The following is a 67,497-nucleotide window of genomic DNA, read 5'->3' on the forward strand; positions in this document are numbered from 1 at the left end:
AACAATATCAAGCAGGACAAGGAAGCTGATGGTCAATCCCAATTCAATCAGAGTTTGAGAGATGCACTGATTACCTTTCTTCGGCAGGAGTGTGCATAGTCATCTCAAGGAGCAAGTGTGAGAGATGTCAATCAATCAAATGCAGGAAGTTGAGGTATACCTTTAGAGACTTATACACTTTGCATGAGCTCTCATATTGCACGATTATTGTCAGTAAAAATCTTTTTCTCAAATTCTTGGGTGCTTGATACAGGAGCTACTGATCATGTATCACACTCATTGCATTTTTTTACAAATTTTAGACATATTAGGCCGATTCTGGTAAAATTACCAGATGGAACACACACAACTGCAACTATAAATGAAACTATGGTATTTTCAGCTACATTCTATCTCACGGATGTGCTGTACATACCAAGTTTCAACTTCAATCTTTTATCTATTTCCAAACTTACAAAAGACCTGCATTGTGAATGTGTTTTTACTGACAAACTTTGTGAGATACAGAATCAGACCTCTTTGAAGATGATTGGCACAGCTAGAGCAAAACATGGATTATACATGATGGATTTTCCTGCATTAGAGTTAGCACACAAGGACAACATGGAAAATACAACATACAATAGGAGTACTAGGATTCTAGATCCACAAAGTCATAGTGACAAGATTTTACTTTCTTCTAATCTTAGGACAGCAAATTTGGTTACACAAACTTCATGTTTTTCTGTTGAGAATTTATGGCATTTTAGATTGGGTCATGTACCACAAAACAAATTTGATATTATCAAACAAATATATCCTTGTGTGCAGTTTCCTACATCTACTTGCTCTAAACCATGTGATTTTTGCCATTATGCCAAGCAAAAACGGTTACCATATACCCTTAGTGAAACAACAAGTTTAAACAGTTTTGATTTAATACATATTGATATCTGGGGGCCAATGTCACTTATTTCTCTACAAGGTTATAAATATTTTTTAACTGTAGTAGATGATAAAATCAGATTTGTATGGATTTATTTCATGAAATTAAAGTTAGAGGCCAGCAGTTTAGTTCAGAATTTTGTTGCTTATATGAAAACTCAATTTAATTCTCAAGTAAAGATTATTCGAACTGACAATGGTCCTGAGTTTAAACTTGATATTTTTTATAATTCACAGGGTATAGTGCATCAAACATCATGTGTTGAGACACCTCAACAAAATGGTATTGTTGAGCGGAAATACCAACATATTCTCAACATTGCAAGAGCATTAATGTTTCAATCATCCTTGCCAAAAAAATTTTGGAATTTTGCTATTGGTTTAGCTGTTCATTTAATTAATAGACTTTCGACTCCAGTTTTAAAAAATAAAACCCCTTATGCTACCTTATTTGGCAAGGATGCGGACATCAGTAACCTTAAAGTGTTTGGATGCTTGGCTTTTGCTTCAACGTTAATTCATGGACGAAAAAAATTTGATAAACGAGCACGAAAGAGTATTTTTCTTGGTTGCCCACTTGGCACAAAAGGATATATTTTGTTTGATATTCACACTAGAGAACTATTTTTGTCTCGAAATGTGGAGTTTTATGAACATTATTTTCCTTATAAATCCTTTCATGATGACATGACCAAAAATTTTATAAGTGCTTCTTCTCTACCTATTGCTGATTCTAATTTTAATGAATTTGATCTTTTCACTTATGATTCTTTAGATGCATTTCATCCATCTCATGTAAATTTTGATTCTTTTCATGATCCTAGGGACCCTACCTCACTCACTGATTCACATGTAGTTTCTACTAGTCCACTAAATAATACATCATCTAATTCTCATTCAAATGATAATATGCATCATAAGGATCTTAGAAGATCAATTCGTACACATAAACCACCTTCTTATCCTCAAGATTATCATTGTATGTTACTTAGAACAGGAAGCTCTAGTAACCAATCATGTTCTAAGCGGTACGGTCTATCTCACATGGTGGATTATGGGAAGCTATCCCCTGCCCATAAAGCCTTTTCCCTAGCAATAACAACAACAGTTGAACCGAAGACTTATGAACAAGCTGTGCAGCACGAATGTTGGAGAATGCAATTAGTGCGAAATTGCTTGCTCTTGAGAAGAACAAAACTTGGTCTATCACTTCTTTGCCTCTTGGAAAGCGCCTCATTGGATGCAAGTGGGTTTTTAAAGTGAAGTTTCACCTAGATGGTAGTGTTGAACGCCACAAAGCACGTCTTGTGGCTCAAGGTTTTCGTCAAAGAGTTGGCTATGATTACTTTGATACATTCAGTCCGGTTGTAAAAATCACTACTTTACGACTTATTCTTACTCTTGCTGCGGTACATGATTGGAAACTTCACCAATTAGACGTCAATACAGCATTCTTGCATGGTGAGTTGCAAGAAGAGGTTTATATGAAACCCCCCAAGGTCTCGATATTCCAAATGGTGCTGTTTGTAAGTTGAATCGTTCTTTATATGGCTTGAAACAAGCAAGCCGTCAATGGAATTTAAGATTAAGTGGTTTTCTTCAGCAACATGGCTTTATCAAGTCTCCTCATGATCACTCTTTGTTCACCAAGCACACTAACCTCGGCTTGGCTATTATTATTGTTTATGTTGATGATCTTGTTTTATCTGGAGATAATCTATTTGAAATTGAAGCTATTAAAAAGGCTCTTGATGCTGAATTTAGTATTAAGGACTTAGGCCGGTTGAAATTTTTTCTTGGAATAGAAGTTGCTCGTAGTTCTGAAGGGATTGCTTTGTATCAACGTAAGTACACTCTTGATTTGCTTGAGGAATATGGTATGTTGGAAGCTAAACCTACTTTAGTTCCTATACTGTATAATGGGAAACTTTCTAAGGAGAGTGGCACAAGATTACAAGATCCATTACAATATAGAAGACTGCTCGGACGACTCCTATATCTCACCAATACTCGTCCGGACATTGCTTTTGCAGTTGGGAAGCTCAGCCAATTTTCGGATTGTGCAACTGATGACCATTACAAGGCAGCACTACATGTTCTTCGATACATCAAGAAATCTCCTTCTAAGGGTCTTTTCTTCTCTTCAAATAATGATCTCAAATTGACTGGTTATGTTGATTCGGATTGGGCAACTTGTTCCGATACCCGTCGATCAATAACTGGGTATTGTTTTTTCTTAGTTTCTTCATTAGTGTCTTGGAAGAGTAAGAAGCAAACAACTGTAGCATGTTCTTCCTCAGAAGCTGAATATCGTGCCATGGCACAAGCAACTCGGGAAGGTTAATGGCTTCTTTATCTTCTTAATGACTGCCATGTATCTCATCCTCACCCAATCAATCTCTATTGTGACAATCAATCTGCGCTGTACATTGCAACTAATCCGGTTTTTCACGAAAGAACGAAGCACATTGAAGTAGATTGTCACATTGTTCGTGAAAAGTCTCAAACAGGGGTGCTGAAATTGCTACCTATTAAATCAGCTCATCAAACGGCTGATTTACTTACTAAAGCGTTATCACCGGGTGTCTTCGAATCTTTACTTTTTAAGTTGGGCATGCTTGACTTACACGCCCTACTTGAGGGAGGATATTCTGATGATAAGAGGATAAATGTTTCATCAAGCCTTAATTCAAGGGAGGATGATAATAATGTTGCTGAACTTGCAACTAATTCGATCAGTTTCAACTTGAGGGAGGATGTTGGAGATGATATTAAGATGGTATCTAATGGCTCACAAAAGCAAGCTGTAACTAATTATGGTTGAATAACTATAGTTAATTTATTTACCATATTGAGTTAGGTTTTAGTAAGGTTAATTTTCTAATAGCTATAAATAGTGGATAACAATATGTACTCCCTGGTACTCGGTGGTTCATTTTCAATTTTAGGTTTTGTATTTGTTCATATGACAAATCTACTGAGTCTTCTTCTTCCGCCTCAATATTATTTTCTTCACTAAAATCAGATCTAGACCTCGATTTCTTCACACAGTTCTGCCGCTGAATTAACATAAACCAACGATGTTGCAATTTCTTTAGATACTGAGTTTAGGATCTAAGTGCTTACCACATTGTTGATACATTGCCAATTCTCAAATGGAGGCCACTCAGATAAAGACGCGTAAAACGTCTTTTTTTTAAAGATGCTTTCATGTTGTGTTTTAATTGGTTTCTGTATAATTTATTCGGTGTTTCTCATCACATATTATTAAATTCTTCAAAAGATTTTCTTTCCAGAAACAATAAAAAATATTTAATTTGGACTAAAACAAAAAAGGTAATAAATTAACTATTAGATTTTTTTAAAAGATTATTTACATAAAAAAAATATATCACATTCATCTATATATATATATATTTATATATATAAAACAAGCTCTTAAAATTTTTATAAATAAAAAAAATTAATTTTTATTCGTATAATATATAAAATAATTACTATATTATTATTATATTATAGATTAAAATTTACTAATTTAAATTTTGTTTTTATTTTTAATATAAGCATTAGAAATAAATAAATTTTTTATAACAAGATGTAATGTAACAAAATATATATAATATTAATTAGTTTTTAAAAAATTCTGAAAAGATGATTTTTTTTAATAAAGTGTTATTAAAAATTAATATTATAAAAACTAATTTCAACCAATATGATATAATAGGTTATTAAATATATTTAATACAGCTTCTTCCTGTCCAGCAAGATGTCTTCTGTCGAGAAGGTTATATCTGCACTCTGGACTTTCTTCATTGGTGCTTCCATGAATATAAATTTTTATTGAGTTTGAATTTTAAATAATTTTTAATTGAATTTCGAATATTTTTATTTTAAAGAATTAGAATATTTTAACATCATTTTTTTCGTATCTTTTTAATTGAATCTTTGATTTTTTAAATTATAAACCTTATTTATAATTAAGAGTAATATTTTAACACCACCAATTAGTCACACATATAAAAATACAAGAACAATTCTATTGGCATAATTATAATCTAACTTTATAAGCAATACAATACAATGAAACTATATATAAGTAATATAACTAAATTTTATCTACATCTATATATAGTCACATTTCATAAATAATATAATTAAATTATATTTATGTTTATAATTAAAATATGAATAAAAATACAAAAAATTATCAGGATAGTTAATTTTTTTCGTTCATAATTTTTTTTATTTTTGTTGTGAAAATTTTAATTATTTTAATAATTAATTATTTTTTAAAAAAGATAATTGAATAACACAAAAAAGTCTTAATGATTAAAAAATAATTGAATAATTATATACGATAAAAAATTAATATTATTAAAAAATAAAATTAAACTTTATTTTAAAATTAAAAATAAAGTTTATTTAAAAATAAAATTAAAAATCATGTTTTTTTTCCAAAATTTATCTACGAGTAATTCTATAAATATTTTATGATGAATAAAAATATTAAACTCGTACTAAAATTTATTTTAATAAAATTTATTTTTATTCTACTAAACGTTAAATAAACTATTGAAAAGAATTTTGTTTCCTCCATTAGAGAAGAATGATAAACTTCCATACTTTTATTATGTTATGGCAATAATTTGGCCTGTTATTTTTTAATGTACATAATAATAATAATAATAATAATAATAATAATAATAATAAACAAGTATATCACAGTAAAAGCCAATGAGTAATAGCTCAAATGGCATAGTCTCCCCATACTCAATTAAGAGGTTGCGGGTTCGAGTCTCCTAACTTTGGTAAAAAAAAAAAAAAGTATATCACAGTAAAAAAGGAAGCACGTCACCAAATAATTTATCATTCGAATTATATATGAATCAAATTGATAATATGAGGGCTAACACTACAAAAATCAATAACAAAGTTAGAGACTTACAAAATCTTTCTTAAGATCATAGAAAAAAAAACGTTTATATTTGTGTGATATATAAAACAATTATCATATTATTATTATTATTACATTATATATATATATATATATGAGCAAAAAAAGTTCAACTGTTTTAAAGTAAAATTTTCTTTTAATATTTGATTAAATGTTCTTGTATTTAGTACTTTTTTTTGGCACTTCCTCTTAGTTAAAAATATAATCATTATAATTTTTTAGTTATTATTGCTAGGGGTGTTTACAGATGGGATATGGCTGAAATTTCGATCCAATCCGCACTAAACTCATTATATCAAATTCGATATTCGCACTTTTATGTTTGGATCAGATATCAAATATATCCATAAAATAAAAAATATTTAAAAATTTTATTTAAAAAAGTCAATAATTTTTTTTTTACTTTTGTAAACATATTTACTTCTATCTGATTAGAGTGTGGATCCAATTCGATCCAATCCGATCATCTTACAGATCAGATCATCCTCAAATTACAGATCAGATACGGATAAATACTGTGGATTTATATGGATATGATCTAATCTATGAACACCCCTAACTACTACTATAGGTTCATTGTTGCAAAAGAATGCTTCTTTTATTATAAACCATTATTAGATCCTAATTACCATTAAAACAACTTAATGGTCAACAAAGAGATAATACCTATTGGTCTCTGAAATTATGTTCGTATTTGAATCCATAGTTGTAAAAACCGAACTGGATCGGCTGGTTCGACCGAAAAACTAGTCCTTAGACCGTTTAAGGAATAAAACTGGTGTGAACCGGTAAGAATCGGTCTAACCGAACTGGTCTGCTTGAAAAAATTTTTAAAATGTCTCCACAAGGTCTCGAACCAAGAACCTTGGAGCAAAAATATCCTTTACTTGCCACTTAGCCATTGCAATTCTAAGTAATATATTTGACAAATACTAATTATATAGTATACATAAATATCTAATTTAATTTAATTTTTATTTTTTTCTATTTTTAAAATTAATTATATTTTAATTATATACCATTATTAATATAAATATAAATTTCACTAAAAATTTATTAATTTACTTGATCTATTTTATTCCTAGTATTGTGATTAAGGTTATTTGTTTTGATGTTAGTGTTAAAATCTACTGATATTATAGTTAGATGATAGGCTTTGTGAATTAATTATTTTTTATTGTGTCAAAATAAGATACTATTGTAGTATTAAAATTTTATAATTTTTTTATATTAGTTATTTTTAGAAGTTGAGACTTGATTCTTCATAAAATGTTAGTGAAGATATGTATTTCAAATTTTAATTTTAAGTTTTTAACTATTTTATATTTTATATTTACGTGAGACCGGTTTTATCGGTTCAACCAGTGATTTATCGGTTGAATCAATAAACCAGTGAACCAGTAGCTTGACCGGTTCGATCACTGGTTCGGTTCTAACAAGTAACAACTATGTTTCAATCTAATTTCAAAAATTTCGATTTACTCAATTTAGTCTCCCAACTTAATAGTTATGACTCACATTGGTTCCTAATCTTATTTTTGTCACTGTCTCACAAAATCGTTAACGACATGCTGAGATGGACTAACGACTGTTACTTTATACATTCTAGCGACTGTTTGATGTAGCAATTGAAATTTTTCTTACTTTTTTTTTCAACTAAACACTTAAAACCCTAATATAAGTCACGGATACCTAAGTTAAAAAAATCAAACTAAGTAAATTGAAACTTTAAAAATCACATTAAAGCTCGAATATAACTTCAAAATAGAACTTTAACTTATGTAGTGATTAATTTAAATGAGAATCAAATAAATCAAAATTCAACATAATTTTTATCAATGTTTTCAAATTTGAAATTTCTATACCAAAATTAACTAGGATTTTTCTTTAAATTAAAAATTTAATGAAATAGTAACTTTAATTATCTTAACCAATGTCCTAATTAATTACTTTTATGTCTTAAAAAAACTGTATATGAGAAGAAAATAATTAATTTGTCTATTTTAATAAATAGTTTTTTTAATAAAATGAAAGAAACTATTTTTTAAAATTTTTTAAGAACTAATTAATATTATATATATTTTGTGTAAACCCCGCTAGAATCGGAAAATAATTAGTCAATAAATCGAATTTTAAATAGGAAAATTAAAAATGCAAAACTAGTATCAAAATAGGATAGAGCTCATCAAAACGAGAATTTTGATACCAATTTTGAAAATTTGGCCCAAAATCGAACCGGGAGGACCAAACCGGTTGAACCGGAGCCTGAACCGAGCCCGTGGGTCCAACCGGACCCAAACACTTAAAGAAGACAGCAGCTCCTTCTTCCCCCATTTGCATGCAACGCAGCAAAACAGATTTGGGGAGGAAGAAGAGCCCCCAAACCCTTAACCTCCTTTGATCCACCATAACTCTTCCGTCCGGGCTCCGATCGCCGCACCGTTCGCGGCCACGCGCTCAGCGCGTCGAGCTCTACCTTTCTATCCGAACAATTTCACTGGTAAGCCTCCTATTAAGTTCAGAATCCCTATCCCTCTTTCTTTGGTAAACTTGGAAACCTATGGTGAATCTTGTCCAATTTCTATGTTCTAGGTTCAAGTTAGCTTCCGGAACTTGTGGGCTCAAGCTATTGAGCATATGGGTATGGTAAGAACACCCTAACCCTAGCTCAATCTTATTTTTGGTAATAGAAAACTGAATTGGAACATATATATGTGTATTAGGTGTAGTTTAAGAGGGTGTTTATGCATTGGACTTGAATTTGGATTACTTGGAGCTTTGTTGGTGACAAGGCTTACTTTGGGGCTGTTTGATTGAGCTTGGAGGGGCTGTGATTTTGTGTTGAGAGGCTGCCTTGGGTGAATTAAGTGATCGGCCAAGGTATGGTTTAAGTTTCGCACGTTTAATATTTACGGTGTTGTGAAAACTTAGGTTAGAGGAACCATAGGATAAGTTGAATTGTTTGTTGTATTTAATGATTAGCCTTGTAATGTTGTTGGGATAGATTTGTTGGTGGATTTATATATTGGAATTATGAGATGTGGAAGTTATTAATGGTGTGCTCTTATATTTATTTATGATGGATTAGGATTGGTGTTTGTTAATAAGGATGTAGAGTTGTGTTGTGGTGGTATTGCATATGCTGTAACTAATTATGTAATGATTAGAATTGCATGAGACCAAGTCTGGGCTAAACTTGGGAATATAAGGAACTAAACTGGAAAATTTGGAACCTTTTTGTTAAATATACAATTTATGGCAAATTTTTAAAGTTAAGTTGTTAAATCTGTCCTGCAGCAGAAAAGGTTAAACAGGGCAGCAACTTGTTTGTCTTGCTACGACTTCTACGAGTTGAGTTTTGGAGCGAAACTAATTTTGTTATAAAATTTGATTAACTTGCTTTATTTCTCTAAAACTTCAGAATTTTAAAAGTTGAGGATTGGGAGTTGCGAATTTTTTAATATTGGTGGTCAAAACTGAAAAGAAACAGATTTCAGCAAGCTATGCATCAACTTTCAATACTTGTAACTCTTAGAATTGAATAGCAATTGGGTTGCAACCAAGACACAGTTGTTTTTGGATGAGCTAGGAGTTTCCAAATCAAAATTTAGCTTAATTGGAGTTTTGTAATAAAAGTTATTCAAATTGAAAGGTACTAAGCTTGTTGGTTTCAAAAACAGATTTTGACTCATTTTTACTTAACTTCCAGGTAATGTAACGTCTTCATTAAAAATGATATTAACTCAAAACTAATTGAGAAAGAAACCTGGATAAGTGAAGTTTAACTACATTAATTTTTAAATTCATTGGATTTAACTTGAATTTTATATTGAATTTTGAATATCACATGTTGCTGCTGTTTTTCTGGTTTTATGCACTGCAGAACAGTCACGGTTTTTCCTTTATTCCTAAGGCTAGAAAAATCAGAAAATTATGATCTTTAGTTTTTTAGAAAGCTTATTTCAAGATGAACGCCTGGACATAAAGTTCGTGCAATTCCGAGTTCATTTGTTATATTAAGAACAGAAAAGGAAATAGAGTGTCGAGGATGTCTTAGTGATAGTCATGGGTTCGAGAAGTTAAAGTTTAATCTTCGTGTGATGTGATTGATTTGATATTAGAGTTGGGTTGATTTTAAGATTATTCGATATTAATAAGGTTGAGAAGAGTTTGATAAATAGTTTGGTCAGGACCCAGAAAGGATAATTAAGATGAATTATAAGGGAATGATGATGAAAAATGTGAAAGGGAGGTTGTTTATAAAAGGAGTTAACATGCCATGGCTTGATGAATGATTAAATAATGATTATGACTATGAAATGGCTTATGAATGATGATATCTGAGATACGAGTTTCCCTGGGTAAAAACCGTGGCTCACCACCACGTGTTCCAGGTTGATTCTCGATACTCTGTTAACCCTACGTCGTAAGGGTGACCGGGCACGTATAAATTCCCGGGTATGGATAACCCCCATTGAGTGATTTATATGATGATTGAATGTGAACTCTATGCATAGACTCTTGGGATGCGCGACGGGGGACAGTCTAAGGTTTTCGGACTTGTCGGGTTGGCTGGATAACCGACAGATGGGCCCCATCAGCCATAGGACAGGCATACATCATATGCATTTGTTTGTTTTGATTGCTATGCATTTCCTGGGTTTGCCTAATTGATATATATCACCTGCTATCTGTTATACTTGCTATTTGTACTATCTTCTTATTACTTGTGCGTGACCTTGTTTGGTTGCTTGTTTCTGTTGTATTGTGGATGATGGAGGGATGGAGGAAAAGGAGAAATGGTTTGGTGTTAGATTAGGATTGAAATTGAGTAAGTTAGGTAGATTTAGAATACCTACCCCTGTTATAGCTTCTGTTTAGTAATTAAGTTGGATAATTGTATAACAGAGTTCTAGGACTGCCTATGGCATTCTCAGGACCGTATTTCTTATGCGCGTGGCACTTTTACCATGCTGAGAACCTCTGGTTCTCATTTCATATTGTATTGTTGTTTTTCAGATGCAGGTCGAGAGGCTCCTCGCTAGGCGTCTGGATCTTAGGAAGCGAAGTAGTCCTTGGGTGTATTTTGGTTTTCTATTTGTATATATGTATATATGTATTTAGCTTACTCTCCAAGTAACTTATGTATGCTGCTCCTCTTAGAGGTTGAGGAAGAGATAGGAGTTTATTTTGGTATTTTGGTATATTTTGGGATACCTATGTATGTTCATATGTATATATATATATATCCTCTGGCCAGCCTTAGCTTCGCAGGCTAAGTCAGGGGCTAGTTATGCTGTTTCCTTGGCTTTCCTTTATTCTTTTGCTTAACTTTATCATGTTCCTATTAGGTTTCTTAGCACGCAAGTAATCCTTTCCTGAGCGTTGCGCTTTTTGTTTTGCGATTTTGTTTTACCTGTTTTTCAAGGCTCCTAGTTAAGTATCTTTTCTCTATTATTATATATATATTACTATTCTTAGAGGTCGTAATACCTTACTAACTCAGTCTTATGACTTAAGCATAAGATTAAGTATGGTAGGGTGTTACATTTTGTTACACTACATTTAGTTATAAAAATTTTATTTATTTCTAATGCTTATATTAAAAATAAAAAGAAAATTTAAATTAGTGAATCTTAATATATAATATAATAATAATATAGTAATTATTTTATATATTGTACGAATATAAATTAATTATTTTTTTATTTATAAAAATTTTAAGAGTTTATTTTATATATATATATATATATATATATATATATATATATATATATATTTTGATGAATATGATATATTTTTTTTATGTAAATAATCTTTTAAAAAAATCTAATAGTTAATTTATTATCTTTTTTGTTTTAGTCCAAATTAAATATTTTTTATTGTTTATGGAAAGAAAATCTTTTGAGGAATTTAATAATATGTGATGAGAAATACCGAATAAATTATACAGAAACCAATTAAAACACAACATGAAAACATTTTTAAAAAAAGACATTTTATGTGTATTTATCTAAATTGCCTCCTTCTCAAATTGTTCTGAATTTAGCGCAGGATTAGGTCTAGGAATTGTGCCTTTGATGAAATCGAGTTTTCTCTTTGCATTGAGAGCCTTCTTCATAGTCCGGCTCCATAAGTGATTATTTTTTCTGAGTTATTGTGTAACTAAAATCAAGCTTAGTTGATCTATCTCGGAGAGAAAGAATGGATCTGCCATAGTTGTAGTGCGTGAGCTCTGTTGTGTGATGAGTTCAAGATAGGATTGAAAGAAGAAAGTAGAAGTAGAGATCGAAGTGAGAAGTAGAAGAATGCATGCAACATGTTCGATGAAAGGTTTCAGAAATGTGAGACAATCTGTAATGTAGTGTCTCCAAAAAAAAGATGACGAATCAATGAGAAAGAAATAAAAGGAGATGTTAGTTAATTTCATTTGATATCATATTAGTTCAGAAACTTTGGTGATGGAAAATGAATTATTCAACTGAGAATGAATATTAAGAATATAAAAAAATACATACTTATATAAAAGGAACATCTCACTAACTAGTTGTAATAGTAACTAATTTAATTACTAACTATTAAATTAAATACATGTGAGTGTAATAAAGTAAATTGAGTTTTTTTAGAATATACACCTGGTGTAATAAACAATAATTGTTTAAAAGCTAAAGTATTATTTTGTTTCTTAATGTTTATATCGAATTTTAATTTGATTTTTAATATTTTAAGTGTCTTATTTCGTCTAAAAAAATTTTAAATATCTTATTTTAATCCCAAAAAAATTTTAAGCGGGTTCAATATTGTTCGACTATTAAATTTAACACAAATAATGAACCAATAGTATTTAATTTCAGTATGTAAGTAAAATTGATCTACTAACGATCACTAATATAAAAATTTTTTCTTTAATTTTTAAACATTGATGATTAATTGTTAGGATTTAGAATTTTGAACAAAAAAAATAAAAAAAAGAAATATCACAAAAGGGTTTTAGTTATTTTTTTAACACATAGAAAAATATATAATTTAACTAATAATATTATTAACATCTTGAAAGAGCCTAGCAACGAAACGACACAAATGTCCAACACAAGAACAATATGGAAGCACTCACAACACAATATGGCAGCAACTATAACAAGTAAATATAGCAAGTAAAGCAATAATAAGAACACACCGAGATTTTAACGTGGAAAACCCTCTCAATGTGAGAGGTAAAAACCACGAGTCGTCCAGACCAATGAAATAGCTCCACTATAATCAAATGAGGTACAAGAGAGTCTCAAACAAAGCACAAAAATGTGCATATAACCAGCCAAAACATCAAAGCACCAAAGCTCACAAATGAAAAGCAAGAAGATGAAATATACCCAAAAATAGAGCTACTGTCGAAGCCAATTTCTCCCTCTTCAGACCTCCAATTAAAATCTCCACCGTCCAGAATAAAGAACAAGATGTGAAGAATCTACAGTTTAAATTTCACGTCGATCCAACGGTGAAAGAATGAGAAACTGCCGTTCCAAAATTGCTACTCTGTGTAAAAATGGAAAACCTAATTTCTCTCTTGCGAAGCCAATTTCTCTCACTACAAATCCCCAATCAACATCTCCACCGACCAGAATGAAGAACAAGATGATAAGAACATGCAGTTTAAATTTCAAGCCGATCCAACGGTGAACAACTGAGAAACTGACATTTGAAATTTACTGCTTTGGGCAAAAACGGGAATTCTGTTTTTCCCCTTCTCTCTCACTTGGTGGCTACTCTCTCTTACTCTCAATGACCTCCAAAAATCTGAACTAGGGTTGTGGCACAATGGGTACAAGAGACACCCTCAAAATATTGGACTTGGGCCTCACAAAGGAGAGAAAAACCCAACAAATCTCCCCCTTCTCGACTAGGTGGAGGCTCTCGCCATTCCGGCGATCAAACAACATGTTTCAAACTTTTCTCTTGACAATGCTTTTGTCATCATATCAGTACCATTGTCATCAGTGTGAACTTTCTCAAGTTCCAACAACTTTGAATCTAACACATCCCGTATCCAGTGATACCTAACATCAATATGTTTAGATCTCGGATGAAAAGTAGAATTCTTGGCAAGATGAATAGCACTTTGGCTATCACACAACAACACATAACGGTCTTGCTTGAAACCAAGTGCTGCAAGAAACTTCTTCATCCACAACAACTCTTTACATGCTTCAGTTGCTGCAATAAACTCTGCCTCTGTGGTAGAAAGTGCAACACACTTTTGTAGCCTTGACTGCCATGAAATAGCTCCCCCTGCAAACTTGACCAAATAACCTGAAGTATACTTTCGAGAATCAATATCTCCTTCCATGTCTGCATCAGTAAAGCCAACTAGCAAAGGTTTCTCACCACCAAAACTCAAACTCAAGTTAGTTGTACCTTTGAGATATCTCATAATCCATTTAACAGCATTCCAATGTTCTTTACCTGGATTAGAGAGAAAACGACTCACAGTACCAACTGCATGAGCAATGTCTGGTCTAGTACATACCATAGCATACATCAAGCTTCCAACAGCTGAGGCATAAGGAATTTCATCCATTGCTTGTTTCTCCTCATCAGTGGTTGGACACTGCTTGGTACTCAACTTAAAATGAGGAGCAAAAGAACTAGCAACACATTTGGCATCATTCATGCCAAACCTTTGAAGCACCTTCTTTATGTACTTCTCCTGTGACAAATAAAGCTTCTTGGAATCTCTATAACGAGTAATAGTCATGCCCAAAATTTGTTTGGCAGGACCCAAGTCCTTCATAGCAAAGAACTTACTCAACTGTTTCTTCAACTCATTAATCCTCAAAGCATTCTTGCCCACAATCAAAATATCATCCACATAAAGCAAAAGAATGATAAAATCATCATCAGAAAAATTTTGCACAAATACACAATGATCTGAAGTTGTCTTACGGTAACCATGCTTCCCCATAACAGATTCAAACTTCTTGTACCACTGTCTTGGAGCTTGCTTCAACCCATAAAGACTCTTCTTAAGCTTGCACACAAAATCTTCCTTTCCTTTAACAACAAAGCCCTCCGGTTGCTCCATGTAAATCTCCTTGTCTAAATCACCATGAAGAAAAGCTGTCTTCACATCCATTTGCTCAATCTCCAAATCAAGAGACGCTGCTAATCCAAGCACAGCACGAATGGATGACATCCTCACAACAGGAGAAAAAATCTCCTCATAATCAACACCTTTTCTCTGGCTGAAGCCTCTAACAACCAATCTAGCCTTATACCGAGGCTTAGAATTGTGTTCTTCATTCTTGATTCTGAATACCCATTTGTTCTTCAAAACTCGCATACCCTTCGGTAGCTTCACCAACTCATAGGTATCATTCTCAAGCAAGGACTTCATTTCTTCTTGCATAGCTTCAAGCCATTGAGCTTTGCTTTCATCTTCAACAGCCTCTCCAAAGCATTCAGGTTCTCCCCCATCAGTCAACAAAACAAACTCATGCGGAGAATACCTTGACGAAGGCTTTCTCTCTCTTGTAGACCTTCTAAGTGCATTTGCAGGAATTTCTAAAGCTGGTTCTTCATCTTGATCATCATCACCAACTTCATCAAGTATTGGATCAACTGTTCCATCTTCACCTGCACTTGTATCATGCTCATTATTTTGAACTTCAACTCTACCATCTTCTACCATAGGCATAGAGGGAGTAATATCCAAGTCAGAAAAATCATCACTAGGCTGAACCATTGGCTTCTCAGCATTATCAACATCCTTCAATGTTTGGTCTTCAACAAAGACAACATCTTTACTCCAAATCACCTTTTTGTTAACAGGATCATAAAACCTGTAACCAAACTCATCCATGCCATAGCCAATAAAAATACATTGCCTAGTCTTTACATCAAGCTTAGATCTCTCATTTTTAGGAATATGAACAAAAGCTTTACATCCAAAGACTCTTAAATGATCATAAGAAACATCTTTACCTGACCATACCTTCTCTGGCACTTCAAATTGCAAGGGAACACATGGTGTTCGGTTCAAGACATGAACAACAGTGCTCAATGCTTCACCCCAAAAGGATTTTGCCAATCCAGACTGTGACAATAAGCACCTAACTCTTTCAACCAATGTTCTGTTCATCCTTTCAGCCAAGCCATTCAACTGAGGAGTCTTCGGAGGAGTCTTCTGATGTCTTATACCATGCTCTTTACAATAAGCATCAAATGGACCTGAGTACTCACCACCATTGTCAGTACGAATGCATTTCAACTTCTTCCCAGTTTCTCTTTCAACAGAAGCTTGAAATTGCTTGAACACATTCAAAACTTGATCTTTGGTCTTCAAAGTGTAAACCCATAATTTTCTAGAATGATCATCAATAAAGGTTACAAAATAGATAGACCCTCCAAGTGTTCTTGTCTTCATCGGCCCACATACATCAGAATGCACCAAGTCAAGTATCTCTGACTTCCTTGAAGGTGGGTGGCTCTTGAAAGAAACCCTGTTTTGTTTCCCAGCAAAGCAATAGTTGCACTTTTGCAAAGTAACCTTACAACCAGATAAAAGATTCCTCTTGGATAACATATTCATGCCCTTCTCACTCATATGACATAATCTCTTATGCCATAAATCAGTTTCATCAACAAACTCAGCAGCATTGACAACATCTTTCACAATCTTTGCTTGAGTTAAATAAAGAGTAGAGTGTCGAGTACCTCTAGCAACAACCATGGAACCCTTGGTGAGCTTCCAACTATCACGAGAGAATGAGCTATCCAAGTCTTCATCACACAACTTACCAACAGAAAGTAAGTTCAACCGAATATCTGGAACATGCTTCACATGCTTCAAAGTCAACTTGGTACCGTTGGAGGTTTCCAAGCAAACCTGTCCAACACCGGCACATTTTGCAACACCTTGATGAGCCATTTTTACATCACCAAAATCACCAGGAGTATAGGACGTAAACAAATCCCTCCTAGATGTAACATGAATAGAAGCACCGCTATCAATCACCCAACTAGTGCTATTATCAACAAGGTTAACAGATTCAAACTCCTCAACAACAAGAAAATCATCATGAGTTACATTAACTTTGTCTTCCTTGCTACCATCATCTTTATTTGTGCTCTTGTCTTTACTTGCCTTGGCTTTCTCCTTCTTTAGCTGCCAACAAAATTTCTTCACATGTCCCTTTTGACCACAATGATGACACTCAATATTCTTATACTTTCCTCGAGACTTGCTTCTGCTTTGATCTTTACCTTTAGGACCTCGACTTTTGCTTCTCCCCCTAAACTCAGAAACAAGAACATCTGAATGTGTAGTCGATGTACCTTGTGACTTTTTTCTCATCTCTTCATTCAAAACACTGCTCTTGGCAAGATCCATAGAGATTACACCATCAGGAGCAGAATTAGACAATGACATTCTGAGAATTTCCCACGAGTCTGGTAAGGAGCCAAGAAGTAACAATCCTTGAACCTCTTCATCAAACTTGATACCCATGGAAGATAACTGATTCATAATTCCTTGGAAATTATTCAAGTGATCTGTCATTGATGTCCCATCTGTATACTTCAAAGCCAACAACTGCTTGATCAAAAACATCTTGTTATTCCCAGTTTTTCGAGCATACAACTGTTCAAGCTTAATCCAAAGGGTCCGAGCATGTGTCTCTCCAATAATATGGTTCAACACATTATCGTCAACCCACTGCCTAATATATCCACAAACTTGTCTATGCAACAAAGTCCAATCATCATCAGATTTATCATTAGGCTTCTCTGTACCAAAAACTGGTGGATGAAAATTCTTGACATAAAGCAAATCTTCCATTTTTGACTTCCACAAATCATAATTAGGACCATTAAGAGTGATCATCCTACTAGTATTAGTATTAGCTTCCATTGTTCACAAACTCACAAGCCCAGAAAAATACCAACAAGCTCTGATGCCAGTATGAAAGAGCCTAGCAGCGAAACGACACAAATGTCCAACACAAGAACAATATGGAAGCACTCACAACACAATATGGCAGCAACTATAACAAGCAAATATAGCAAGTAAAGCAATAATAAGAACACACCGAGATTTTAACGTGGAAAACCCTCTCAATGTGAGAGGTAAAAACCACGAGTCGTCCAGACCAATGAAATAGCTCCACTATAATCAAATGAGGTACAAGAGAGTCTCAAACAAAGCACAAAAATGTGCATATAACCAGCCAAAACATCAAAGCACCAAAGCTCACAAATGAAAAGCAAGAAGATGAAATATACCCAAAAACAGAGCTACTGTCGAAGCCAATTTCTCCCTCTGCAAACCTCCAATTAAAATCTTCACCGTCCAGAATGAAGAAAAAGATGTGAAGAATCTACAGTTTAAATTTCACGTCGATCCAACGGTGAAAGAATGAGAAACTGCCGTTCCAAAATTGCTGCTATGTGTAAAAACGGAAAACCTAATTTCTCTCTTGCGAAGCCAATTTCTCTCATTGCAAATCTCCAATCAACATCTCCACCGACCAGAAAGAATAACAAGATGATAAAAACATGCAGTTTAAATTTCAAGTCGATCCAACGGTGAACAACTGAGAAACTGACATTTGAAATTTACTGCTTTGGGCAAAAACGGGAATTCTGTTTTTCCCCTTCTCTCTCACTTGGTGGCTACTCTCTCTTACTCTCAATGACCTCCAAAAATCTGAACTAGGGTTGTGGCACAATGGGTGCAAGAGACACTCTCAAAATGTTGGACTTGGGTCTCACAAAGGAGAGAAAAACCTAACACATCTATATCATTTATAAGATAAAAATGAGACGTTTAAAATATTAAAATTTGACTTAAATATAGTATTTTATCCTGATTAAATTAGGAACTCCTTACATATATGGACACATATTAGATGTACTACAATTAATGAAGATAGTATAAAAAGAATAATATTAAAAATATTTTTAAATTGATCAAATAACCTATGAGTCAACAAAATCATAATCTTACGTAACGTTGTTACTTTTTATAGTTTACAGAGAGAAAAGTAGAGCTTAAACCATGCTTAAAATAAGATAATATTGAATTTGCTATCTAAATTTTCACCAACAAAATTTTTTTTTTAATCAAAGAAAGCTTAACACAGTAGAGTAGAGCAAAGAAACCAAACAATAAGTACTACAAAAAAAATTTATGATTCTGACATTGCCATTAACAACCAAAAGGATCACTGCCAGTTCATGCTGCGTAGCTCAGAAAGGTCCTCCTTTGTATGATATCAACACCTGATTTTTTATTATCGAAAATCTTAGCATTACGTTCTAACCAGATGTTTCAAATCACTGCAAAGAACTCAGTCAGTCACTTCTTCTACTCTTGTTTTTGTCTGTGCATACCAATCCAACTCTCAAACAGTTCTTTTATGGTTTCAGGAATAGCCCAATCTTCACCAAAAGACCTCAACCAATTACACTACACCTGCCATGTTAATTCACATAAAATAAATAAATGCTGAGCAGATTCTACCTCCTTCTTACATAGTACACATATACTATCACTATGAATAATAACGCCTAGTCTATTCAACCTTTCTTTGATATTAACTCGACCAACAAGTACAAACCATCCAAACAGCTCAATTAATTTAGTGTATGAAATTGAATGATTCCTTAATTTGGTGCTAAAATCTTTCAACAGTGAATTATGTTTTTGTATGACGAAAGAATTAATATATCACGATAAAAAATTTACGTGTAAAAATTTAGAAACTAAATTTAACATTATTTTTGCATGCAATTTAATAGACTTTTTAAGAATAAAAAATAAATAAAAGAAAGAGAAACACTTTTGAGTTTTGACCACAAGCATGAGTTGCAAACAGGTAATTTTTTTAACCAAGTATACATTTTTTACTTTCACGAATTGATAAACTAGTTATATACTTTTTAATTATATATATTTTAAAATCATTTTATAATGATAAATTGATATAAAATGGTTTTATTACATAGCTAGTTTAAATAATTTTACTAAATTTTTATTTATACTTTCACAGTTTAGAAATTCCTAATTAGATTTTGAGAATAATTTCAATTATTTGCTTACAAAATATTTTGGAATTTATCTTACGTATTTCGTACTTTTTAACAAAAAATGTCAGCAATGATTTAATTAAAATTTTTTATTTGAGATAGAGACTCAATTATAAATTTATAAACTATAAGATTTAATTAAGATTTTAGTTAAATTATAAATTAAAAATCAACATAATAATTAAACAAACGAGAATCATTTTTCTATAGTATCTTAAAAAATTCTTTTTCTATGTTATACACACACAAAAAATAGCTATTGAATCACCACTCATATAGAATAAATATTAGAACATACAATACTCATCAAAGTTATATAAATATATATAAAATATCTATTTTTTGTTATGTAGCATTTTTTTTTTAAATTTAATCACTTGATAAACACCTTGGTCTTGTTACATTCTTCTTAAATTTTGGAAAAAAAAGATTCAAATTTCACCTAAAACCGCTTAAATTAAAGATTAATAAAAAGAAAAGTCAAATATAAAAGAAAAAAAATTATTGATAGAGTAAATTATTATTTTTATTAAAAATTTAAAAAATTAAAATATTCATACATGTAAAACTAATTTTATATCTATAAAAATAAAAAATATTTTTATTTATAAAAATTTAAAATATTAAAAATTAACAAATACATAAAATTAAAGTATGATTATTTTTATCACATGAAAATAATCTTTTGTAAAACAAAATTAATTTTATTTATTTATAGACATATTAGTTAACATTTTGAATCTTTACGAGTAAGATTATTAATTTATTTTTTAATATAAAATAAATTTAATTATTTTGTTAGTTTATAATTATCATACTTTTAATTAAATATTTAGGGTTTAAAAGTTATAATTAGATCTTTATATTAAATAAAATATTTATCATTACTAATTATTATTCATTAAAAATAGGGCAAAAAACCATATTAAGCCACATGCAGAAAAGTTTAACCAAAATACGCCAAACAGAAATTTGTTTCAGCAATAAGCCAAGAGGCATTTTTATATAAATCGAACCACCAAGGTTCGAACTGTATTAGCTAGTAATTCGAACCAAGTTGGTTCGAACTAGTATTGGAAAATTTTGAATAATTCGAACCGGATAGGTTCGAACCAAGAAAGCATGTAACTCGAACCTAGTTGGTTCGAATTATGGGGAGAGAGCTTGGTTGTAGTAATTCGAACCAGGCTGGTTCGAATTACATGCTTTCTTGATTCGAACCAACCTGGTTCGAACCATAGAGAGGTTGATTGTAGTAATTCGAACCACCCTGGTTCGAATTACGTGTATCATGGTTCGAACCAGGTTAGTTCGAATTAGTACGAATCAGAGCTCTATATAAACGCTGTAAACGTGAATTGCTCTCATTAGAGAACGTAAGATGGCTAGTGAGGAGGAGAGTTTTGCTGTTTTGGTACACCATAAAGGATCCATCAAGAGGAAAACTCGGTCCGGAGTGAAGTTCACAGATAAGAATCCTCTCTATATTGTGGTGAATCGAACGACAAGCTATGATGACTTGGTTAGAGCTGTGCTGATGAAACTTGGCCTGGAAGGTGCGAAGCGGATTAAGAAGTTTTTCTATCGCATTCCAGTCACGATCCTGCACGATACGGTGAAGTATGATTGTCTGACGATTGGTAGTGATGAGGACCTCCAAGTCATGTTTCTTTGTCGGAGACAGTTTCCGGAGGTCCGCACACCAGAGTTGCTGGCAAAGCTGGTTGATGTGGTATCCAGCTCAGGGGGTTCGAACCGGAATACCGCCAATGTAGCCACGGCAGCTGGCTCCAGTTCGATGGCTGCTGTGGCTTCTTCCTCCGTCCCAGTTTACGAGCCAGCGGCCCAACTTGTCGCCTCTCCGTCATTTGCTGTTGATTTGAATGACGGCGTCCGCGACGAGGTAGGATCCTTTGATGTTATGGCAAACGCTTTACAGGGCGTTCCACCGGTTGGCGTCGGAGACGGAGAATTGGGTGATCCTGATGAGGACGACGTTGAGCCCGAAACGATTGAGGACGATAGCGGGGACGAGGTTCAAGCGGCTGGGCCTGCATTGGCTGGCGGTGGTTCTAGCTCTGGCACACAGCAGTATCCACCATATTTTTCTTCTCTGGATCTGGACGCCATGACGCATGAGGTTGCGCTAGGTCACCCTGTTGGATTCGGAGCTAGAGATGCGGAAGGAAATGCTGGTCTCACAGAGTTCCAGGTTGGTCAGCAATTCCAGGATAAAGATGAGGCCCTGTTAAGTGTGAAGACTTACAGCATCCGGCGAGGGGTACAGTACAAGGTGGTGGAGTCCGATCACCGCCGGTATGTGGGCAAGTGTTCCGAGTTCGGGAATGGGTGCACATGGTTGATTCGGCTCAATCTCCGGAAGCGGAAGGGCATTTGGGAGGTCAAACGGTACAATGGCCCTCACACTTGCCTGGCCACATCCATATCAAGTGATCACAGAAGTTTGGACCATTCTGTGATTTCGGCGTTCATTATGCCAATGGTCAGGGCTGACGCATCGGTTAGCATCAAGGTGCTCCTCAACGCCACGGCAGCGCATTTTGGTTTTAGGCCGACTTACAGGAGGGTTTGGATGGCGAAGCAGAAGGCCGTTGGCATCATCTATGGTGACTGGGATGAGTCATACAGCGAGATACCTAGGTGGGTGTTGGGTGTCCAGCTGACGATGCCTGGTACTGTTGCGGTCCTCAGGACGAGCCCGGTTCTAGTTGGAGGACAAGTTGACGAGTCTCAAGCTTATTTCCACAGACTTTTCTGGACTTTCCCTCCGTGCATCGAGGCATTCCGGCATTGCAAGCCGCTAGTCAGCATTGACGGCACACATCTATATGGTAAGTATGGGGGAACGTTGCTCATTGCGATTGCACAGGACGGGAACTCCAACATTCTACCTGTCGCATTCGCACTAGTAGAGGGTGAGAATGCGGAGTCGTGGACATTCTTTCTCTCGCATCTACGGCAGCACGTGACCCCGCAGCCCGGTCTGCTGGTTATATCGGATAGGCACAACGGTATCAAGTCTGCGCTTGAGGCCCCGGACGGAGGTTGGTTACCACCATCTGCGTACCGTGCATTCTGCATACGACACGTAGCGGCTAATTTCGCCCTAACCTTCAAGGGCAAAGACGCTAGGAGGCTAATTTCACAACATGTCTGTTTGCCACCCTGCACATGCACCGGTACAACCAGGCCAGTGCTGCCGAACCCCAGCTGTACGTACCCAGCTCCTCCAGCCTCGCTACATAGGGAAGCCATCTAATGTGAATCCGGTTGCCAGACTTGTCCGCAAACAACTGCGTGCCTAGCAACATCATGATGTACGCACGGACATATCGACGAACAGTGTCATCATCTGCATCCTCAGGGCACTCACCAAAGGTCTCCTGAAACCAGCTGCAGTTCACTGCGTACTTCTGAACCTGACTGGGAGGAGGTATAACTCCTAGCAACTCCTGGAACCAGACCCAGGGTGGACGGCCTCCATCGATGTATATATGGAACTCTGACAGGCACCCGCTCACGTAACGGCCATCGACTGGCAAACCCAGCTGGTATGCCACGTCCTGGAGTGTGATCGTGCACTCTCCGAACGGCATATGAAAAGTGTGCGTCTCGGGACGCCATCTCTCCACGAATGCACTGACGAGCGCCTCGTCTAGCCGGAACCACCGGTCGTTCAGCCTTGCAAGATGGTATAGCCCTGCCATCTGCAAGTATGGAATGTATCTGTCATCAAGACGCATGCCCTGCTGCCGCCTCATGCTCCTAATGCATCGCTCGGGCTGCGCATGAAAAGAACCGCATACTGAGATATATAACTACACAGGTTTTACAGTAAACCGGTTCACATAAACCGGTTCACAGTAAACCGGTCTACGTAAACGGGTTTACATAAAACGGTTTCCATAAACGGGTTTACATTAACCATTTTTCTAAATTAAACAGCATAACATTACATGAAGGATAACTAACTGGAAAAGAAACCCCTAAACCACACAACTAAACCGCTAGCATATACCACAATTACCGAGACCCATTAACAAGAAACAAATTCAATAAACCGGCTTACTTAAACCACCTAGCATTAAACAACTACCATAAACCACATAAAAAAACCGCTTGCAAAAATCGCTAACAAAAACCGCTAACATAAACCACCAGCATAAACCACTACCAAAAACCACTGACTTAAACCACTAACAAAAACCACTACCCTAAACCACCACCCTAAACCACTAACATAAACCACTAACTTATACCGCTAGCTTAAACCACTATCATAAACCACCTACAAGATCCCCTCACCTAAACCGCCTACATAAACCACTAACATAAAGTACCATCTAACTAAGATACAAAACCACTAACGCACAAGTAACGCTAGGATCAAAAAAAATTTCCGTACTAACCTCGTCGTTGATGACCCCGGCGATATGAGCGACTCCGTCCAACCGATATAACCGTGCCGGATCGTCCTCCATCAGCAGACTCGTCCGTTCAGGTCTTTCTCGGAGAGAATCTGGGTCGTTTTCTCTGGGATTTTGTGGGGTAGGGGGGAGGGATAATGGTTCGAATGAGGGTGATTCGAACTCCTTTTATAGTCGAATCACACATAATTCGAACCAGCCTGGTTCGAATTATGAAGGAGTGTATTAGGAGTAATTCGAACCGACCTGGTTCGAATTACATGGACTCGAATACAAAGCATAATTCGAACCACCCTGGTTCGAATTATGTGTTATTGAAGTTCGAACCATAGTGGTTCGAATTATGTATGGGAGAAGTTCGAACCATCTTGGTTCGAATTATTCAAAAATGTAGAACACTAAATCGAACCATTTTGGTTCGAATTATGAAGGAGTGTAATTCGAACCAGCTTGGTTCGAATTGTATTAAAATACACTTTGGCTCATTGCTGAAACGAAATTGGATTTGGCGCATTTTGGTTACAAGTTTCTTGCTCTGGCTCAATATGGTTTTTTGCCCTTAAAAATATGAAATATTTGTTTTTGTGTTCTAAATTATAAAATATTACACAAATATTTTAAATTTATTAAATTTTTAAAAAGATAACAATTAATAAAAACTAAGGTTAACCACAAAAAATGTCCTCAAATTATTTAAACTTTGACAAAAATACACTTTAATTTTACTATTGACAAAAATATCTTTAAACAATTTAAAAATACAACAACAATATCCATCAGTAAATATATATTTTCATAAAATATCTTTGAGATTGAATTTTGATACAATTTTTTGCAAGTATGATTATAAAAGTAAGATATTATTATACATAAAAATTGGTCACTTTTCGTTAAGTATATATATTTTTATAATTTTTTTATTAACAACCAATAATACTTTTAAAAAATCACAAAATAATATATACTTAACAAAAAATTACTAAATTTAAGCATAATAATATCTCATTTTTTTAATCATGTTTGCAAAAAATTGCATCAAAATTCAATCTCTAATATATTTTTTGAGAAATACATATTTAATGTTAGATAATCTTGCAAAAAAATTAACATTAAATATGTATTTCTCAAGAAATACATTAGAAATTGAATTTTGATACAATTATTTGCAAGCATAATTAAAAAAATGAGATATTATTATCCTTAAAATTTGGTAATTTTTCGTTGAGTATATATATATATATATATATATATATATATATATATATATATATATATATATATATATATATATTGTAATTTTTTTGTTAACAACTAATAAAATTAAAAAATATATAAAAAATATATACTAAGAAAAAAATTACCAAATTTTATGAATAATAATATCTTATTTTTTTAATTATGTTTGTAAAAAATCAAATCAAAATTTAATCTTTAAGGTATTTTTGAAAATATATATTTACTGTTGGATATTATTGTTGTGTTTTTAAATTATTTAAATACATTTTTATTGATAGTGAAATTTAGGTGCATTTTTGTGAGCGTTTGAATAATTTGGGAAATTTTTGATGGTTTTTTAATTAATTTTTTTATTTAATATAAAAGTTCAATTCAATTAAAAACTTTTAAAAATTTTAATTAAAAAGTTTTGCTAAAACTAAAAGATGCCAAAAAGTAACTAATGCAGAAAAGAATTACAACCAAAACACAGCAAGGGTTATACTGTTATAGTATAATACATTCTCTCTCACATGCTTTCTACTTCTCATCTTTCTCTTTCTCTCTCTCCTCTCTCTCCAAAACCTTTTTGATTTGGTGGAATTTCACCTTTTACTTTTGTTCCTACCTGATTGATCCTCATTCCTCAATCTCCTCCTGTTGCTCTTTCGTTATCATCTTTAGTTTTCTCAAAACTTTCAATTTTTAGTGTTGTTTCCGATACTCATTTCCTTAAATTTTATGAGGTCAATGCGGTCCTCTTCTTCGCTGGAAATTAGGGCTTCAATTTTTGGTTTGGGCTGATTTTTTTTTTTCTTTTTGGCGCAAAAGGAATGTAGTTGGAGAGGGTGGTGTTGTAAGGAGATTTCATCTTCATTTTTTGGGGGTGATGTCGCAATTTTCCTTGTAAATTTTGCTCCTTTTGATCTTTACCCTTTTCCCGGATTCGCACCACACATTGATTTTGGGGCTGATTGGAGGCATAGAGTGGGAAATCTCTTTGGATTCGAGTGGATTAGTGAATCAAGTTTGGGACTTTAACCCCTTAATCAGGTGAATCCGTGGAACAATAAGCAGGAGTTTGGTTCTATTTGAGGTTTTGTGCAGAAAATAGGTGCTGAACTGAGCACAAATCTGAGAGTAGAAAGGTTTGTTATAGTTGGTCGGAGAGGGTGTATTGAGGGCAATTTTCACGATGGATCATGTCATTGCTGGGAAGTTCAAACTTGGGAGGAAAATTGGGAGTGGTTCTTTTGGGGAGCTTTATATAGGTATCTTTATCTTTATGTTTCCTCTTTTTGTTATTTGTGCACTGCACTTTTATTTATTGACTAACAAGTTCCTTGTTTTTCTGTGGCAGCTGTTAATGTACAAACTGGGGAGGAGGTTGCAGTCAAGCTGGTATGTTAGGTTCTCTGTAAGGATATATAATCCTTGTTATGCCCCTGGATGAGCAAAAAAATGATTAATCATTCAATTATGTTATGATATATCTGGTGATCGGTTAATGGCTAGTGTTTATGATTGCATTTGTAGTATCTCAAAGGTGTATGAAGGCTTTGATCAACTAAAATGCTTTGATTCACACTTTGGAGCTTGTTTTCTGTAGGGGTTTAGATGTAATTTTCCCATTATATAGAAGTACTTTATATCGATACTATGGGAGTTAGTTCTAGTCAGGATTCATGACTTTTGAGATATTTTATTGCTAAACAGCTAAAGAACTTAACATTAAAAAAGGGGAAATTTCAGCTGTCTTCTGTTTACAATTAATTTAGGACAATAGTTGGAGCAGTACTTATTAAGGTTGCATAGAATTGATAGGATCTGAGGTATGAAGTGGCATATGAAATGAAATGACACATTATAGCTTTATGGATGCATGCTTATTTTTTCTTCAATTTTTACATGCCATTTTGTTCATTGTACTTCGTGTTTTGATTCTTTATAGTAGTGTAATTCTTGGCGATAACTTTCTACCCCCCAAAATTTTCCAGGAATCTGTGAAGACAAAGCATCCACAGCTTCATTATGAATCAAAATTATATATGCTTCTTCAAGGAGGGAGTAAGTATATATATATGTCTATTTCTTTTCAGCATTCTCTGTGCTAAAAGACTTAGGTACTACCTAATAGAAAATTTTCACTTGAAAAATGGTTTCTGCTTTCTCGAGTTTGAAATTTTAAAATGATTGTTGTCCAGAATCTTCTGGTCTTAATGTAGTCAAAAGTATGAGATTGAAATCATGCATTTATATTAAAATTAAATAATTAGGACTTCAAGTTTATCAGAAAACAATCAAGATGTATTCCTTTGAGTAATCCAATTTGGTTCCTTATTGAAGCTGGGATTCCCCACCTAAAATGGTTTGGAGTTGAAGGAGACTACAACATTATGGCTATTGACCTTCTTGGACCAAGTTTGGAAGATTTATTCAATTATTGCAACAGGAAGTTTACACTGAAGACAGTGTTAATGCTTGCTGATCAATTAGTAAGTCTACATGTCAACTATTATAATCAAATAATGCACATCAAACACCAATTCTAATATTTTATTTGCTTCATATTATTTTTCAGCTTAATAGGGTTGAATATATGCATTCAAGGGGCTTCCTTCACCGTGACATAAAGCCAGACAATTTTCTAATGGGTCTGGGACGTAAAGCAAACCAGGTATGTTATCTTGTTGAAGATGCTCTCTTTCAAAAAAAAAAAAAAACTTATGCTTCTCTTTCTTATATCCCTTTAATCATTTTGGAGGGTTTTGGTTGATATTTTTATTGTTGTTCATATGAATGATTGCTACTTGTTGTTTTTTGTTTGGTTGTTATTCTCACCTGTGTCATGCTGGGTATCTCATGTCAGGTATACATCATTGACTATGGCCTTGCAAAAAAATACAGGGATCTCCAGACTCATAGGCACATACCATACAGGTAAACTTTGTCATCTTTATTCCAAGATATTAAGGTGGACTTTTTATTTTCTTAACTCATTTTGTAGGATGCAACACTTTCGGAGCAACCCAACTTCATCCTGCCTTATTGTTTGCACTACTTCTCGTTGGATTTAGGCATTTTTTTTAGATATTATTCCATTTTTAGTGGACCATCTACACATAAATGTAATTATAGTATTATATTCATAAAGATGATGATAATAATTTCATCACTCTAAATACCATAAATACCATACATGAGAAAAATGGTTTTGACCAATCATATATAACTTGACTTTAAGATCTCAATTGCCTTGTATCCATTTTGTCATGATGATACTGAATACTTCCAAAGATGTTTCTTTCAGTTCCATCTTCGTTATAATTCTATTTCTTTGTATGGTTAACAAGTTGCATCCTTTCTTCTGAAAATCTTTGTTCTTCTTGATTAGGGAGAACAAGAACCTCACAGGTACAGCTCGATATGCTAGTGTCAACACTCATCTCGGAATTGGTGAGTAAAGTTATGGTAGTCTTTTCCTTTTTTTGTTGATAACCAAAATCGAAAGGTAAATACTAAGTAATTACAGGTGAATATGTTCTCCTCTTAATTGTACTTAATTTTGCTGGCAGAGCAAAGCAGAAGGGATGATCTGGAATCTCTTGGTTATGTACTCATGTACTTCTTGAGAGGAAGGTTAGTCGGATGATTCTTAAAACACATCTACTTTACCTCCTACTGGATTCAGGTATCTTTATGCTAATATATATATATATATATATATATATATATATATATATATATTTGTTATACTACTTTTCAGTCTTCCTTGGCAAGGTCTGAAGGCTGGCACCAAAAAACAAAAATATGATAAAATCAGTGAGAAGAAGATATCAACTTCCATAGAGGTATTGTGACTAGCTGGATCTGTGAGGCCTCTGAAGAAATTTGATATTTCCTCTGGATCTTGAGTTTGATGCTTTGAATTTGGTTCAAAGTTTGCATAACTTGCAGTTATTCACTCTTCTGTTTTCTGTTCTTATCGGTTCCCAATTTTGCTGATCATTTTTTCGTTGCTAACTTTTGTGCTTCTATGACAGTCACTCTGCAAAAACTACCCCTCAGAGTTTGTATCGTATTTCCACTACTGCCGAGCACTGCGGTTTGAGGATAAGCCAGACTATTCGTACTTAAAGAGGCTTTTTAGAGATTTATTTATAAGAGAAGGTATGTGACCCATCATCTCTTGCACTGACATTTTTCGGAAATTAAGTGTGCTCAATTATTGCATCTTGGTCTAAATGCATGGGCATTCTTTGATCTTTATGATTTGGATATTGTTACTGCAGGCTATCAATTCGACTATGTTTTTGACTGGACCATATTGAAATATCCACAAATTGGTGGCAGCTCTAGAGGAGGGCGGGTTAGTACTATCATATCTGTGTATTTGGATTTTGTTTCGGATGGTGACTGGTTGCATACTGAGGTTGTTTCTCATAACAGCATGGCAATGTCACTGCCACCAATGCCAATGGCAAGGCTGCGATGAATGTGGGACCATCTGTTCAAAAGCCAGAAAAGATCTCAGGTCTGCACTTTTTCAGTCAAATAAGAATGAAATTTTTTGTCCTTCTAATTCTTCATAAGTCCAATCATGTGGTCAGGATTAAGGGAGTTTGAAGTATATGGTGTGACCTTTGTCAATTGAGTATCCGAAAATTATGGTTTAAAACATTTGACTATAATTATCATTTTCATTGCTTGCATCGATGCTGGTGAAGGTACCTACTTTCTCCAAAATTTCTTTTTAGTTAATATTTGGCCGTGCAATTGCTTCTTTCAGCTGGGAAAGAGGTTCGCGAGAGATTCACTGGTGGTGTTGAAGGTTTCTCCCGGAGGAACCCTAGTCCTCGCGCTGAGCACACTAAACATAGGACTTATGAAGACACAGGAGTACAAAAGGAGTTGGTAAGTGGTTTTTCTTCCAATATTTGGAGCCTATGAGTGTCATTCATTTGGAGATTTCTATTTAAGAGGAGCATTATGTTAAGCAACATCTGGGTGTTGATCTGAAGTTTACTGGCTCTATTTTTCTATTTTGTTAGTATATATGAGATTGATCAGTCTCCTGTGTTCATATTTGCTTATCTTTTCGGCGCAACTGTTAGTTTATTTTTTCTTTTTGTGTGTTACCAGCATCATGATCAAGAGAAAGGACGCAGTTCCTCTCGATATGGCAGTACTTCAAGAAAAGCCATTATCTCATCAACCCGGCCAAGTTCCTCGGGTGACCATACTGACGTTCGTACTGGCCGGCTGACCTCAGTGGCTAGCCGTCCATCTACTACACAGAGAGCTCAGCCTGTGTTTGAGAACAAACAAGCAACTTTCACACGCACCGGATCTACACGAGGTACACGTGACGATCCTCTGCGAAGCTTTGAGCTTCTCACTATCAGGAAGTAACCAAGCATATGCTGTTTAGTCTTGTCAAAAAAACATTGTCCAGATTCTAACACCTGAAGTGTTAAATCGGCTTTTATGCAAAAGAACATTCTCCAGCATTTGGGAATCATGTCCATGTATATTTTCTGAATTACCTTGAGTTCATAATCGACACATCCCTGTTATCATTTTCTGGATCAAGGTAGACTTTTTGCTGCCGCCCCAGATTGTCCTTCCAATGCTGTAACATGTTCCTAAACCTTCTCCCAAGAACTCAACAGGGGTTCTTTCCTTTTGCTCATTTTAACTATTATTAGAAAAAAATGTTAAATAGTTTATGATACACTATCATTTCTTTACAATGAGACTCAACACTTTCTGTTACTGTTGACACTTGCCCCCAATGTTGAGAGTATTTAATGACAAGCTATAATCTGCGTAAACTATCATGAGAAGATTGAAATGAAAATGAGAGAATGATGGCTCATACTGATTTACTTTGAGATACTTCACTTAAGGACAAGTTATGTGTTGCTAGTACATTAATACATTAAGAAATTATTTTGGTTACTTTTTGTTGGTCAAGTAGCACTAGTCATTAGACACTTGCAGATCATGTAACATATATCTTCTAAATTCTTTATTGTTCTTTATTAAACAATGTTTAAACGAACAATTGATTATATCATTACATATAATCCCTGATAAGCCACGTGTATATGAAAAAAAATGTTCAATTTCCACAACAATACAAGATTACCCTCAATAGCCTAAGGCATGAGTAAATTTGACAGGATTTTGCGTAACATAATATTAATTTCAAGGAGTTATGTACACACTAAATATATTATAGCTCTATATAACAGCTCAGGAAAGAATTCTAGTTCAGAACTTGGGAGTTCGGAGTATTTGAGCATCAAACAATCCAAGCAAAAAATTATGGGTTTCTAAGAGCTGCCAAACGCTTCTCAAGGTCATCGATGCCCGAGCTGCAATGACATCAAACCCCTTAGGTCAAACAAATTGGAAAAGAAAGAAACAACAAAGGAAATTGTGATTTATTCAAAAGAAAAAAAAAATCACATGATTCGTCCAGAATAACATGCTCTCCTTATCTGAAATTTAATTTAGATACCTGCTGACATTTTCTGTGTTCTTTGTTCGGACTCTCCCTTTGGGAGCTGCTGATAACTGTCAAAAGGTTACAAATTCAACGAAAGTTAACCAAAAACATTAGGAGTACATAGATTAATAACAGCTGATTCGTACCTGTGATGCAACATCCACTCCAATTTCGTCAAGGACCTGCAGAAACAGTTTAAATGAAGCAGTTTCTTTATCAAAAGCTAAATCAATCCTAAAATTATAAGTTGTTTCTTGCCCATCTAGACACGTGAATCAAAAACCGTTCCTTCTAAAATTCTTAAACAAACACACAAAGAATCACACAACAAGAAAAACTTTTTCTAGTAGTTGGGATCGGCTCAATGCAATGGTGCCTTGTCATAAACCACCAGAAGAAATCATAACTTGATCTATAAATATGGGAAATAGTTTCAAGGAAACATGAGAGCTAATAAGCTATGCCCTCTGCTTGATTTTTATCTTTTACTTTTTAAAAAAAGTGATGCGGGGCTATGAGGGAATCTTAAGCTTCCACTGATTAGTTCCCTAGTTATATCTCAACCAGATTAGGGATTACTTAAGTGTGCTATTGTGAGGCTGAAGTTTGTGTCCAACTCTGGATCTATGATTTTTAAGCACAGTTAATCCTTACGAATTGTGACACAAGATATATACATATACCTCCAAATAAATTGGCTTTTGTGGAAACAAATTGACCACGTTAAATATAACAGAGGTCCTCATTTATTTGAGAGATCAGGAAAAAAAATATCTCTTCAAACAGCAAGGGAAAAAGTCATAGAAATAAGCAATACAAGCTAATTGAAGGGTACCTGGTTTGTCAAATCTTCAGTCTCCTCTTCGGCTTCATCATTATCCAATGCATCATCTATGGTATCAGACATCATCTCAGTCTGCACACAAATCATATATCATTGAAGTAAAAACGGTGTGCAAACAAAAACAATGGTTCTCTGTTTTTCCCCACTTGGGAAGCAAACTAAGAGCAAAACATCATCTTACAGTCATATCCATCTGCGCTGATTGTCTCTGGAAGTCTTGTATAACTTTGGCTTGCTTGGCTGGTGCCATTTGCTGCAAAAGTATCTTATAACTTAGCACAGGGTTAAAAGATTAAAAAAGACCATAGAAATTTGTTTATGGACACCGCATTCACTAGTAACGTTATTACTGTTATTGCTTGTTGCTTTTCTTATGCTGCATTTTGGAATAGCCAAATTCTTAACCTTTCTTTTTGCAGAAGTTCCATTTCTTTTGTGTGTGCATGTGCAATGAGGGGAGGAAAGGAGGATCCACAATTTTCAGCCAAAAAAAATCTCATATTCATGACTATCATTGAACCTTCACTACTCATGAACCACACTGCACTCAGCCTTGTAAAAACTTGTTCTTTATTCCTTGAATAATGAATATACATCTAGCTAAGGCAAATTTATGCACACAATAACAATCTCAAAAGTTATGAGGACTTTGTCCTAAGATCATCCTTTACTCTGACTAAACCAAACAGAATGCTGATATCAATATCATGGTCCAATCCAGAAAAGAAAAAGAAAAAGGAACAAATATATGTTATATAAGGATAAGAAACACTTAAAAATATAAAATTGAAGGTGCTACCTTATTCATAGCTGCCATTGCCTTACTAGCTCCTTGCATACCAGCAGCAACAGAAGAATGGGCATGCATAGCCTGAATCAAAATCCCAACCACACCAAAGAGCATTAAACTGATAAACATCTCTACCTGCATAAACAACCATCCGAAAAAGAAACAAAGACATCAACAATCTACCTGTGTGTGAGTTGCTATGCCTCTCATCTGAGCTCGACTACCTTGAAGGTTAGCAATCTGCTGCCTAAGCCTTACCAACTGTCGAGCAAGAACTTTAGTTGCAGCCTGAATATTGCACAGGAAAAGAAGAATATATTAGCATGTTTGGCACAACAGATTATCTAGAGAGAAATAACAGTTTTTAATACTTTCAAAACTTTTGACAGGTGGTCTTTTAATATATAAGATGTTTCGAACCGAAAGTAAGCCAATTCGAACACATTCAGATCAACGTGACAGCTTCTCAAGTAATTATGCATAAGAAACCTATGAGAAAACGTGGATCATACCTCGTTTCCCGTCTTAGCAGTTCTCTTTATCTCAGCAAGAAGCTTCTTTTCCTAAAAACAGTAAGAAAGAAAAACATTAGAGATAATCCCAAAGTTCAGCAAGAAAATAATCAGTGATCAATGAATAACTGCTTCACATACTTCCAATTGTAATGCTCCAATTTCCCTCTCTATACCTGAAAAACATCACCAAAAATCAATCAATAAATAAATTCTAGGTAGCAGTGATATCACACCTCTCTGAATCAAATTCACACGAAATTCGAAGAGATATTTATATTTAGCATAATTGAGCAGATTTTTTTGTTCTATAGCATAAAAACTAGTTAGTTAATTAATTAATTAATTAATATACACACATATGTACCTCTGGTAGCAGTTGTCATTTCGCGTTTACTCTCGCGAAGAGCCTCTGCAAAAAAAGAAAAATACAATGAATGAAAGATGAAAATTGAGTGATAAGAAAAAAGATGAGGAGGGTAAAATCAGGTAGCTCAGAACCTTTAGCAGTGGGTTTCTTGGAGAAGATGTTCATGGCGAAAGGGTAAGGATGTAAATTACCAAAGAAAACCGTAATGAATTCCACGTAGGTCAAAGGAAATTGCAGAAGAGAAGGATCGAGGTAACTGCTGAGTTGATCGAACCTTAGATCGCTGTTTCTTTATATACTTTTCACGTCTACGGTACGGTCTCAGTTTCGCTCCTTTTTATTTATTTATTTATTTTTTTACATCAACAGAAACCGCGTTGGCGCGTTTACTAGCAGAGCATAAACAGCCTCTTTAGTTAATTTTAATTTATAATGAATTAAAATTTTAATAATAATATATTTCAATAATTATATTTTTTAACCCTAACATTAATATATTTTTAGCTACATTCTAAAATTAAAAAATATTTTTTATATATTTTTTTAAATAATTGTGTTTAAGTTGTGACAGTGTAAGTCTGCAAGATACCTAACCAATTCTTTTTTTTTTAAATATTTTTGACATGTATGACTTCGTTTAGTTTAAACAGTTTTTCTTGTGGCCCTTTTTTAATCGGACATGTTTCAAATTCGGAGTGGATTTTTTTGATAGAGAAAAAACTGAATAGTATTTTATTGTTCTCTTTTTTATATTTATTTTTCGTTCTATTTATAAAATTAATGGTAAAAGATTATATTTTATTTTTTCAAATATTGAAAAAATTGAGAGGATTTATTTTCTTTTAAACTTTACATTTTAAATGGTAGAGACAGAGAGAAAAAAAAGAAAAAGAATAAACTATTAAAATAAAAACTAATTTGTAGCAAGGTCCGAGACTAGTGAAAGTTTTGTAAGCCTCATAAAATCGTATTTCTGGGTTTGAGTCTCCATGAAAATAACAGAGGGGAACCCTTAAGTAGATTATCTTTGAGTGTCTGTGAGTGTCTAAGTTGTATGACCAAAAAAAAAAAGTTTGCACCATTGATAAAAATCCATGATGTACGGACGGATATGAGACAACCAAACATACGAATCTAAAATTTTTATAAAATAAAGAATACGATAAATATATAAAATATAAAATAGTTGTTAGATAAATTATAATTATAGTTTGTTATTTTATTAATATTAAAATATAAATTAATTTTTTTAGTTATTTTTAATAATTTTTAATTACTAAAGTATTAAAAATATTTTTTATTATAATAATTAATAATATATACTATTTTTAAATTCATTTTAAGAATACATATTAAGAATAAGACTAGAGGTATGTTCAAATATGTCTCGAAATTTTTTTTTATTTTTTATTAAGATACGATTAAACACATAAGACACACGTATCGAATGAGTATCGTGTCCGAAATATGTCTAACACGCAGACACAACAAATCAGAAAAATGTTCGCGCTTCATAGATAAATATAATCTTTTATTAATGATATAATATGATAAAAATAACAAAAAGTATTATATTTCTTTATAAGTAGTAAACTATTTTTATATCTAATAAATAATTTTACATTTAATCTGAATTTTTGTTACAATATTTAAATAACTATTTAAAAATATATAAAAAAAAAGAGCAAAATTTAATCCGTAAACTTTTTATTTTTTAAAAAATTTGGTCATTCATAATAATTTTTTATTCTTATTTTTTTAAAAATATTTGTCAAAAATTGTATTAAAATTTTATTTTTAATTTTTTTAAAAATATATATTTAATATTTAGTTATTTTTTGTCACATTTTTATTTTTGTGAGAGTTTATTTGTTGTTTATATTTTTTCAAATTGTTTTTATTAACAACATAAACTTTTAAATACTATTTTGATAGTTTAGCTGCTTCAAAAAAAAAAAAAAAACAAATAAAAAGGAGCTTGCAGTTGTAGGTTGGTACAGGATGTAGAGAAAGAGAGTTAGTTTGACCAGGTTAGATGAGATGAAAATGACATTTTATATATTTAATTATTTATAGGATAAAGAAAAGGCAAAATCATGAACCCAAAAAAAAAGGGTAAATTAAGTAGGTATATTTTAAAAAATATTATACACGGAAATATTATGAGTATTGTAAAAAATGTGTTTGTTTAGTAATTTAAATAGTTGTTAATTGTTTTTTCATATTTCTAACGTTAAATTATTAAATATGTTTATTCATTATATATATTTTTGGAAATAAATTTTTTACTTTTAAAATACTCCCAATATCAATAAAAGGAAAATCTCTTTAATAAAAAAAAAGGATATAATAATAATTTATATGTTAATCCTTATACTTTTAACATGAAAATACCAAATTCCTATTTTTTGGGATGAGAATTAAAAACTTTAAATTTTTTACAATAAATTTTTTTGGAATAAGTTATTTTTAAGAATATATTTTAAAATTTCAAGCAAATGTGAAAATAATATATTTTTATGAATAATTTTCGAAAAAGTAATTAAAATCGATTGAACCAAACACATCCTAACAGATACTACTCAAAGTTGATTAATTAAATAGAGTTAAACGTAATTAGAACACACATTAGTATTTTCCCTAATTAAAAAAAAAAAAACTGATTAGAAATTTAGAATTTAGATTATCTGCTACCAATTAATCATAGGAAACTTATCTAAGGACAAATGTTGATCTCAGATGATAAGTAATTGGTTGAATTATTATAAAAAGAAACGAATTTTGGAACCATGTACTGTCCAATGTGCAGTATCCACAAAGCTTGAAATGGAATAACCTAAAAGCTCAAGGCAACAATGTTATATGTATCAGAATTGAATAAGTTGGACGATAATTGTTTGTAGAAACTGACACGTTAATGTACAATTCTGACCCTTGTCTCATTGGGATGGAAATCAGAGTCAATTCCCTCTTACAAAGTTACCAACCTCCTGCCCCTGCAGCACTATTTCCCCTTTCTTACTTAACAATATTACATGTTAAAATGTTAATTATTTTTCAGGTGACTTTTTTAATTTTTATTGATATGTATTTAGTTAATTAGATTTGAGTAATTTGTTTGGTGTTTTGTTCACGGCATCTGAGGCAGCTAGTTTTGGAATCTGTTAGTGATACTTATTGTGTTCTCTTCTCTTCCCTTAAATTGCAACTGCCTTCTGGTTCTGTTATGAATATTTGAAACTGTACTAGCATGCTAATTACTATTCTGTCCTAGTTTACTTTTTACTTTTCTTGTTGTACCTACCTAACGATTCTGTTTCGTACGTTGGTATTGTTTGATTGATGGTTTAGGAGGATATAAAATCATAAATGAATGAATATAATCATGTTAGCATCACATAATGATGATGAGAGAATAAGGACAAAAGAGAGGAGAGAGTAGTAGGTAATAGGGAGTAGGTGGGGCTATGTATTTTCATGCGGGAACCCTAATAAAAAAGCCTAAGACTGAGGAAACGGATTTATACAGTAACAGTATCTCTATCCCACAGTACACTTGTTATGATAGGCAATGGCATCATTTGTTAATACTCCATGGCTCACAGTCACAATACAAAGATGTAATTAAGTTAAAAAGAAAGTAATGGAAGGGTTTTCCCCTAGGCACCACCCAACCACTAGCCGTATAGTTTTGTCTGCTTCACACTACACTACTTTTCTTTTTCTTCTGCATGCTGCTCGTTGCTCTTTTTCACCCTTGTAGCGCAACATTCTCTGCTCCTTCCCCTCCTCTCTCTTCTCAACATACTCCCTATTTATTACCCTTTCAAATCACAACATCACATCACATTTTTCTCTTCTTCTTCTTCTTCATCTCCATTCCAAATTCCCAAAATGCCCTCTTCTTTCCAACTCTTCTTAACATTCTTCTTCTCCATCCTTCTCCTCTCTCACCAACAGCCTCCATTGAACCCACATGAGCAAGAATCTCTCTACAAAGTCCTTCACTCCATCAACCCCACCATTCCATGGCGCACTCTCTTCCCTTCTCACGACTTCTGCATTTCCCCACCACACGGCATTCTCTGCGACTACGACGACTCCCAAAACGACACCGTTTCGTTTTCACACCTCCTTCAGCTCAGCTTCGGCTACGTCTCCGATGAATCTTCAAACCCACCTTGTTCCGATAACGCCACCCTCAACTCTCTTCTCTTCACTTCATTTCCATTCCTTCAAAAACTCTTCTTTTACAACTGCTTCAACGCTTCATCACTCGTTATTTCCACTCCACAAACGCTTCCTTTCTCTTTCGCTTTCTCTTCAACTCTTCAAGAACTCGTTTTCATCGATAACCCTTCTCTTGTTATGCCTATCGCCGATATTCTTCTCCAAAACTTCACCAGCCTCAGAAGGCTTGTTCTGGTTAACAATGGCTTCCACGGTGAACTTCCAGAAACCGTTGGCTCTTTTGTTAACTTGGAAGAGGTTACTTTATCGGGTAACAACCTAAGCGGCGAGGTTCCAACAAGCTTGGGAACGCTGGAGAAGCTCAAGGTTCTTGATCTCAGCCACAACGACTTCCATGGTTGCGTACCCGAGAGTTTCGGTGATGGAAAATTCATGGAGATGGTGAAACTTGACCTGAGCCATAATGGATTTGGTTGTAGGGTCCCAGAGAGTCTTGGGCACTTGCAAAGTTTGGAGCTTTTGGACCTAAGCTTCAACAAATTCGGAAACTTTGGGGTCCCTTTGTTTTTGGGAAAGGTTCCAACTTTGAAGGAGGTGTACCTGAGTGGGAATAATCTTGGAGGGGTGATTCCGGAAATATGGGAAAATCTTGGGGGTATTAGAGGAATTGGGTTTTCTATGATGGGCCTTGTTGGGGAGATACCTGCATCAATGGGGGTTTATCTGAAGAATCTGACATACCTAGGGCTTGATAACAACATGCTTGTGGGGCCCGTACCTGAGGAGTTTGGGCTTTTGGATTGTGCAGATGAGATCAACTTGGAGAACAACAACTTGAGTGGTAAGGTTCCAGCTTCAATTAGAGTTGTTGGGGAGAAGCTTAAGCTGAAAGGGAACACACAACTTTGTGTTGATGATAGGTTGATGAGATGTGATAATGGTGAAAGGTGTGGCTTGTTGAGTCAAATGAAGCTATGCAACAAAGCTGATAATGATATTCTTGATGCTGCTGCTTTCCTTTTGAGTAGTGCTTGTGGGGTTTCTTCTTTTGATCCTCTTGTCTTGTTCTTTTCTCTATTGGGGTTTGTTTTTTGTTTGTATTTGTAGGAATGTGACACTTCATCATCATGGTTATACATACTGAGAATAGGCCTAACTTGTAACTTCAAAGTCTCTAACAACATTGGAGCAGCAAATTTCTTTTTGGACGTTAAAAATCAGAAAGCAAAAGTTGCATGTTTTTTAGTAGTCAAGGAGAAAGAAGAAGAGGAAAAGCATGCATTTACATTATTAGTAGTTGTAATTAGCACATTAATCAGTATCATTAACTTATATTACAATTTTGAAGATAGAGTTCTGAGTTCTAACTTCAATTCTCAATTTACAGAACACTCTATAGTAGCTAAAGCCTTTGTAGTAGAAAGAATTGTTACACTAATTTGTCCAGAGGATTTTGTCAGATCCCCTTTGAGTTTGATGTCCATCTTGGTCTTGGTCTTGTTCTGACTCTGATTGATCTTCTTCAAAATGTCTATGTTTCTTTCTAGCTTTGTGGCCTGATCTAGAAGAGATTTCTTTGTTCAAAATTCTTTGTGCTCTTGATGATCTTGACTTGGTTGAGGTAGAACCAGCGTTGGAAGAAGCATCTTTAACTTTAGTGGAGCTAGTCCTTTTAAGTTTAGGAACATCTGGTAATAGGTTGTTCCTAGGTGGCTGCAAATTTAAGTCACTACTACAACCTTGGATTTGTTGTTGGATAGAGTCCATGTCATTTGATGGTTGCTCTGAGGAGCATTTGGAATTGGTGGATTCATTATTATTGCATGATGATGATTCCTTTGATTTGGATGACCTAGTTTTGGGATTCTTTGGCCTGTCTGATTTTTCCTTTGCATGAGATTCTCTCATGTTTCCCATTGATTGCCTCCTTGAACCTCTTTTTATTGAATCTGTCTCAAACGCAATTCTTTTTATATTATCATCAACATTTATTCATGTTTGATTAGTTTAAGCTTTTTTTATTCAAGTAAAAAGTGCGTGGCAAAAAATATTATATGCAAGCGAAATTAATATGTTAATTCATATTTAATTTATTATTAAATAATGCGTGAATTAAAAAAAGCGAAGGTGAATAGTAAAAGATACCGTCGGAGAGGCATTGGGATGAATTGTCATCTCCTTGGCTATGAATGTCTCCATGAAGACTTAGAGGTGCTGATGCTGAAAGTCCATGAACAGATTTAAACTCGTTCATCTGAAACAAACCCAAATGAATTTCCACATGCCTTTCTCAAATCATGAAAAACACACACACACACACATAAATATTAACTCAAATTACAAAAATCAGTACTATATCGTACTAATACTAAATATGTTTAACACTTTAAAAAAAATTGTGCATTTAATATCTAGAAGAGATACGTGTTAAGTTTATTAATTGAAATTCATTTTATAAAAGATATATATAAAATTTATGTTTTTAATATATTTATTAAAATAAATATTTAAAATTTTTTACGAATAATAATTTTAACATGTATATATAAAATTTTTGTTTTTATTTATTTATTTATTAAATTATTAAGCATGTTATTAGTCATATCATATGTTAGTATTAAGTCTACTTAAGATACAGCCAAATTAAGCATTAAGTAATTGAATAATCTTAAAACAAAGCTTTGTTTTATTTCCTACTAACAAACGATTTTTTTTTAAAAAGTTGGATTATTTAGAGTGAATTTATAAAAAATGACCTATATTATGTTTTATACGATGTTGTGTGCCTTTGTAAAATGTCAATGACGTTTTGTCTTTTCATAATTTTAAAAAGGAAACGTATAAGTAAACAATAAAAATATTAAATAACGTGAACAATAGATATATAGGATGTTTAATATATTAAGTGTGCAGATGATTATCTTAATATTAAGATTTAAGTAAGTAATTTAGGGTGTATGTGTTTTTATTTTATTGAGCTAATTTTAGAACACATTGTTCATAATAGTCATTGTCTACCTAACAAAATCTTTTTAAATAATATTTTTTTATAAAATATCAATAACGTTTTATTTTTTTATATTTAAAAAATATTTTTATTACAAAAAGATAAATGGTATTTTATCTTTTATAATTAAAAAAATATTTTTATTATAAAATAATAATGATATTTTGTGCTGCTATCACAACATTATAAAATATTAAAATAATTAAATATTATTGTATTTCACGTTAAAATTAATAATATATAAACAAATTAATCCTAAAATTTGTTATGGATTAAAGTTCTATTTAAAAAATTGTTGTTCACTAATAAATTATAATATATCTAAGATAAAATTTTAACTGAACGAATGAATTAACTATTCAATTAACCAAAGTGAGTTTTTTTTTTTTTTTTTGGTTGACTAAAGGGAGTCTTTTAAAAGAAAGGTTTGAATATGATTTACAAAGAAAATAGGGAAGTACCCAGCTAGGATTATTTTCAGCCGAAGGACCCTGCCACCCGATGTGGGCCACATGCTTCACATCTGTGGGATGACCAATCTCAATTTCTTGTTCTTTATCACTTTCTGCAAATTAAACCTCATCATCAATAACTTATATACTTTAAATTATGAAAAATTCAAAAGGCAATTAGAAATATAATAATCAATTTACATGAAGGGCTTAACTTACCAAATATCTGAGAAATGAATCTAATCCCTCTTAGAATGCCCTTCACCTTGCAATTGTTGGACATGTTCAACAAAATCTTAAGCTTTGGAAATTAATTCTAATTTACACAAGTTGGTTGTAAATAATATGTACTTAGTGAAATGGAAGATAAGAATGCAACACTGAATGAGACCCACAAAGACACAATCATGAATTTCAACTAACGTTTTTTTTTTTTTTTTGCCCTTCCTTCTTAGTACTTGCAAGTTTCAAGTTATTGTTGTCCTATGATTCTCCTGACATTTGAAGAAATAGAAGAATTGTTTAAAATAATATTTAAGGCGCACACACACACTCTCTCTCTCTCTCTCTTAAACGAATAATGTCTATTAGGATAATGAGAAAAGGGTTCAAGTCCTAGTATCTTGGACACCAATTTTTCTGTTTAAAAAGCATACCCAATTTTAGTTTCATGAAATGTAGGGTAGTGGTTTGTTTGTTGATTCTATCCTTCAATTGAAACCTGAAGCTGGCCGAAATTTTAGGTGTGAAAATGAGAGTGACTGAATTTAGGAAGGTCCTAATAATAATAATCCTAATATGTTTTGTCTATAGAATGAAATTAATTAATTAATTAATTAATAGATTTTTTTTTTTTAGTTTACACCAGGGTATCCATCAGGCAGGAAGTTCAATGACTAATTTCTCGGGTATTACAGAGGTAAAGTGAGTGATCCTCCCAATCAAGCAAGTTTTATTGAGTATCGAATCTAAAAAGAATAATTAAGGGATACAGACCATCATCCATCTGTACTAATTTGGGTTGATAATTAATGGATTATTAGTGAGTGAGTATCAATGAATTTTTAAGAAGGGAAAAAAATCACAAGTTTCCACTTTTGTAAAAAATAATGAAAAATCGTATACTAAGTTTATTATTAAGATTATTCAAGATTTTTTTTTGGAAAGATAATTCAAGAACGTTAATGGAATCATTACCATTAATGTCGATGATAGATACTTCCTAAAAAAACCAAGCTTCGGTTATAGTAAGTAAAATAATAATGTATAAAATAATTTTATTTTTGTATTTAATACTTTTTTTATTCAATAAAAAAGTATTTAATAAAAAAAATTTGAACTTCTTTATTTAAAAAAAAAATCTTTTTTAAATACTAGAAAGATCATCGGATGATGTTGTTTTATTAAAAAAATATAGAAATATAATTATAATCACCATATAAGTAACATAAGAGTAAATTTTATTCAACAATAGGCACGATTTCAGTCACAAAAAAAAAAAAGGCACGATTTTTATAAGAATAAAATTCTACATCTAAGTTATAATTTAATCAAATTTAATTAAGTATTTTAAATTTATGTTCGCATATTTTTTTGATGGTGTGTCTTTTTTTTCTTCTTTTTCTTTTTTGTTATCTTTTTCTTTTGTTATTGTCATCACTAACAAGACTAATATTTTGCTAACATCTTTATTGATTCTGATTTTTTCTGGTGACATCATTAAATAATTTTGATTCATTTCTTAATTCATTTGAGATCCATTTGGATCTAGAAATGAATTCAATATGTTTTTGTTGATGATTGAATTTTTTTTACCACTTGTTTAAATTTGAACTAATTTCGGTTCATTTGTAAATTAGTTGAGGTTTACTTGATGCTACTAATAAGTATTGACCAAATTTTTTATTTTTTAAATAATTTTGGTTTATTTATTAGTTTAATTGAGGTTCATTTAATTTAGATCCAGAAATAAATTCGATGTGTTTTGGTTGATGATGGAGTCTTTTTAACTAGTTCAAATCTGAACTAATTTCGATTCTTTTGTGTGTTAATTGATGAGGTTCGCTTGATGCTGCTGATAATTATTGACCAAATTTTTTATTCCTTAAGTAATTTCGATTCATTTCTTAGTTTAATTGAGATTCATTTGGATTTAGAAATGAATTTAATGTGTTTTTGTTGATGATTGAGTCTTTTTGACTGCTTGTTCAAATTTGAACTAATTTCGGTTAATTTGTGGGGTTAATAGTCAAATTAGTCATTGAAAGATAAGGCATTCTTCAAATTCATCCTTGAAAGATGTTTTTAATCAAACTAGTCATTCAAAAATTATGAAATAATCATATATATTCTTCAGTTACTCCACTCACAATTTTCGTCAACCATTGATGATGTGAAATGTTAACTGATAGCATACATGACACATAATAATTAATATGTTCAATTAGACAATGACTAAAGATGTTTACCAAAATCTATCAATTCAGCCACTAAATCATATTAGGAATATAATTTTTGTAATTAGAAAAAATGACTAAATTAATAATTTTTTATAAACATATTTCGTCAATATCTAATACATAAAAAGTATTATATATGTATCAATTAACATTTTACAATATCAATCTTTGAAAAAAATTGTTAATGGAGTGACTGGAAGACAAATATGATTAATTCATAATCTTTAAAAGACTAATTTGATTGAAAAAAATTTCAGGGATGAATTTGAAGAATGTCTTATTTTTCAGAGATTAATTTTATTATTAACCCTTAATTTGTGTGTTAATGGTTAACTTTATGCTGCTGATAAGTATTGACCAAATTTTTTAGCAAAGAAAAATTAAATTATTCATTATCACTTTATTTAATTGCATTAGATTCCATTTCATTCCATTCTTAAAAATTATCCCGATCTTTGGGATAAATTGTTCAGCGACAACACACCTAAACTGCAAACCGAAATATTATTATAATAATGCCATTGTGTAATAACAAATGAATCGAAAATTGTGCATTCTATAAAATCAAAAACTCCTGTAATTTCGGTGCATTTTAAAGTTAATTGTGTCGCAATCACTATGTAATTTCGGTGCATTTGATCTCGTTGTCCTATACAATTCAAAATTCTTTTTCCTCCTCCTCCTCCTCATTTCCGCTTCGTCTTCTTTTTTTTCATATTCTAGTTTTTATTTTATTTTCTCAAAATTCACTTATTTACTCTTTGGAGAGGAATAAAATCAACAAAAAGAAAAATATCAAATAAAAAAGAAGAATAAATGACTGCAATAACATAAAAAAGAGGAGGAGAAAAAGAAACAAAAATAAAACACAGCAACAACATCACTAATAAAAAAAAAGGAGGCGCATGAAAAATAAATACAAAGTGAAGTAGAACTTTATTTGCGTTAGTAAAGTGCATGTATACACACTATATATCATAAAAATAGTGTTAAATTTAAATCAACTTAATTAAATTTAATTAAAAAAATACTTAAATACATAACAATTCTCTTTCTATAAATAGACCTGCCAAATATAATTAATTAAAGCTATTTGTAATTAATTCATGATTTTGGGCGTTCAAAAGTAGAATAATGGCATGATAAAAGCTTGAAGGTCTATTATGTAGTATATATATCAATAATATTGGAAGACAATAAAAATAAGTTAAAACCATTTAAATTTATTTTATGTTATTAAATAAAATAAATTTGAATTATTTTTTAATATTATTATATATATGTCATTGTTTTTATATGTATAAAAATGTAATAATTAAGAAAAAATGATTAAAAATCTTAATTCATTCTTCTAATTATTCTTTTAATTTTTAAACAAAAAATTTTAAATTTTTTATTTCATTAATATTTTAAAAAAATTATATATTTAATTTTGTATTCATTTAAATATTATAAGAATAATTAAAAAAAATAAACTAAAATTTCAGTCTTCAACTCTCAATCATTACACATAATATATCAAATTACACTAATAGAAATGATCATCAACTCAAATAATTTGTAATAAAAGGTTAGAATCAAGCTAGAACGGTTTCACTTTGTGCATTAAGCTTTTAAATTATCCATTCCAATACTAGCCTGCAGCAAAATAATAAGAACAAATCAAACCAATGAAAATGATATATATAAAAATATTATATGAAATAATCTAATTTATGCATGTATTAACAATTCTAAAATCAGGTTCACGTTCTCCTATAAAAATTCATTAACATTATGTTAATAGGAATAAAAATAAACTTGGTCAGCTTAACACAATCTTCTGGATTATTACAATATATAATTAGTATAGTAATTAAGTAATTAAAATTTGTACCAGAAATTTGTGATTCTCTTCAAGCACTGAAGAGAAATCGGTACAAAATTTTTTCATTTCAGGTCCAAATTCTCCTCCGCAACAAAGCACTTGCATAAATTTTTCTCTATCTGGAAGAAGCTTCATTGCAACCTGCAATAGAACTATTTTCTTATTTTCTCTCTTATTTCTTTTGCCAGAATTAAAAAGAAGAAAGAATTATAATAACTTACATGGAAAGTCTTAATAGCTAACCAGCCATGCCAGCTTTTGAGTGTCTTGTTGTATGAATCATTGCAAGCTTCTTGCATGCTCCAATTCTTATGTTCCTCTAAGTTGCTGAACATTTTTACACTGTAATCCATTCCCCTAACAAAATTGCCACGCCATTGTGTTTTAATGTTTCTTTGGATTGACATTTTTTTGGTTTAGAAAAAGTATATTTAAATTTTTTTTAAAAATATTTCTCTTAAATTTTAATCATATTTAGATATATTTTTTTTTGAAAAAATATTAAAATAATTTATTTACTTTTACTATTAGTGCATAACACTTTGTTTTAAAAAAATAATTATTTTCTTTATAAAAATATCATTTATCATAATTAATAATTATTATAATTTATATCCTTAATTCTATTTTTTTAATTCTAATTTTCTTTTTAAATCCTTCATTTTTCTTCACATTCATATTTATATATTTCCGATCGTTAAGATTTTTTATGCTCTATATCATTTCAATAGGATAAATAAAGTGCTTGTTTGGGTGCTATTAAGGTGGTAAAATTTTTTAAAATATTTTTTATTTTTTAGCGTATTTAATAAGTTTTTAGTAGTAAAAGTAAAAATACTAAAAAAAATAAAAAAATATTTTTGAGAAGTTACAATTTATATCTCTTTTTAAAATATATTTTTCTAAAAAAAATATTTTTATATAATAAATAAATAAAAAAGTACTTTTATATTATTATACGCAAACATAATTGATAGATAAAAATATTATTTTGCATAAAATATCCAAATATAAAATTACTTTTATTTTTCTATAAAATCTTTTAAAAAAAGATAACTTAAAAAAAAGATATTTTCTTAGAATTCGTGTAAAAAGTTTCAAAAGCTATTTTTTAAACTATTTACTTATAAAAAGTTACATTAATGTTATGTGGTACCATCTTTTAAATATACTTTTAACTTTTCAAAAAATTGTTTAAAAATTTTTGAAAAAGTAAAAAAATTTGACTTCTTTATTTTTCAAAAATGATTTTACTACTCCTATTTATTAAAATACCTTTAAAATAAATATTTTTATAATAAAAATCTAAACACAAAATAACTTATGTTTTAAGCTTTTTTTTAATTTAATTAAATTATTTATCCAAACTGATCTTTAAAAACTCATCCAAATAAAATTATATTAATTTGTTAAAAATTTTGTTTTATCAATTTGAATAATATAAATTTAATTTATCCCGTGTAACAAAAATTACTATGACTTTAAAATTTTGTTTGATAAAATTTTCCAATAATTTTTTTCTTCGTGCATAAATTTAATGTAATAATGAAAAAAAAAGTTTAATTATCTTGTTGATCTCTATAGTTTTACCAAATTTTTAATTAAGTCCCTATATTTTTTTAATTTTTTTTATTGAGCCCCTACACTATTTTTAGTTTTGTAATTACGTCCTTTTTATGTTAAAAAAAACATAATATTTTTATCAAAATACATGCGGCCAAAGATTTAATTAAGTTTTTAATTATAAATTCCTTCAATTTGTGAAAAAATATTTAGTTAACTCTAATATTTTTTACAATAGAAAGGACTTAATTACAAAATTAAAGTAGTGTAAAGACCCAACTTATTATTGGAAGTTTGAGTGTTTTTGTTTGATATGGAGTTATTTTTTAAAAAATTGATATTAAATAAATCGGACAGTCTAATTTGTTTGAAGAAGAAAAATAAGCTACAAATCGAAGTACTTTTAATTTTTTTATTTTCAAAAACAAAAATCAAAGAGTCAGATGTCAATGTTAAATTTCTTTTATAATTTTCAAAAACATAAATCGCACGGTTTGATTTATGATTCATTTAAAAAAAAGTTAAATAACATAAATCGATAAATTCGATTTTTAAAAAAAATCACTATGTAACAAAACAAGAAATTGAAGACACCTATTCCTTTCATCCTATAGTATTGAAAAACACATCTCATGACTCATTCTTTTGTGTTACACACTATCATGCAGCATAGAAAAAATAATAAATGCCTTTAACTTGGTTTTAAAGCATAATTTTAAAATTATTTTCATATTAAAATTTTTTCATAGTACTTTAACTTTTTTTTTTAAGGTCAATTATGAATATGACGCAGAAGTTTTTCAAAAATTGAAATAATACAAGTTTTATTTAAAAAAATTATGAGTAATAGTGCACAAACCTTGAATGTGGAATTGCACAATTTACAAAGCTTGGTGCACATACCTTGTCAACCATAGTAGGGCATTAGTGCAGCTTGATGAAGACTTGTGTGTTTTATCTTCAATTTCTTTCTCCACTACTCTGTATAGAAGTTTGTATTCACAAGGGTTGGACTCATACCTAGACTCCAATCTCTGTACGCATAAGTTTAAAAGTAATTAAACTCACAAAATGACATAAATTAAGGTCAACAATTTAAGAGTGTCTTCCTTACCAATATGTTACCACCAACATCAGATTTTACAAATGAAAATGCTCCCCCTAACATGTCTGAAATCAATTACATAAACATCAGAGGTGTAAAGCGATTGTAATTATGCTCCTGAGCATCCAAAACTTGAAAATCTTGATAAATCATACTCTTTTTAGAATTTATCTATCATGTGTCTTAAAAATATATGTTAAGATTATAAATTATTTTTTTTATCGAAAATATAAAAATTAAATTTTTAATATATTTATTTTATATTTATTAAATAAAAAATTAAAATCTTTTACTAATAATAAACTCATCATATATGTCCTTGTTAGCTAAATCCCTTAATTTATATTCTTGATATTTAAAAAAAATAAAAAAATTCAAATATAATGAATGTTACTCTTAAAAAGCATAAAAATACAAAAATTTAAAACTTTCTCTTTTTAAGAGTTAAGCGATAAGCAAGAAGTCACCAAAAAAAAAGCGATAAGCAAGAGACATCTAATTAATTTTCATATAAAAATACACCTAAAACACCAACTACAAAATTCGAGCCCATTTGAAAAAGAATAATGTCATATATTAGGATCGAATCTGTATCATTATAAGGACAAAAAAAAAATCTATTATCATTATATGATTTTAAATTTTTAACTACAAATTAAAAGAACCTTATTAACTACAAAATAATTACTATTGAATATAAGTTTAAATTTTATCAATTGTGAAATCACCTAATAATAATAATATTAAATTTAAGGACATATATTAAAAATAATCTAATGCACAAGTATATTTTGTAATAAAACAAAATCTAAAAAGAATTGCATCTAATATAATATAGATGATTTAATCTGATAATTGTATTAAATAGACAAAAATATACATAAAAGAATTTGCCATCTACAAAAATATCCATCAAAATTCATAAATATTAAAATAGAGTCTAAAGATTAATTTTAATGGACAAAAGTACACTCTAAACCTTACAAACTCACTGCATGTATAGTATTTTTGTCTATTGAAAACAATCTCTCTTATATATTTTGATATTTACAATCTTCCATTCTTTTGTAGGTATTTTTGTGTACGACAAATTCTTTTATGTATGATTTTTTGTCCATTTACTCCAAAGAAAAAAAATGTATATATATATACCTAAAACCGGTAAGACACTCTTGCATACATTCAAGAAGGGTTTAGTGAGTATCTTTCCCTCTTTAGATTTAACATTAGCCAATTCCTCCAAAGGCACCCGAAATATCTGTCCTTCCACCATCGTTCCTCTCCTCCTGTAATCATTCATAAATAATCTTCTACCATTTAATTATTATATTCATTATTTACCAGTCCAAAATAATAATAAATATAATAATGTTACTTATATTATTTTTTATTAATTTAATATTGATGATAATTAATTATAGTAAGACTACATAAAGAGTACGTTAGGTTAACTACAAAATATATTTTTTTAATTTTCTATATTTATTTATTTAAAATTTTAAAAATTAAAAGAACTAATTTTATTTTTACTAAAAAAATATTTTATAGTTAACTTAATATACTCATTATATATTCTACTATATTTAATTATCATCATTATTAAACAAATGAAAAAATAATTTAAGTAACAAATAATATCAATGTTTTTCACTTTACTAATACATTATGTGCCATTCAAAATCAAAATACGCAACAATAATTAATAACTAAATGAATAAATAAATGATTCAATTGAAAAAGATACCATCTAATAATTTAATTCAATTAAAATGTATTCAGATCAATAACTGAATTCCTTAGGTTGAACATTTTGATCATACTTGATTACCGATAAATCACCAATGGTTAAACGATTAAAATAATGAAATTAAAAAAAAAAAAAAATTAGGATTCGCATAGAAGGAAAAGAATTAATGAATTACCTTCTGAGTTTTCTAGTAATGATATTGCTGTCGGAATCTGAGGCAGTTAGTTCTGCTCTTTCAACTAGTTCTTTAGCTTTTTCATCCGGATTCATTAAAATTTTGGTTTTTAATAATAATAGTACCTATATTTAGTAAATTGAAATAGTAAATTATTTTTAATATGTAAAATAATTTTGATAAAACAATGATTTCCTTTTTTATCATTTTTATTATAGTCAAAGATTTATTTCTACATTATTTTAGAATCTTTTATTGACCATTGATATTGTTTGGTTTTAAAAATAGCTATTATGGATTCAACTTGTAACTACATGTATATTTGATTCCATTTCTTCCTATCTCCATTCATTATATATTTTTCATTTATCATACTCTTCTAATAAGGAAAAGAATTAACCATTAATTTACTATCACACATGATCTATCACCCATTATGAATTGTAATTTAGTTTGATTGTGTAATTATTTTAGAGTATAATATAATTGATGACATAAATGACTCAAGTTGATATATTGATTCAGAACATCAATACAAAATAAATTCGGTCTGAGAAATAAAACTTCTTTTTATATAGCTAAGCTATCTATATATATTTCTTCAACAAATAAATTAGTACAGGAATTAAGTTTTGACATTTATATACAACCTTTACAAGGGTTATAGAATAGAATTCTTCTTAATTTGACTTCAAATTTAAGACAACTATGGATAAAAGGCAAGGTTAGTATATGCTTTCAAATCATTCTCTTATGCTCTGTTAATGTGTTTATTTGTAGTGTTTAAGCTATATATTTTCACATGCATGCTATATGCAACAATGCATTGTTGTTTGTGATGATTGTTCTATCTGTATACATATTTTGGACATTAACTTTTAAGGTTTAATTTATCTTTTTATATGGATTATACTCTCTTTTGCAGGCATATGTTAAAGAATATTATCACTTTTAAGCAAGTTACAAACTTTACAAAGAAAATTGTGAAGGATGAACTGCATCTTCATCAATTGATTTATATATCCAATTGTTTTTATTTTTAATCATAACAACCACCCATTAATTAAGTTAAATTAAATGAATAACGGTTTCTACAAACGACCCCTACCATCACCTCCCGCAGTTGATTTTATTTCCGAGGAAGGAAAGGTTAGTGCATGCTTTTAAACCATTATTTTCTTACACTTTTAACTAATATATGCCATTTACTTAATTTTCTGTTACTTAATTTACACTTTCTGTAGTTTTTAACTATGCATGTTATTTGCAATCTTGCACTGTTGTTTGTTATTGTGCTATATTTTAATTTGCTTAAATCTTGCATTAAAGCTGAAAATTAAAATAGATGAATTTAAAATTTTAATTGATCATCCTAATCATCAAGTGCAATGAAATTTAATCCATGTAGTTGGATAAGGTTTTGTTTTTGGATAAGGTTTTGTTTTTGTTATCGTTGTTATTGTATTTGATCAAAGAAATCAGTTTTTTAAAGAATAAAAAAATATTTTGTAATAACTAAAAACTTATTCAATAATACAACCTCTGCATATTTATTTGCTATCAAATAAGCAACATGTGTGAGGACCATACACATTATATAAATGGTCATATTTTAATTTCGCAACGAAAATTTGAGAGCCTATAAATTTACCCATAAAAATATAAATGAATTTTGTATTTACTAAAAATTAGACTAATTTAATAAAATTATAAAAAATAAAAAATTATTTTGGGAACTAAATAATACTATGCTCTTACATATTCTTCAAAGTTCACATTAGAATTGGATTAGAATTCATTGGGTATTTTTTTTTTTGTGACTAATTCATTGGGTATAATCATTGTTTGAGTACATATCTAATGATCTCAGAAATTTTAAATTGAACACTTCGTCCTAAATAATTTTTTATTGTTTTAAAAATTTTCAATAATTATTCTTAATGATTGATTTTCTTTGTTTCTTTGAAAAGAACTAATTTATATAATTCAATTATTTTATAATAAAAGTTATTAAAAATTTCTAACAAATATGTACAAAAAATTACTAAAAAGAAGAGATACTAGAATCAATTCTAATATTTTCTGAAAAAAAAATAAAGAGTACAGTATTTTTTAAATTTAGGAAAAATTTCTATGAGGAGTGAGGAGAGAATAGTTATTGGGAAGGGTGCCAGTACGGCAGAGGTATCAGCGATGAGCGATAATTAAAAACAAAAAAACGCGGGATATATTCTTTCAATAATTCGGTTACTGTGTTGTGTTTGCAAATTGCAATGGCGACGGCGGGGTTGTATCGGCGGTTTCTTTCGTGCCCCCCCGCCGTGGAATTCGCTTCCTCTCCAGGCAAGGTTGCTTGTTGCTTACTCTGCTTTTTTTATTACCTAATCATCATTTCAATTGAATCGAATCTGCATTCTGCAGCAACTGTTTCTTGAAGCTATTCAGAACGGAACCATGGAAGGCTTCTACAGGTTGGTCTCTTATTTCCAGACCCAATCGGAACCCGCCTACTGCGGCCTCGCAAGCTTATCCATGGTCTTAAATGCTCTTGCCATTGATCCTGGTCGCAAATGGAAAGGTTTCTTACTTCCTATTTCCCTGATTAGGGTTTAGTTGATTGAATCCCCTACCTCAATTTGCTGTGTAATCAATCATACAGGACCTTGGAGATGGTTTGATGAATCTATGTTGGACTGTTGTGAGCCTCTTGAAAAGGTCAAAGCTAAAGGCATCTCCTTTGGGAAGCTCGTGTGCTTGGCTCATTGTGCTGGAGCAAAAGTTGAAGCCTTTCATGCTAGCCAGAGCAGCATCGATGCTTTCCGTGAATATGTCATGAATTGTTCAGCTTCTGATGAGTGTCATGTCATCTCTTCGTACCACAGGGCTGCTCTCAAACAAGTATGTCTTCAAAGCTATAAAATTTGTTTAGGTAGACATTGTTGATGCATATATGGTATTCTGGATGAAATGATGAACATGAATATTTTAATTTAACTTTCACAACAGACTGGAACTGGTCATTTTTCACCTATTGGAGGCTATCATGCTGGGAAGGACATGGCGCTTATTTTGGATGTTGCACGATTTAAGTATCCCCCTCATTGGGTTCCACTTTCGCTTCTCTGGGAAGGCATGAACTATGTTGACGAATCCACTGGACAAACTAGGGGGTAATTTTCTTGTATAAATTTTATACTTTTTGACTTTGTATGCCTAGTTATAGTTAGTAGAAATCAATGATTAGATGTCCATTTACTCAAGAGTGTGTTAATTCTATATGTAATTTCTGTAATTATTTATTCTTTCCAGGTTCATGCTTATATCAAGACCACATAGGGAACCTGGCATGCTTTATACTCTGGTATTTGTCTTTCCATTATATAATGGGCCCAAACTTGGCATTTCATCATATATAAAAATATTGGTATGGATGATAAATTATTGGATAATTTCTGTTACATGTGCGAGTGAAGAGATTCCTTTACTTTTTATTGAACTATACTTCAGTTTCTGTGGTATGGTGAACTTGTTTGTTGGAGCATATTGGACAGTTTGTTTATTTCAAGTTTGTGTGATCTTCTATCTAGCAGATGTTGTGAAATGAACCACAATTTTCCTTTCTTAATCAAGCATTTCCCTTAGTTTGTAATAGATATGAACTTGTTAGTTTGTCTCTTAAAACTATAGATGAAATTGTGTCCAGAAGATACCTTGTTTTCCATCATATTTCATGATATCAATGTCCGTTCAGATACATCCTTTCTTTTGTGATGATATTATCTCATTCAGTTCGTATGGAATTTGCTAGTAGGTGTCTGGAAGAAAAAAAAATTGAGGTTTGATTCAAAAGTCATTTTGAAATCAATGATTACAAAATCCAAGTTGGAAAGTCAGTTTGCACATTGGACCATTTGATGTATTTTTGAGAATATGTGGTGCCGTTCTTAATTTAATGGACTTCAGAATTCTGCGAGTATGAAACTTATTTACATGTGTGGGTGACTGGGTGTGTAGTAATAGTATATTTCTAGAAAGTGATGCCTGTACATTTTGTTGTTTATGTTGGTTGGTGCGGGTGGATGGATGCATTACGCACTTCTTTTGATGTTACAGAGCTGCAAACATGAGAGTTGGATTAGTATTGCGAAATTCCTAATGGATGATGTTCCTCTTCTATTAAAATCAGAGGATGTGAAAGACATTCAAATGGTTCTTTCAATAATAGTCACATCACTTCCATCTAAATTTGAGGAATTTATCAAATGGGTTGCGGAGATCAGGAGGCGAGAAGATGGTGGTCCAAGTTTAAGCCCAGAGGAGAAAGCAAGGCTTGGTGTTAAGGTTTGACATGTTTCTTACCAACTTATCGTAATTCTCTCCAAAATTTTAATCTACTGCAGTTAACTCCTTTTTCATGCAGGAAGAGGTATTGAAACAAGTGCAGGAGACAGGGCTTTTCAAACATGTGATTCGCTTTATGTCAACTTCTTGCAGCATACATTCACCCACTTCAGGTGATGGAGACACCTTACCTGACATTGCTGCAAATGTTTGTTGCCAAGGAGCAGAAATTTTAGGTGGGAAAATTAGCTCATCGGCGGAGTATTGCTGTCATGAAACATGCTTGAAATGCTGTAAAGCTGAAGATGAAAAACCAGTAACAATGGTTTGTGGGACTGTGGTAAATGGCAACAGTGAGCAAGGGGTTGATGTGCTGATTCCTTCTGCTAGAAAATCATGTTGCACTTGCTCTAGCCTAAGTAATTCCATTAGGATGCACCCAGCTAGCACAGATGTGCTAACTGTGCTTTTACTGTCCTTACCATCTACGACATGGTCTGATATCAAAGATGAGCGGCTCTTGAGGGAAATAAATAGCCTGGTTTCAGTTGAAAATCTTCCTACTTTGCTTCAAGAAGAGGTAGTTATCATAATTTCTTTTTTAACAAAAATTTAACTATCTCCTTTTATCCTCAATCTCTTGTTAATTACTAATATCATCCCTTGATGCCTCCAAGTGGTAACAATAATAATTGTTCTGTTTGTTTAATCTTGTGCTCACTGTTTTTGGTTTTCATGAATTTGTGAAGAAAATAATAAAAACATTGGAAAACAATGAAATCATATTTTCTATTTTCACTTTTTTCTTCACAAAATCCTAAACTGAAAACGTTGAAAATGAAACCAAAGATAAAAATACAAACCAAAGAGGTGATTGTCTTTGTTTGTACCTCTTTTAATTCATATATAGAAATTTGCATTTGACCTTTTTATGTAAGCAATGTAAATTCCGTACACAAATATGTTGAACCGCTAGTAGCAACCCACGTATTCGAGTCTTTCGCTGCAGGTTGTTGTACCAAGTCGTGATGCAGTAAACTTCTCAATAAAAAACAATGTCTTTCCATGCATTGTAGCACTCTGATTTTTGCATATTCTGTTCTATTTCCATCTTCTGCTTATAATATAAAATCTGGATTTCAGGTTCTGCACTTAAGACGTCAGCTACATCTTCTGAAGAAATGTCAAGAGGATAAGGTAGATGAGGATCTCCATGCGCCTTTCTCTTAGAATCTCTCTCATTTCGGTCATCCTGGTCAACCCACGTTGAACAGTATAGAATTACTGAAATTGGTGACTATCCGCTGAAGAAATTTTGGTACATAATTGCAATTGCAGCAGGTTTTTATTTTTTAAGTTGTTTTTTGGGACATGCTAGTGCTATTGAAGACGCTAGAGCATTTAGTAATTTACAACTTAGCTGTGATTTTTTTTTTTTTCGATATTTTAACTTTTCATACAAATTTCAAGGAAGAGAAATCATCCGGTGATAGATTTTGTTGAACGATTATAGGAGATCCATTTTTGTATATTCTAATATTCATTGGTCGTCAAATACTCAAATTACATTGTTATATCAAGTAGCTATTCTATTCTATTCTATTCAGAATATGTTTACCATTTCACATTCGGTTTCTGAGATTTGATTTTCTCATCCTCATCATTGAAAGCACGTCAAGGGGAAGGCCAGTGGCACTAATCACTAACTTGGATTTTTAACGTTTTGGAGCATATTTAATGAGTGTTCTAAGAAATGAAACATATTTAATGTATATACATGTCAATTTAACTCAAAATTGCAATGTTTAAAGTTTATTAAATATTTGAAATGAGTGGTTTTGTTTGGGAAGTTTATAAGAATTTCTTTTTCCCTTGAACGAGATAGGCATGAGTTGTGCTTCCATTCAAGCTTAAAATATTGGGATATACAAACACCAATGAAGTCTGAGTAACACTCACTAAGTTTTCAAGAAGTTTTTTATTACACATACAAGTTTTAATAAAATTCAATTTCCAAATCAATCTTTAATTTTTTTTATTTTATTAAACAAATTAATTTCACATCAAAATTGATATAGAAACTAAAAAGAAATAAAAGTCTTAATAAAAAATTCTTATAATCATCAAATCATTAAGAACATTTTCAATGGGCCAAAAATTGAAGCCCTCTGAATCCCTCTGAACAGGGACTTTCTCCTTCCAATAATAACTTGTCATGTGACGAGTTATTATAAAATTAAACATTTATATAAAATCTTAATTAATTAAATAATTATATCTATACTTAATTAATAATTTATATTAATTATTTAAACAATAATATTATCTATTCAAAAAAATAAATAATTTAATTATGTTTAATTTATTAATAATTATAATAATTAATTATATTAAATAGTTATATCTTTATTTAATTAATAATTTATATTAATTATTTAAATAATAATTAATATAAATAATTATATTAAATCAATATTAAATATTATTTATATTATTATATTAAATTATAGGGTAAAAAACACAAATAAACCAATAGAGGATAGTTATTACATGAATAAGCCAAATTGAAGATTGATTCACGAATGAACCAAAGCATACTTATATGTAATTCGAACTTATTTGGTTCGAACTTCAATTGCATATAAATCGAACCTATTTGGTTCGAACTAGACACACATAATTCGAACCTAATTGGTTCGAATTACACACGAATTGGGCTATCACATAATTCGAACCTAATTGGTTCGAATTACTAAGGAATAAATATGAATATGTTACGTGCATGAGATTGTAATTAAAATGAAACAAATTTAAAATGTTCGATTTTAAAATGTTGTATAACTGAAAATTGGAATTAAATTAAAAATACACTTTATATATGCAACTTGAGGATTATTTAATTTTATTCTTAAATTTTATTTTATTTAACTTTATTTAATTTTAATTTTATTTTATTAGGATTTAATTTTCTTTAATTAAATTGAAATAAGGATAAAATTAACACAAAATAAAATGTTGAAAGTAAATCTAAACGAAATGAAATTTAACATTAAAAAATTAAGACAATTAAAGATATAAAGTATATTTTTCTCTTACAAAATTTGTAAACCAATTATTAAAAAAAAGTTAAAAAGGATTTGATTTTAGAAATATTTTTTAACAACGCAGAAAATTAAAACTAAACAGAGACTAATATATTTAAAAAAAAAAAGCCTAATTTTTTATTACAATAAATGATAAGTAAAGTACAAGTTATATTAGAAATCAGAAGAGTACACTAACTATAATTTAGAGAAGTTTAGAATTGGTCTTAAAGATATTTTTTATAAATTTTATATAATAAATAATTTTTTCGTATATATTACACCATTTTAAATTTGTTCCATTTCAACGAATATATAATTTATTACAAACATTTTTTAATGTCAATAAAAAATTTGATTTTTATCTTTTATGTGTATATTTCTTTAGCTCATCGCTGTTTCTAGAGATTATATAGTTAAATATTGTAATTAAATTAAAAATACACTTTATATATGCAATTTGAAAATTATTTTAATTTTATTCTTAAATTTTATTTTATTTAACTTTATTTAATTTTAATTTTATTTTATTAGGATTTAATGTTCTTTAATTAAATTGAAGTAAGGATAAAATTAACACAAAATAAAATGTAAAAGTAAATTGAAACGAAATGAAATTTAAGATTAAAAAACTAAGACAATTAAAGATATAAAGTATATTTTTTTCTTAAAAAATTTGTAATCAAATTATTAAAAAAAAATAAAAAGGATTTGATTTTAGAAGCATTTTTTATTGAGGCATACAATTAAACCCAAGCAGATACTAATATATTAAAAAAAACTTATTTTTTTACAATAAATAATAAGTAAAATATAAGTAATCTTAGAAATTAAAAGAGTACATTAATTATAATTTAAAAAAGTTTAGAATTAATTTTAAAGATATTTTTTATAAACTTTATATAATAAATAATTTTTCTGTATGTGTTATAACATTTTAAATTTGTTTCATTTCAATTACAATCCATGCACGTAACATATTCACACTTATTCCTTAGTAATTCGAACCAATTATGTTTGAATTATGTGATAGTCCAATTCGTGTATAATTCGAACCAAATAGGTTCGATTTATATGCAATTGGAGTTCGAACCAAATAGGTTCGAATTACATATAAGTATGCTTTGGCTCATTCGTGAATCAATCTTCAATTTGGCTTATTCATGTAATAACTATCCTCCATTGGTTTATTTGTGTTTTTTACCCTAAATTATAATTAATTAAATTTATTTACATAAAAAAATAAATTTAATTTTTATATTTTGCAAAATAATTTAACTATGTTTTTTTAATATTAAGTAAATTTACAAATTAGTATAATCTCAAATTATATATTATGTATTATTTTTATATATAATTTTTTTAATATTAATATTTTTTAATAGTGAATTATTTTTGAATTTATAAATTTAAAAATATTATTATAAAAAAATAATAATATTAATTTTAATTATTTTAATTAATTAAATAAGACCATGACAGAGACCTTCTAATGGAAAAGAGAGATGTTTTAAATTTTTTTTACTTAAAAACTAATAAAAAATTACTTTTTATGATAAGTAGGGTATAAATAAAAATTGGAATGAATTCTCTTATGGTCTAATCATCCCTTTGGTCTATTAATTTGGAGATTAACGCCCAACCCACTTGAGAGCATTTAAATAAAAATAAAGCGGCGAGAAGAACATAATAATTGGACAAAAGGGGTTGAAAATGTTGAAGAATCGAATTTGGAAGCATAAATAAAAGCAGCAGAGAAGTTGGACCCCGCTACTCCACTAACAAGAAAGAATGTATGACCATAGCACTTGGCGTATCATCAAAATCAGAGCTTCAATTTTGTTTCATTGAATTGAATTGTTATGGCAAGCGCAGGGCTCTATCGTAGAGCTCTCCCTTCTCCTCCTGCAATCGACTTCTCCTCCCCTCAAGGCAAGGTTAGTCTTCAACTATTTCAATCCAACTAACAAACCCCATTTCATCAAAATCCCTTTTTTCAATCTTGATTGCTCCCAATTCAATTTCATCAATTGTTTGAACAGAAGATCTTTGCTGAAGCTCTAGCTCATGGAACCATGGAGGGGTTCTTCAAGTTGATATCTTACTACCAAACACAATCAGAGCCTGCTTACTGCGGACTCGCCACACTTGCTGTTGTCCTTAATGCTCTATCCATTGATCCTGGTAGAAAATGGAAAGGTCTCTTCTTTTCTTTTCCTTTTCCTCCTTCTTTTTCTTTTCCCTATTTGGTTCTCTTGTTCTCTCTAATTTTAGCTTTTTAATTGTTTTTATAAATGTCTTCCATTGAATGGCATGAAAAGGATATAAGGAAGTTTGTTCAAGGTGTATAGGTCCTTGGAGATGGTTTGATGACTCTATGCTGGATTGCTGTGAGCCTTTGGAAAAAGTCAAAGCAGAAGGAATCACATTTGGCAAAGTTGCGTGCTTGGCTCGGTGCAATGGGGCTAGAGTTGAAGCTTTTCATTCAGACGGAAGTACCATTGATGATTTTCGCAAGCGTGTGATCTCGTGCTGTTCCTCCGAGGATTGCCATGTGATTGTGTCTTATCACCGAGCAGCTTTCAATCAGGTGTTGTCTGAAGGTCATTCTTCCTGTTTTATGTTCATAAACTATGCCAATGAATTCTTTAGTTGAGTTTGGTTCTTGATCAAGTTCACCAGAAAGCATGTTTCTCTATCATTATAGTTCATAAATTATACGATTTTAGATCTTCTTGCATAGATACAAAGATTGTTGTCTAAGGAATGTAAAGCTAAACAAGTTTATAGGAATGATGGGAATTTGTCGAATTATTGGATAACAGACTGGTACTGGCCATTTTTCACCAATCGGAGGATATCACGCCGAAAGGGATATGGTTCTCATTCTGGATGTTGCTCGTTTTAAATATCCTCCTCATTGGGTTCCCACTTCTCTTCTCTGGGATGCCATGAATACAATTGATAAATCAACTGGACATCGCAGGGGGTAAGATCTACTTTGTTAATTGTAGTGTGATAGTTAACAATGTCTCTTCTGCGGTTTTGTCAAGACAACAGTCTTCACTGTCATTTCCTTCAATTATATTGCAGTTTTCAGAATTGTTGTGATGAAAAAGGTTACAACTTATGAGCTTAGTCGTTTACTCATTTGGGCATGCTCAGCTAGTGTTGTTGACCTCCATTTGTATTTGAAATTTGTTTTTTTCAGGTACATGATTATTTCAAGACTTAATAGGGCACCATCAATACTTTATACTGTGGTAATGTTTTGCTGATTGATTCTTTATGAGACCACTGGAAAGCAAATATAGAGTCTCTAAATTCATAATTCTAAAATAGATGGAAAAGTAATTTGTCTTACCGTAAATTTATCTTGTTGAAGTCATCTATAAGATAGGTTTTCTGATTCCGTTATATCAGACAATACAAAAATCAGTCATCCACGAATTTATTAAAATTATCAACTATCATTGCAAGGTCTTAATATGATCCTTCCTGGTTGATTGAGAGTATGCTGGATTTCATATGAATAAGCTTAATCTTGGTGTCGAATTGTTGTTCCCTTTTAGGAATTGTCAGGGCCTGAGTACTTGTATTGTTCAAATTTAGCAGAACTCATACTGATTATTTATTTTGTTTATGTTTCATTAATATTATTTGTCTTTGTAGATTACAGTCAATACTTATTATTAGACTATCCACAGAGTTGTAGACATGAGGGTTGGAGCAGTATCGCCAAATTCTTAGCCGAAGATGTTCCTATCCTTCTAAAGTCAGACGATTTAAAAGACATGCATGATGTACTCTCTCTTGTATTTAAGTCTCCTCCTAATAAATTAAGAGGGTTCATCACATGGGTTGCTGAAGTTCGTCGGCAAGAAGATGGGAATCTCACACTGAGCGAAGAGGAGAAAGGAAGGCTAGCTATCAAGGTTTTGAGACTAAATTCCTCACACTGAATTAGAAAAAACATATTGTTTATATTTGAAAAGGAAAAACCAATAAATCAAGACTCATAATGTTTGAGTGCTTTGAATTTCAGGCAGACATATTGGAACAGATAAGGACAACTGTGCTCTTCAAACATGTGACCAGGTGGTTGGTTTCGGAAAGTTCGTGCTGCAACAATGGTTCAAAACTTGGCGACAAAGATATTTTACCAGAACTTGCCGCAAACATTTGTTGCCAAGGGGCAGATCTTTTGAATGGTTGCAGTAGGTCAGGTGGAAAATGCTGTGGACAAATAGACCTAAAGCATCTGAATATCGATGGTGAAAATCAAGCAACGCTGGTTTCTGGAACTGTTACAACTGGTGGCAGCAACGAACAAGGAGTTGATGTTTTGGTCCCTTTGTGTAAGAGAGAACCGAATAGTTTGTGTTTTTCTGATGAAGGTCAGTGCATCGGAATGCACCCTTCTACGGCAGATGTCTTAACAGTGCTTCTATTGGCGCTGCCGTTGCATACTTGGTCAGGCATTAAGGAAGAAAAGCTGCGTGAAGAAGTTAATAGCGTTCTAACAACTGAAAATCTTCCTCCCTTACTTCAGGAAGAGGTAATGTCCATTTGTTTAGAGCCTTTGTTCCTGTTCCTTTTCTAACTTTTTTTTTTTTAAAGAATGGAAAATATTGATTACAATATGTACTAGACAAGAACAAAATATGATTTTGGTGATTTTATGAAAGAAAAAAAAAGTGGCTAATTTTTTCCATCATGTAAATGGTTTATTTTAAATTAATCCTCTTGAAGATTCGGAATGCAGGAATTGTTCATAAAAACTAACAATGAAAGAGGGCCATTTACCATGCCCCTTTTTTTTTTCTTTTATATATATATATTTTAACTGAGCGTTCATGCTGACTCTGATTTTTGCTATCTCATGCATCTTGGTAAGCCCTGTGAACTTAGGTGAAAGAAAATGATTAATTCCATAATTCAACGAACAATAGTTAATTGGGGAACAAATTCCAGGGTTGGAATATAATTTAAACTCAATAAAATCTGGATGCCTAAGTTACTTAATATGAAAACATATTCCCTCCATAATTAAATGGTGCTTATAGTTATGGTGGTTTTACAACTTTAGCAGCATTTATAAAGTGTTGCTAAAGCAAAAGTAATGCTTTTTTTACTACTTAACAATGCTTTTTAATTTAAAAAAAAATATTACCAAAATATTAAAAAAAAATGACTTTAATTTTAGCAACACTTTTTAGGTGTTGCTAAAGTTGTTTAGACACCATAGTCACTGTAGTCATATGCACAATAGACTCCACCATATATATCATTGGAAACCTCAGCCATTGAGTTGATACTTAATATGATGTGTTCAAAACTCCCATAGTGAATTTTATGAGAAACAATTGAAGAACATTGTTAAATTCCTCAAATGACTACTTAATTACGAGTGACTTGTGAAACAGGTTTTGTTCCTGCGAGAGCAGCTCTGTTTTCTCATGATGGATATTGGTGCTTCTTCTGTTCCTTAAGGCATGCACTATTGATCTTGATTCATGTAAAGACTAAGGTGTCCTACAGTATAATTGATTACATTTCTCTCTTTCTTTTCCCATTATTGTATCCATGGGATGTTTATTTTTAGTATCGTCAAATAACATTGCTAGTTTGAACAAATAACAAGTGGAGGATATCATAATTCACGCTATGTGCATACAAAAGTTCAGACATAATTAACTACTCGTATAAAATATATGAGAATTGCTATACATCTAAGTCTTATTGTTATTCAAATAGGTCTAACACGAATAAAAATTATTCTCATTAAAAGAGCGTAATTACTCGTGCTTTCACATACGAAACTTCTTCTTTGCCTGTGTTTTTTTTATTCTTTTCCTTCTTCTCTTTCTGATGATTTTGTACCATTTGTGTTTCTTCTTCTTGGTTTGCATTTTTTTTTCTTTTCCTTCTTCTCTTCTTAATGATTTTGTACCATTATGTGTGTTTTTTTTTGTTTGATTTTTTTCTTTTTCTTGATTTTATTTCTCTCAATAGAGTGAAACAAGAAAAATTATAACAAAATAAAATAAGATGAAAAAAAAAAATGAAAAAAAAGAAGTAGTAGTAGAAGGTTAGGACGAAGAGCTTTGAATTGTACAGAACAATGAGATTAAATGCACCTTAATTTACTCAGAACAATGAACTGAAAATTAAATTCAGAATGTAAACTCGTTTTAAAACAAGCACAGACCAAATGTGCCTTATTTAAATCCAGAATGAATTGAAATTAATGATTGTGACACACAAACTCAATTCGAAAACAAACATAAAAACCAAATTGAATCATAAACAAAAGGATCCTGCTAGGGAGACAATGGACTATTTGTACAATGAGTACAATGGGCTATTGAATTACAAAATGAACATCTCCCATACTATCTAGAATAACCATCTGAGTACTAGTGATAATAAACATCTTTCCAAAAGTTTAAATTGATTTTGTGGTTCACCAAGATTTGAACTCTTAACCTTTCAAATCTAGCGCTCTAATACCATGCATGATACCACTCATCCCAAAAGCTTCAGCTGATGAGAAAATGTAACACTAATGATTATATCTCTAATACTCTCTAAACTTCCATTGTACACATTGTATAAATATTCCATTGGCTCTTCATACTTTCTCTTTTATGTATTTGACCGTATACACAAAAATTGTCCAAACCTTGAAAAAAATGAGATACACAAATTTGTTGTAAGGCTTTTATTTTCTGTGCTTCATCTGTATTTTTATGTGTTGTGTTTGTCTCTATTCTGTATCAATATATTTTTCAATTTATGACTTTCAGAGTATAATCATAAATAAAATGTTAGCATATCTAAACTACTAAAAGAAGAAGAAATAGTTGAGCAATCAGTAAAATATGTCCACATTTTAGAACATGATGTTTATTAATTATTTTATTTTTTAATATAATTTATTTGTTATATCTTTCTTATGTATTCTCCTTTTTTGTTTTATCAATTGCAATTGTGCAATCTATGTCATGAAGTGGTTAAAATTATTTAATTCAACAAAACTGATAAATAAAAAAATAGTGATGCCAAAATAGAATGAAGTATCTTAAACTTAGTTGATTTTTTAAGTTTAATTTAATAGAATTTTAACATATTTTTTTCAGTTGTAGGATGATCTTCAAAGTATTAAAAAGGAGTATACTTCTATAGTTCTCTTCAATGAGTTAAATGAATATCGAGATCAAGTAATTGAAAGAGTACAAAAAACAAGAATATATAAACTCTCTACTACATTGCAATATTTTTTTTGCCAACCAACATTAGCTGATTTAGTCACTAAATAGAATTTTTATCTGTAAATTTAGAATGTGAATAATGATTTACTTTTCATTTTCAAGAACACAAATATTTATTTTTTGCTTCCTATAAAGTCTTTGAGGATTTGGTTAAAAACTCATAGTACAAATTTATTCTCTTTAATAAAAAAAAATTTATTTTCAAGCACAAAAACTAAAGATTGTCTTAAATCTCTTATTTTATTGTTGTCTTCATTCCGTCATACCACAGAAACTTATATGGCTAGCACATAAATTGTATAGTGTAGCATACAAAATATTTTTGTTCGGCACAAAAATTAAGGATTGCTTTAAAACTTTGTTTTGTTATTATCTTCATTGCATATCACAAAATCTGTTATGGCTAGCACACAAATTGCGTAGTAGCACACAAAATATTTGTGTCATCACAAAAAGAAAAAAATTGCTTTAAATCGTCGTGGATGCATTTAAAACGAGCACAATAATTTTGTGCGCATTAGATGCGCCACTTTTTATAAACTATTAGATATTACTAAATAAAAAACACAACATATTATAAAAAGAGAATATTAATAGACTTTATAAATATAGAACATATAAATACATACAAAAATAAATATATTTTAATATATAATATTTTTAAAATAATAAGTGTAATTTTTGTTTTAAAATAAATAAAGAGTAAATTACTAATTATGCCCCTAAATTTTTAAAACGCTGACAATAATAATCCTCATATTTGTTAATAACAATTATACCTTTAAAATATTTAAAAACGCTATAAATTTGTCCAACCGTGAGGAGAACCCTTTTCCATTAAACGGAGCTTGGTGATATGGCAAACAGAATCCAACGTGGCATCCCTTTAGGGTTTCAATCCCGTTTTAGCGTTATCCCTAATTCATGAAACCGTAATTGCCCAATTCAAATTGAATGGCCAAATTAACCTTATATGAAAGACCTTATTTGACTATCACTATTTACAACGCGCGAAATTGAACAGTTTCTTGGTGTTCATCTCTTTTTGTCTTCGTCTCTTTTAGTCTTCACATTCTTCTCTTCGAATTGGTAACACCGCATGCAGGCTTACATTTGGCTAACGTTTGGCATTGATACTCAGTGTATAAATTTCTATTGAACAACTAAAGTTTGGGTAAGTATTTTATATTTCTATTTTTGTTATTATCAATTTATTGGGTTTGCATAGTATTGGTGATTAAGTTGATTTCTTTTTTTTTTTTTTGAAATGGAGGTTCGATTATAGTGTTTTGATGTGTTGATGTAGTTGATTGTCACTTATTTGATACTTTTTGTTAGATAGCAACTCATATCACGTTTGTTTATCATCATCGGAGTTTGTTAGAGAAGGATGAGGATGGTATGCTGAAGTATACTAGTGGATTAGTGAGTATCATCAAGAGGGTACATGTTGATACATGCAATCTGTTTCTTGTTGAAGGTTTGTTTCTAGATTTAGGTTATACTAGGTATAATGAAGTGTATTGGTTGGAATCAGGGATGGATTTAGCTAACGGATTACGGGTGCTGAGAATGGATGC

The 67,497-nt window shown here is 31.2% G+C and overlaps 8 protein-coding genes and 1 long non-coding RNA gene across 12 annotated transcripts; 5 read left to right on the forward strand and 4 right to left on the reverse strand.

Annotated features, from left to right (window-relative positions):
* Positions 1-8,207: 8,207 nt before the first annotated feature.
* LOC140179940 (uncharacterized) lies at positions 8,208-11,179 on the forward strand. Its single transcript, XR_011874137.1, has 4 exons — positions 8,208-8,378; positions 8,471-8,524; positions 8,602-8,758; positions 10,898-11,179. It is a non-coding gene; the product is annotated as an uncharacterized lncRNA (long non-coding RNA).
* An 11,930-nt stretch (positions 11,180-23,109) lies between these two features.
* LOC112756910 (protein MAIN-LIKE 1-like) lies at positions 23,110-24,462 on the reverse strand. The gene is made up of 3 exons (XM_025805515.1): positions 24,391-24,462; positions 23,626-23,763; positions 23,110-23,544 (listed from the first exon to the last, which is right to left on the reverse strand). The coding sequence occupies exons 1-3, from the start codon at positions 24,460-24,462 to the stop codon at positions 23,110-23,112; spliced, it is 645 nt and encodes a 214-aa protein (XP_025661300.1).
* A 1,628-nt stretch (positions 24,463-26,090) lies between these two features.
* Positions 26,091-31,398, forward strand: LOC112758739 (casein kinase 1-like protein 9). The gene is made up of 14 exons (XM_025807470.2): positions 26,091-26,894; positions 26,984-27,024; positions 27,621-27,690; positions 27,970-28,118; positions 28,205-28,300; positions 28,493-28,563; positions 29,018-29,079; positions 29,199-29,262; positions 29,390-29,474; positions 29,667-29,793; positions 29,916-29,992; positions 30,073-30,157; positions 30,413-30,537; positions 30,766-31,398. Exons 1-14 carry the CDS (start codon positions 26,819-26,821, stop codon positions 31,033-31,035), a joined length of 1,398 nt encoding a protein of 465 aa, XP_025663255.1. The 5' UTR covers positions 26,091-26,818; the 3' UTR covers positions 31,036-31,398.
* A 241-nt stretch (positions 31,399-31,639) lies between these two features.
* On the reverse strand, positions 31,640-35,054 carry LOC112758740 (vacuolar protein sorting-associated protein 2 homolog 3). Its single transcript, XM_025807471.3, has 11 exons — positions 34,785-35,054; positions 34,651-34,695; positions 34,425-34,459; positions 34,284-34,334; positions 33,955-34,059; positions 33,781-33,852; positions 33,163-33,234; positions 32,973-33,053; positions 32,284-32,319; positions 32,150-32,205; positions 31,640-32,003 (listed from the first exon to the last, which is right to left on the reverse strand). The coding sequence occupies exons 1-11, from the start codon at positions 34,816-34,818 to the stop codon at positions 31,952-31,954; spliced, it is 639 nt and encodes a 212-aa protein (XP_025663256.1). The 5' UTR covers positions 34,819-35,054; the 3' UTR covers positions 31,640-31,951.
* A 3,236-nt stretch (positions 35,055-38,290) lies between these two features.
* Positions 38,291-40,134, forward strand: LOC112754062 (uncharacterized). Its single transcript, XM_025801657.3, has one exon. The coding sequence runs from the start codon at positions 38,548-38,550 to the stop codon at positions 39,949-39,951; it is 1,404 nt and encodes a 467-aa protein (XP_025657442.1). The 5' UTR covers positions 38,291-38,547; the 3' UTR covers positions 39,952-40,134.
* Positions 40,135-40,142: 8 nt separating this feature from the next.
* On the reverse strand, positions 40,143-42,902 carry LOC112754063 (uncharacterized). Its single transcript, XM_025801659.3, has 4 exons — positions 42,523-42,902; positions 42,313-42,416; positions 40,990-41,098; positions 40,143-40,793 (listed from the first exon to the last, which is right to left on the reverse strand). The coding sequence occupies exons 1-4, from the start codon at positions 42,584-42,586 to the stop codon at positions 40,279-40,281; spliced, it is 792 nt and encodes a 263-aa protein (XP_025657444.1). The 5' UTR covers positions 42,587-42,902; the 3' UTR covers positions 40,143-40,278.
* A 3,465-nt stretch (positions 42,903-46,367) lies between these two features.
* On the reverse strand, positions 46,368-50,570 carry LOC112756911 (glycolipid transfer protein 1-like). Its single transcript, XM_025805516.1, has 6 exons — positions 50,450-50,570; positions 49,307-49,362; positions 49,096-49,226; positions 46,851-46,986; positions 46,639-46,770; positions 46,368-46,400 (listed from the first exon to the last, which is right to left on the reverse strand). The coding sequence occupies exons 1-6, from the start codon at positions 50,568-50,570 to the stop codon at positions 46,368-46,370; spliced, it is 609 nt and encodes a 202-aa protein (XP_025661301.1).
* A 1,389-nt stretch (positions 50,571-51,959) lies between these two features.
* On the forward strand, positions 51,960-57,185 carry LOC112758743 (glutathione gamma-glutamylcysteinyltransferase 1). Of its 2 annotated transcripts, none has more exons than XM_025807474.3 (8): positions 51,960-53,562; positions 53,641-53,797; positions 53,879-54,117; positions 54,226-54,389; positions 54,529-54,580; positions 55,333-55,560; positions 55,640-56,140; positions 56,704-57,185. In XM_025807474.3, the coding sequence occupies exons 2-8, from the start codon at positions 53,674-53,676 to the stop codon at positions 56,788-56,790; spliced, it is 1,395 nt and encodes a 464-aa protein (XP_025663259.1). In that variant the 5' UTR covers positions 51,960-53,562; positions 53,641-53,673; the 3' UTR covers positions 56,791-57,185. The 2 variants fall into 2 exon arrangements, with proteins under 2 accessions (XP_025663259.1, XP_025663258.1); XM_025807473.3 differs by having other exon boundaries at positions 53,131-53,567.
* A 3,107-nt stretch (positions 57,186-60,292) lies between these two features.
* On the forward strand, positions 60,293-64,372 carry LOC112758744 (glutathione gamma-glutamylcysteinyltransferase 3). Of its 3 annotated transcripts, none has more exons than XM_025807478.3 (8): positions 60,293-60,580; positions 60,686-60,842; positions 60,995-61,233; positions 61,469-61,632; positions 61,855-61,906; positions 62,351-62,578; positions 62,689-63,201; positions 64,070-64,372. In XM_025807478.3, exons 1-8 carry the CDS (start codon positions 60,506-60,508, stop codon positions 64,133-64,135), a joined length of 1,494 nt encoding a protein of 497 aa, XP_025663263.1. In that variant the 5' UTR covers positions 60,293-60,505; the 3' UTR covers positions 64,136-64,372. The 3 variants fall into 3 exon arrangements, with proteins under 3 accessions (XP_025663263.1, XP_072076243.1, XP_025663264.1); XM_072220142.1 differs by having other exon boundaries at positions 60,293-60,575; XM_025807479.3 differs by having other exon boundaries at positions 60,365-60,580; positions 60,689-60,842.
* The last annotated feature ends 3,125 nt before the right edge of the window (positions 64,373-67,497 follow it).

This window comes from Arachis hypogaea, chromosome 16 (assembly GCF_003086295.3).
Source record: "Arachis hypogaea cultivar Tifrunner chromosome 16, arahy.Tifrunner.gnm2.J5K5, whole genome shotgun sequence".
NCBI lineage: Eukaryota > Viridiplantae > Streptophyta > Magnoliopsida > Fabales > Fabaceae > Arachis > Arachis hypogaea.

Bases quoted from the DNA above. Each gene is read 5' to 3' on its own strand.
- LOC112754063 (XM_025801659.3), bottom strand. From the start codon at position 42,586: ATGTCCAACAATTGCAAGGTGAAGGGCATTCTAAGAGGGATTAGATTC. The intron at 42,417-42,522 runs GTAAGTTAAGCC...TTTAATTTGCAG, and splicing joins ATTCATTTCTCAGATATTTG to AAAGTGATAAAGAACAAGAA. The intron at 40,794-40,989 runs GTATCTTTTACT...CGTTTGAGACAG, and splicing joins ATCCCAATGCCTCTCCGACG to ATTCAATAAAAAGAGGTTCA.
- LOC112758743 (XM_025807473.3), top strand. From the start codon at position 53,493: ATGGCGACGGCGGGGTTGTATCGGCGGTTTCTTTCGTGCCCCCCCGCC. The intron at 54,581-55,332 runs GTATTTGTCTTT...TTGATGTTACAG, and splicing joins CTGGCATGCTTTATACTCTG to AGCTGCAAACATGAGAGTTG. The intron at 55,561-55,639 runs GTTTGACATGTT...TTTTTCATGCAG, and splicing joins AAGCAAGGCTTGGTGTTAAG to GAAGAGGTATTGAAACAAGT.
- LOC112758739 (XM_025807470.2), top strand. From the start codon at position 26,819: ATGGATCATGTCATTGCTGGGAAGTTCAAACTTGGGAGGAAAATTGGG. The intron at 29,263-29,389 runs GTTAGTCGGATG...ACTACTTTTCAG, and splicing joins ATGTACTTCTTGAGAGGAAG to TCTTCCTTGGCAAGGTCTGA. The intron at 29,993-30,072 runs GTTAGTACTATC...TTCTCATAACAG, and splicing joins GCAGCTCTAGAGGAGGGCGG to CATGGCAATGTCACTGCCAC.
- LOC112758744 (XM_025807478.3), top strand. From the start codon at position 60,506: ATGGCAAGCGCAGGGCTCTATCGTAGAGCTCTCCCTTCTCCTCCTGCA. The intron at 61,234-61,468 runs GTGTTGTCTGAA...ATTGGATAACAG, and splicing joins ACCGAGCAGCTTTCAATCAG to ACTGGTACTGGCCATTTTTC. The intron at 63,202-64,069 runs GTAATGTCCATT...CTTGTGAAACAG, and splicing joins CTCCCTTACTTCAGGAAGAG to GTTTTGTTCCTGCGAGAGCA.
- LOC112756910 (XM_025805515.1), bottom strand. From the start codon at position 24,462: ATGGAGGACGATCCGGCACGGTTATATCGGTTGGACGGAGTCGCTCAT. The intron at 23,764-24,390 runs GTTAGTACGGAA...TTTCATGCGCAG, and splicing joins CCGGGGTCATCAACGACGAG to CCCGAGCGATGCATTAGGAG. The intron at 23,545-23,625 runs GTCAGTGCATTC...ATCACACTCCAG, and splicing joins TCCGGCTAGACGAGGCGCTC to GACGTGGCATACCAGCTGGG.
- LOC112756911 (XM_025805516.1), bottom strand. From the start codon at position 50,570: ATGGTGGAAGGACAGATATTTCGGGTGCCTTTGGAGGAATTGGCTAAT. The intron at 49,363-50,449 runs GTATATATATAT...AATTGATTTCAG, and splicing joins GAGTGTCTTACCGGTTTTAG to ACATGTTAGGGGGAGCATTT. The intron at 49,227-49,306 runs GTAAGGAAGACA...TTATGCGTACAG, and splicing joins ATGTTGGTGGTAACATATTG to AGATTGGAGTCTAGGTATGA.
- LOC112758740 (XM_025807471.3), bottom strand. From the start codon at position 34,818: ATGAACATCTTCTCCAAGAAACCCACTGCTAAAG. The intron at 34,460-34,650 runs GTACATATGTGT...GATGTTTTTCAG, and splicing joins AATGACAACTGCTACCAGAG to GTATAGAGAGGGAAATTGGA. The intron at 33,235-33,780 runs GTAGCACCTTCA...ATACTTTTGCAG, and splicing joins CAATGGCAGCTATGAATAAG to CAAATGGCACCAGCCAAGCA.
- LOC112754062 (XM_025801657.3), top strand. From the start codon at position 38,548: ATGCCCTCTTCTTTCCAACTCTTCTTAACATTCTTCTTCTCCATCCTT.